Consider the following 72,089-nt stretch of genomic DNA (forward strand, 5'->3'; position numbering starts at 1 on the left):
CACACACACACACACACACACACACACACACACACACACACACACACACGGGGAGGGGGGCGGTGGGAGGAGACCAAGTCTAGATTCTACTGCTCATCTACTCTTTGATGTGTGGTCATCTGCTGGAGTTTGATCAATCTACAAGGAGATACTCCTTTAAAGAAAATCTAATCTCCTTTTCCCATCATATAGCAATTGCCATGAGCTCCTCATCTGTGGAAGGGTCTCCTTAATACCTCCACCGCTGTTGGGATCCATCCTGTTTTGAGCTTTCACTGACCTTGTGTATGCTATGGCAATCCCTGGGAGTTCAGATGCACAACTGTGCTGTTGTTTGTAAAAACAGTTTTCTTGAGGTCATCCTCCACTTCTGGCTCTTCCCATCCTTTCATCCTATCTTCTGCAATGATCCCTGAGCCTTGGGAGGAAGGAGTTGGGTATAAATCTTTACATTTAATGGGACACTATTGTGTGCCTTCAGACACAATATAGAAACTGCAGGACCTCAAAGCAGTAAATTTATTCAATAGACATTGTGTCCTCAGATGACAAAGGGATCTTATACACTGAATTAAAAGTCTAAACATTTCAGACTCATTCAGAAAACAGCTATTCTATTTGACTTATCCAAGGGGAGGAGCCATGCAACATGTGCATTTTTTTTTTCAGAAATAACCAGATTTCTAAGAAAAATGTCCATAGCATCATCCACTTGACTTGAACTGAACAGATACAAAACTCTTGGGTTTTCCAGTTTCATGTATACAACTCTTTCAAATTGCCAAAAATGAATCTCTTGATTGCATGTCCAATTTGTAAGAGAAAACCAATGTATGTGTAGAGTGTTCTTTATATGAGATAAAGAAAAATCTGTCTTTATGATTTATAAAAGACTTTTAGAACATTATAAAGAAGCATTGGGAATCCTTGTAAGATAGTAATTTAATACTTGGGATCTCTACAGTTGTCTGAAACACACGCTATCACACACTGGAGAATAAATTCTTATCTATAGCAAATAGCATTTCATGTGCAACACAGATTAATCTGCATAAATTTTGGGAGCACTGAAGAAAAGTTTGTGGGATGAGCAAATAATGAGAAACAAATATTCATAATTCAAACAACTCCATTATTTTCTGTATCTGCACAAGCTTGCTGTATACTCTGTAATGTTGAGTGGAGGAAAGGGCCTTGCAGTGCGTAGCACAATCCAAGCTACTGCATTTTCTGAATTAAATATCTGATTTTTTCAAGACTGCTGAATATCAATGCATAGATAAGCTGTTTCTCCAAATGCAATTTGTCTCTTAAAGTTTTGTTAGCATAGTTAGCTAACTCTCAGGATGGAGTTACAAGTTCAATAGCATTTGATTAAGATTTAATTCAGAAAATAAATAAATAAACCCCGAATAGAACTTGTTTCACAGTAAAACAATCATCCATTTCAGGCTTGGTGACTGGTATGTTGATGTATTGCATTTTTTAAGTCTTGCACTGTCCTCTGTAGTATCTAGCAAAGATGCAAAGATCTTTTATCTAGGGCATGTTATTGATTTCAATTGTCTTTTCTATAATGTATGCTTTGTTTGCCTCTAGCTGTAAAGAACAATAAAGAGATGGAGAAGATAAATCGAGTTATATTTCTTGTGTCAGAGCAAAACAAAACAATAAAACAAAGCCTCTGCTACTAAGAACTAAACAAACCATCTAAAACAAATGTTCGCTTTCAGGTAGATGAGCATAATGGGAAGGAGAAGGGGAATTGTCCCCATTGGGTGTTGCTACTCTCTCCACTCCCCAAATCAAGTTTGCTTCACTTAGACCCTACCATTCCTAAGCAGAAAACTTGTTTTTGTTGTCTGGCTGTCCTAGAACTAGCTTGGTAGACCAGGCTGGACTCTATCAGAGATCCACATAACTCTACATCCTGAGGGCTGGGATTAAAGCTATAACAACACCACCACATTCCAGCTTTAAAGAATTCTGTGACTCACTGTGATCAGTTATAAACACTGCTACTCTCAGAACAACCAGAAATAAAAATTTGTATCCACAGGTCTGTTAGCCTTTTTAGTCAGTAAAGACTCTTCATTTGAAAAATAAATGCCTGGAAGAAAGGGAATGACGAAGTTCATTTGGTCTAGCTTCTCAATGTGAAGGACCTACATACATATCTGATACTTGCGTAATTATCCGAACTCTCCTAAATATATCAACACCTTCCATTGTTGAAATATTCTGATGAATAAAAGTGTGGTGACCTGTTTTTAATCTAAAAGGTATAGTCTTTGATCATTTGTATGCTTTTTAAAATTCTATCTTTGCCACCTATAGATGAAATAATCTTAGGATATTATTTATCTTTTTAATAAGCTAATTTATCTATCTGTCTTACTGATCCCATCTAAAAGTTCTCCTAAAAGTGATAATTTCAGAATTTTCTGTACTGAATATGTATGCACATGGCTGCATGTTTTGGGTTCAGAGCTGAATTTCAAAATTTGTTCTCCAGCTTCTTGTCTTGAGTTAAGGTTTCATTATTGTTGTTGTTGATCCCATTCAAGCTCCTACTATGATATCATTAAGCCTCACCAGAAACAAAACAAATGCTGTGCTTTTACCTCTGAAAATCATGAGTCTACTAACTCTCTTCTTCATAAAGTAAGCTTGCCTCAGACATGTTACAGTCACACAAAACAGATAAACAAAACATTTTATATTATTTAGTGAGGCTTCATGTATACAACTGAGTAGTTAAACAACTACCTAAGGTGTGTAGTTTATGTACTTATTGTAGCTCTGTCATTTATGAGCATAAGTATGAGATAATATGTTAGGTCATGAGTGTGAGCAAGTCATGTTTGTGCCTTTGGGAAAAATACAGGCTTATGAGGGATAGATATTAGAGAGCTAAGAAACTGTATTTTCTGAAAATACCTGATCAGCCAGGTTTCAGAACAATGCATAAGAAAGAGGACTAGTCATTTTATGGACTTGTAGAATCAGTGCATGATTGTCTACCATCCAGCTGCTGGGACACACATCTCCTTATGTGATGGGGCTTTCATTTTCCTTAAGAGGCTCTTCACCTCTTAAGCAATGGAAGATATTAATGCACAGCTACCCCTGCTTTCAGACTAAGCAGATAACACAGGCTCCTTACTCTGTGTGTGTCACATTATTATTTCAGAGTCCATGGCTAGATAAGCCCAAATGTGTCAAAGTCATTTAAAACAAATCTTTAAAGATAAAGAAAGATGTATATGAATGAATAGGAAGTTACATATATGTAGCTTGCTTCATTTTGTGTTTCATTAAATGGGACAAATTGGAGTGCCTTCTAGTTAGACATCAATGTATCTGTGGTGGAAATAAACATACTTTCTTATTCCTGGAGACAGTAGCAATGGACAAATACAACAAGTACACGTGAATAATTTACTGCTTCCATAAAGAAAATGCAAGGGAGCAGGACATCGGGAGTCACCCGAACAAAAATAACCTAGTATTTTATGAACACAATTCCTAAGGATGAGCAGAAGGAACGAGGCTCCCTAAGGAACTGCATGAAGCCCAGAAAGGCTCCACAGGTTTCTATTTTAGTCTCTAGTCTTCTACCCACTATATCACATGTCCTGTTTTCATGGTAATTGTTGTTGGGTTGTGTGCATGTCTAAGACTAAGCGTATCTATCTCTCCATAGCCAGTCTGACATAGAACTCACTATGTAACCTAGATTTATCTTGACTTCATAATGATTCTCCTGCCTCAGCCTCCTAAGAACTCAGAATAAAGGCAGAAGGCATCATGCCTGTGTGCTACAATAGCCTCTTACTGAATATAATGTTTGAAAACAGGTGAGATACTTACATTTCAGCACTATTAACCATGTTCCACAAGTACATATTGTGAAGCAGTGATTATCAAGTTTCAAATAGAGTTTAAGTTAACTAGAGTTAACATATGTGAGGGAATCATTCTTTCCACTTCTTAACCCACCCTCATGGGCTAGTCATGTTTAACAACAGTTTCCTAAAAGAAAATGCCTATTTATGTAACTTCAATGGATTGGGAAGGAACAAGTGGTACCAAATGTTCATCACATCCTACTTTCCCACCCTTAGTGCCAAGGCAACATTGTCTTATGGTTCAGCCCCACCCTGTCCCCCAATGCTGGACATGATACATAATGGAAAGAATTCTAGTAACTAACCTTGGATCATGGACTGGCAGCTGCTATATCCCTCAGCTTTTAGCAGGTAGTAAGAGGCTGAACTTAGTCTCAAGTTGTTATTTCAATAAGCAAGATGTATTTTAAAGTGGTTCAAGCTCATGGGGTTGTGTAACATTCTTGCTTTTCATTTAAAAAAATAGTGTAGGGAGACAGTTGTTAAAACATTTGTTTTGTAAGCTTGTAAATCTTAGTTCATACATGGAATCTATGTTGCTTTCTGGTAATAGGGGTCTGTGTTGGTGGTGGCATCACCAGGGAAGCAAAGACAGGCAGATCCATGGAACTTGCTGGTTAGTCCGTGTACCCTACCTGTGAGCTCCAAACCAGCTACAGACTGTGACTCCAATATATATATATATATATATATATATATATATATATATATATATATAGTGCCTGAGGAATGACACCTTAGGTTGTCTTCTGGCTGCCATACTCATGTACACACACACACACACACACACACACAGGGAAAAGCAACACATATAGTTCTAGCTTCTCTCGTGTCTTTTGTTAGTTGTTATCGATAACTGGTTGTCTCATAAACCACATTAATAGACATAAGTTCTAATTCTTATTAGTCCAACTGAGCTATTATGGTAATTGACTCTGATAGGAAGCTGCATCTCTTGCTTTGTGGTTAATAGCACCTGCATTCCATTGTGAGGGGTCATGTGCTTTCCTCTCATGTTCTCCTAAAGTAGAAAACTTTAATGACTGCTTTCTACAACTCCATCCAACAAGTATTTACCCCGTTTGGCTTTCTAGCATCCTTTACATTTCTCCCCTTCCCTAAGGCCTAAAGCAATTAAGAAATCCATTAACTGTAATTACAAAGCTCCATTGCAAGTTAATATATGCAGCAATTAATATTCACCATCTGCAACCTTCCAAGTGAATATTTGTTTATTCTAATACTTCAGCTGCTACATCTAAATAATTTGACAAGAGTTGCAAAAACAGTGAATATTTGAGCAGTGTGTGAATTCTTAAAATATAAGATCCTTTTTATAGAATGTATGTGAATGTTTTCCCTGGTGTGTGTGTGTGTGTGTGTGTGTGTGTGTGTGTATGAGAGAGGAGAGAGAGAGATTAGAAAAACAAAGGGTTTGAATTATTAAATTCTTGTCTAATTTTAGAAAAGTCATGAGGCTATTTTATATGATAATTATGATATATATATATATATATATATATATATATATTTATTCATCAGTGAAATCCAAGTTAGTAAGTAGGGTATTTAAGTTGAAATGGCTGAGAAAAAGTCATTGTCCTCTTCATTGACTGAGGAATTTAACATTAAACTTAGTTCTAGTTTGAGTTTGTAGCTGAAACTATAACCAGCAAACTAAAGCAAAGTGTGAGTTTGGAAGTCTACACTGGCTCTCAGCTGTAAACTGGCAAACAAGTTAATAATGTAAGAAAGTTAGAGCTGTTGTGTCTGTCATGGACTTGAGGCTCTAAATGTTCACAAGAGTGTTCCTTACATGTAGCTGCTTTCTGACAGGTGGGACTTTCCCTGAATATGGCACCAGAATAGCACATATTACAATGAGAAATCACTAACTCTATATCCATGCTTCATCTCCCCTCTACCACCATTAAACTTAGACATCTGATGAAATGAGCTAGGTAATATGTCTGGAATATAGCTTACAAAGGGGATAGGCAGAACACAGCTGAAAGTTCCTTTAGTTCTATAGGAGAAAGTAGTGTTCCATCTCTACCTACCAGGTACCCAAGCCATAGGCCCTGGTTTGGTAGTGTGGTAAGACTTTAACACTGATGTTCAGTTAATAACACTCCCATTGTTCAATAGACCATCCAGCCTTAGGTAATAAGTGATGTCTCCCCTGAATCCTATAGGATTCTTCTCTCAAACTTAAAGGACATTTGCTAGTAGGAAATAATATTTTATATTCTTGGTCTCTTATTAATATACAAAGCACATCCCTTACCATTTTCCTATCCCCACAAAATAAGGTTAGAAACATGGTTTTATAATGACTATCTCTTGAAGTTACTTTGAACTTTATCCATTTGAGCAAAGCAAAGGTCACTGTTAATAAGCCCAAAGATCAACTCCCTTCATGGACTGCTGAAGTATCCCATTAACAGACACTTTACTGATGGGCCAGAAAGGATGAGAACAAATAAGTCCTCCCATACAAAACCTTATAAAATAAATGCTCCACACATGTGTCTACTGTTAATTAGCCCCATTCATATGCCCAAAGCAAGACATACTAAAATCAAGATGCTCTATAGAGAGAGTAGCTAGAGAGGTCTGTGGCTTATGCCACTGTGGTAATAACAGGGTCAAAAAGTCAAATGAACTTTTTTCCTCCACCCACAGTTGGGAGAGCAACTGAGATAAGTTAGCCACAGAAGCATATTCTTCATACTTTTACACTCCACACTGTCTGGGTCATTCACCGATATTTTTTTTCTTTTACCTCTACTGTGTTTATCCTTTCTATCTAAATTATATACTTTCATGGCCCCAACCTATTGTGTAGGTTTCCATTTGAAGTAGGAAACTATGACTGCCCAGTTAGACCTGAAAGAGTGATTTGTATTGAGATTTTTCTCAAAATGCATAACATTGTGATTAAAACTTAAGAACACGCAAGGCCATACACAGAACAAAACAAAACAAAACAAAAAAATCAAACTACATCACATGATGACTGGGAAAAAATCTGTATAAAAAGAGACATTTTTTAAACTTACAAAAATGTATGATGCTACTAGATATAGAGTTTCTGAAATATTATAATTTTACAAAGAAATAGAGTAAGTTCCTCAGGAAATCTATTTATATGATCTGACCTGAATAAAGTTCAAGGAACAGTAGATACAGAGATCGATCTTCACAAAGAAACTTAATGAATCTTGGAGGTTGCTGGTTGGATATTTTTTTAAATGGCATTGTACCTTATGCTTTTTGACTGGCAAGGACAGAAAAGGGTAGTTGGAAAAGGGTAGTTGTGACTTCTTTGGGTATTTTAGTGCCATGACTTTGTTATTCATCTCAAAGAAGTAGCAAACTACAAATAGATGCCTCCACAAGATCATAATGGGTGACACATCTAAAGGGGAAATTGGTTTTGCTTGGAGAAATGTTCTCACCATTTCTTTATTACTTTAAAAAATCATTTCGCACCTATTTCAGAGAGGAAAGGAGACGTGTTCTTTAATTACTGTAATCAAAAGTGCAGCTCATAGGAAGTGACTCAAAGGAAAAAGGTGTCGACTTCTATAAGCTGATAACATAGAAACCAGTGACCACACAGGAAAGCCTTCAGCACAGACACAATGTTAGTTTTATGCCAGGGCTCTAATGCCAATGTTAAATTATCAAATCCCCTTCTGTTTACTTGCCTCCATGAAAGTGCCTTCAAGGAAGGCTTGTATCACACACTGCATACATGGGACTGATTTATGTTCTTTAGAGCATGTAGCTTGATGATCTTGAGATGAACACAAGTTTTTAACTTTGATCCTGAAATAATTTGGTGGGCAATTAATTCACTCAACAAATGTTTACTCTGTTGACTATATGAAGGCCTTGATCTACAGGAAAAGAAGGGAACATATAATGTTCTTTTATTGCATGGGCTATTAAGGGGATGAATCTGGATAGATATAAGCAAATCAACAAGTAAGCATCTAATACAACATAAATATGCAAATAAGATCATTATAAATCAATTAGAAAGCACCAAATAAGAGGCACAAGGGACTGGCAATGACGGTGAGAAGTTTTATTTTATTTTGCTTAATTTTAATTTTATTGTCTTGTGTGTTTAGGTTTTTTGTCTGCATGTATTTCTATGTGACATATATGTACAGTGTCTGTGGAGACTAGAATAGGGTATCACATTTCCAGGAACTGGAGCTACAGATAGCTGTGAACTGTCATGTGGATGCTGTGAATCAAACCCAAGTTCTCTGCAAGAGCACATAATGCTTTTAACAACTGAGCCACTGCTCTAGCCCCTGGTCTTTAATGTATTTTTTTAAAGTCTAATCTTAGTAGATAGTAAAGGACATCCTTGAACTCAGTGTCATGCTGCCTCTACCTCTTAATCACTGGCATTGCAATCATGAGTCACTATAACTAGTGTGTGTGTGTGTGTGTGTGTGTGTGTAATACAGAGGCCAACCTTAAGTACTGCTCCTCAGGAAACATAAACATTGACTTCTTAGATAAGCACTCTAGCCTGGATCTTGACAAGTAGTCTAGGATGGACAGCCTCAGGGATCCTACTATTCATTCTCCTCAGTACCACACTTTACCTGGGAATTGAACTACTCAGGTCCTCATGGTTATATTGCAAGCATTTTCTCAACTACTACTTCCCAGCATGCAATTTTATTTTAAATTAATGGTCTGAGACATTGCTCTAAGGATGAGTAAGTGAAAGTCAACTTTGCTAGATGTAGTTGTCCATCCTAACAATATCTTCTGTCTGCCTGGAGACAGAATCACTCCACATCCATTTCCCTTCAGAAAGGAACAGGATTCTTATGGGTATCAAACAAACATAGCACAACAAATTACCATAAGACTAGGCACAAACCCTCATATCAAGGCTGGAAAAGGCAAGTGAAAGGCGAAAGAGTCAATCTTTTTCACATCGATAGTTTCAAATTTTTCCTGTTAATAAGGAGGGGAGTTAAAGTGAAGTGTCCATAAGACCCATTTCCCCATTTTTACCTTTGGAAGTAGTATTACTTTCATAAATGCAAGTCATATAATGGGTAGTTAGTGCTGATCATTTGTTCTCAGACTTGCAGTATTTCTTCTGCCCATGGTTTCTGAGTGCTAGGTTTACAGCTCTGCACCCCCACACCTGGCTTTGTACTAATTAATCATCCTAAAGACTCTTAGCAGTTCTGGGGACTGCACATTAAAAGATATATCCCCAAAGCATCTACCATTTAAATCCAATAAAAGTTTAAACCTCAGCTTTCCACATGTAATTCTTTGGCTAGTTATGTTCAGTGAGTCTCAATTTTCTGATCTATAAATGGGCATAATAACTCCCACCATGATCTTGAAAGGAATATATTATTATGTGAAGTAGTGTTCTTGAGAGTATTATACATAGGAAAGCCTGCAGGAGTAGGGTAAGTAGGGTATTATTTACAATAACCATCATTTATGCCATCTACATATTCTGTGTATGTATAGTGACTTTTTACAGTATGTCATTATCCAAGTTGGTGATTAAAAGAGCAATTTTCAAATCTCACTACAGTTTTGATCAGTCTACCATGTTTTTTCTCCTTTTCTTGCTGACATCAATTATGAACTCCTTAACATTAGCCTAATTATGTAATTAGAGAACAGCATCACACTTAAAAGGAAGATATTGAATTGAATTAAATGCCAAATTAATATTAAATTTTATTTGCTTCAATAAGTTAGTCACCATTTCTTCTACATGTTAATGTAACTAAACTCTGAATTGTGAAAATAGATATTAGATTAATATTAATGGCTGGTTCAATAATTTGAGTTCAGGAAATTAAGTTCAACAAGGTTTTTGGCTCTCTCTCTCTCTCTCTGTGTGTGTGTGTGTGTGTGTGTGAATGTGTGCATTGTATATGCATATGTCAGTAATTACTACCTAACATTTGACAATGAAAAGAATAATCTGCAGTTTTACAACTGTCTATTAATATGCATAGTGATAATTGATACAGGCAAGGGTAGATATATGGAGACAGTGTATGGTTCTTGGAAACACAACAAAAATGCCAACTGTCACTTGCTGTTTTGTTTCTGGCCTGCATTGTATAGCAAGTGACATAAGGTTGAGGACAAAGTAGCGAGAACTAAAGATTTCTATCTAAAGAGGAATTGTCATATAATGTGGAGAACCTTGAATGACAGCAGGAAAGGACTCCATTCAGTAGATTCTCTGTGGAATACCATGGTTTTCTTTTTTGTAATTCCTCCTAGGGTTTTATTTTTGAAGATATCAGTGTACTAGGAAGACATATAGCTTTTAATTTTTTTTCAGAATACCTCATTTTTATTGAACAACAATTTCTATGACATATTCAACAAAATTTTCTCACGAGTACAGCTGAGATATGGATTGGCTATTAGGGGCATAATCATGAACAAAGCTCCTCCTTCCTTTTCATTTGCAGTTATAATAATTGAAAGTAATTAAGAGAATTAAAATGAACTTAAATTAATAGTAGACAGCCACTTTGAGGTTCTACACAAGCCAAAAATGTTAAAGATTATTATTTTTATATTTATTCTTCTTATACAATACACCATAACCTTAGTTCCCCTCCCTCCACTCCTCCCAGTCCCTCCTCTCCTACTTCCCCTTTCCTCCAGATCCATTGCTCCTCAATTTCCCTTCAGAAAAGAGCCGAACCCCTAGGGATATCACTACAAGCACAAACCCTACTATCACATTTGGATGAGGCAACCCTGTAGGAGGAAAAGGGTCCCAAGAGCAGGCAAAGGAGTCACAGATACTCCTACTCTCAGTGTTAGGAGTATATCCCTTTCTTCCATCAGATAGAATAGATGGTTCACCCACTTGTCAAAGAGAGGAACTAATTTGAGTCAGCTCTACACATTTATTCAGAAAACAGAGTTTAGTCAGAAAATCTAGTGAGAAATTTAAACAACCACTACAATAATAATGGTAAAATGAAATGAGGACCCTCCTACAATGTTCCAAGAAACAATTCATGTTGTAGATAATGTGATTATCCATGGAGAATCTTCACATAAATAAAGAGAACACAGAAAGAACAAGAGGCTTCCTCTTAATAGTGACTACCCCACACACACACAAATTGAGAGTTAATAATTACCTCTTTGTTTACCGATGACAGTGGTTGTTTTCAATATTTGTTAAGAGAAAACAACACAGAAAGCAGACCCATACAAGATCCTAGACTATTAATAAATTAGTTATATAATCATATATACTCTGTTACAAGGTGTGCATGTTGTGCTTTTTGTCCTCAACAATTTTGTAAGGTTGAATTATAAAAGTAAATAAAAACAAGGTTGGCTCACAGGCACATTTTGCTAGCCATACTCTAACAAAGGTGTTTTTCTCCCTCCCAAACAATATTAGCAGTCACACATTCTATTTTTGATTTGTACCTAGCACTTCATCTCACTTATCACCATTTACGATAGCCTTGTTTACTCACATCATCAAGCAAGTCTGTTTGCTTTTCTCATTTGTGGATACCTTTCCCATCTGTTCTCAATTCTATAATGGCCTTCTACTTCATTCGAGAGTAGTGGGGTGGGGTAGTAGTGGGGATGATGGCTTAGCAAAACGATTAAAAAAAAACTGACAAATTTAACTATGCCAATAGAAATTCAAGATAATTAATAGAAAACCTTTATGTTAGTAAAAGTAATTACATCACACTATAAAATGCAACATAAATTATCTAAAATGTATTTACTGTTTTACTCATAATGGACATATTAAGCCCTTTTCTGTTTGCAGAGTTGCTCTGTAACTGTTCCATTGTCATCTAGTGTACAAAGGAGATCAGCGTGGAGAAAGGCCCACTAAGAACATTTTATATAAAAAGAAGCAAACTAAATTGAAACATCTAATCAAAAAAGATTCTGTAAGTATCCATGCAAAGACCCTGGATATCATTACTAATTAGGGAATGTAAACTTAGGTATCATCTCATCAGGAGAGTGACAAAGTCCAAACAAAAGAGGGTGGATAAATGAGAGTCATGATTCTTTGTTGATGAGAATGCCACATGGTGTAGCCATGTTAGGAAATGATTGGTGGTTTCTCAGTGATGTTAAAGTAGATGCAGCATAGGACTTAGAATTCTCAATTATAGTCCTTTGTCCAAGAGAAGTAAAACAGGTGCTCACACAAAAGCATGAGTAAATGTGTTCAGAGTTGCATCACTTATAAAAGCCAAAAAGTGAAAAATTTTATCAATTAAATAATAAAACATTGTGTGTCCACGAAATCCAGTTAAACAGTAATACCATGAAATCCTAGGTAGTAAGTTGCATCCATTGCAACTTAAATGCTCTGCTAAGTCAAATAAACCAGTTGCCAAAGATCATGTGTGGTATGATCTGGCATTTTTGTAATACCCCAAGCATGCAAAACTGTGGAGACAGAAAACAGCCACTATGAGAGGTTTTATTACCATGATCAAAATGCTGTAGCTATGTAATTGTGACAGACATACAGCTGTACATTAAGAACTCACCAAATTACATACAAAGTCCATTTGAGTACTGCCGAGGGTGCTGCATGTAGATTCTCTAGTATGGTTTCATTATGGAAAACCTTTGTCTAGGAAAGACACATGGAAGGTGCTCATTGGTTCTGAGTCTATATGGATGCCACCTGCTCTCACTATGAAAATCTTATGACCAGTAAAAGCTGGAAATATGCCATTCCTGAAGCCCATGTTTTCTTTTCTTTCCCAAAGGACAACATAAAATCTATGTTAACCTTGTGTTTTATACGTGTCAGGTGTTCAAAAATGGGTACAGAGGGATGAAGGGAACTAGAAAAGCAAAGAATTTGACTTCAGCATTCTGGAATAGGGTGTGGGCAGAGAGAAACAAGACAGCAATAAACAACACCAAGGCCAGGTGAGCAAAGTTGCCATGTGTAGCAGGGTGCATCTTTAATTCCAGGACTAGGGAGGTAGACATAAGAGGGTTTCTAGAACTTACTGGCTAGACACTCTAATCACTCTGTGGGCTCCAGGCTTGTGAGAGATCCTATCTAAAAAATAAGCAGAACAGTAAAGAATGAAGATACTCCATATTTTCTGAACCTCACATTTCTTCCTCACCTGCACACACACGAAAATGTACATACAACATATATGTATATATATATATAGAGAGAGAGCAAGCACATGGTATTAGACAGTGGAATACATATTTCATAAATATATAGAGAGTTGATTGTGTTGGATCAGTTATGTCAAAATTATTCATCAAATAAATAACAGTACAGTTCTACAATTGAACTACTCCAGTTCTTCTTAGTGTAATTATTGGAAAGGTGGCTCTTTGTGGATAAGAGCACAGGTTTCCCATTTGATTCCCAATACCCACAATCCAGTTACTCTAGTTCCAACTGACCTGGGGCATTCTTCTTAACTTTGCTTATATCAGAGATATATATGGTACCATCAGCTGAAACAAACCCATATACATAAAGTTAAAGGTTATGAAAAAATATTTTCACAATCTCACACACTTCTCATTTAACAGAGTAAGAACATTAAATGCCCCCTCTTACAGTTTTGAAGAAAACAGTGTCTTAACTATAGTTACCGAGAAGTTTTGTGTCCTTGCCAATGTCCTCACAATTTCTGTTTTCCCAGACTCTTGTCAACTGGGTGTAGTTTCAACACAGCTGCAGAGAACTCTGAGATCAAATTGCTTACAGAAGGAGCTTGGAGATGGTTCAGTAGTAAAGCGCTAGCCATACAAGCATTGGAACCAGAGTTCAGAACCCATAAGAATGCTGGTGGTCAAGGTGCCCCCCCTATAATGCAAGCTTCCATAAAGAGACAGGATTACTGGAACATGCTGGATAGCATGTATCAACACATCTGTAAGCTCTGGGTTTGATTTGGAAACCTGCCTCAATGAATAAGGTGAAAGAACCATAAAGCATGATTCCCAGCATCAACTTCAGAACTCTGCATGTACTCATGAAGGTGCACACATCCATATACATGCATGCACATACATGTCACACACATGGAAATGGAAAAAAAGAAGAAAAGAATTGTCTAGAGAAAGCAGTGATCACAGGGAATAGGCAAGCAGTGGGCTTGTATTGGGACTGGAGGGTAGATGGAGGGAAGTTGCTCAAAGAAACTGCATAAACAAACTCTCACAAGGCTGCATTCTCTGCCATTCACTGGAGCAACAAATGCAGCCGATTCTCTGGCACTCAGGGTTTGCCAGAGAGCAGCACTGTTTACATAGACTATCCACATCTTCCACGATAGAACTGTCATATCCTCTGCACAGACCATGCAGTTTGATTGATAAGCTTTACAATAGAAAAACCATTGACCGGAAGAAAAATGGTCTATGTCATAAGTGTTATAAAATGTCATAGAATGTTTCAGAAGCAGTGTCTCAAAGGGCATGGCATAGATGAGAGAAGGTAAAAGCATTTGTGAATATGACTCTGACTCTTCTATTTCTATCTATAAAGCTTTCATGTGTCATCAAGACCTCAATGCATGTTGAAGGCACTGTGCTATCTGCTTGCATTTGCTTTTCATTGGTAGTGATGTAAGATCCTGGGTGTAAATATCCTTTTGATTAGAGCTGTTTTTCAAATGGCTCCTGGATTTCATTGTCCAATCTACAAAGAATGAAGTGGAATCCCCATCAGAAAAGCAGGATCTCTGAGGAATAGTGATGGAGTACCAGTTGTAACAACAGGTTACAGGAAGGCATGGGGGAAGCCTCCAGAGCATTCTCTGCAGAGGAAGGCATTGCTCATTGTGATTAGGAAGGTCAGACTCAGATGTGAAGGATTTCCTTAGCTGCTGAGGGAAATGATACTATGAACAATGGGAAGCCAATGCACTGTAATAACGATTTTATAGACCACTCCAAGGTTTGAAATTCCTAGAAAGGATGGCTCTTTTCTTTGAATAACATATGCTGCCCAGAGACAATTGTGTACAAAAAGGGCTTAGTTATTTGTGGGTCACATTGGTGATTCTAGACAGAGGTGACCTATGATTAAAAAAGAAGCCACAAATGCTTTTAAGCTCTTGTGACTCTTGAAATTTCTGTGTACATTATTTGGCTGTTATCTGACTCAATAAAGTACTGAGGTAAATGTAATGCTTTTGCTCTCATTTTGTTTGTTTACTCATTTATTTATTTATCACCTGTGTGGACCCTGAAAATGTGTAGTTTGGATTTGTCTCTGCCCCTCTTTCCATGTTCCTATGCACAGCCAAAGAAAACTGCCTAGGAAAAGCATCCTGTCTACCATGGTGTTGCAGAAACAATTTTGCTGCCTCCTGTAGCCTGTCTAGTCTCGCAGAGGCTATGGTGGTCCCTCTGTCTCAAATCTTCTTCATAGACCAGCCTTGGTACACAGGAGGATGTGGGTTCAAATAGCTTTCCCATCCTCATTAAGGTCTTGTTTCTACTCTTCTTTATATGCTCATACCTCCCATACATCTTTCTCCTCGAGGAAAGACATGTGTCTTTTGAAGACCATGTAAATATTTTTTGATGACTTTTTAAATTTTTAAATTTTAAACAAGCTTATTTTACATGTCAATCCCAGTTCCTGCATCCTCCCATCCTTCCTGTTCCCCTCACCAACCTCAGGGAGAAGAATTCCATGGGGAGTCTTCAAAGTCTGTCATCTCATTTGGAGCAGAGCCTAGGCCCTCCCCTATGTGTCTAGGCTGAGGGAGTATCCTTCTATGTGGAATGGGCTTGAAAAATCCATTCATATACTAGGGATAAATAATGATCCATTACCAGCAGCTCCACAGAATGCCCAGTTATCCTAACACATGTTGTGAGTTATTTCTCCCTAAATAAACATCTGTTTGGCCTAATTGTTTATCTTGATCCTTATTAAACCATAATCTTAAGATAATGACGCCCCTTTTCCCTACTCTTGGAATTTGGGGATAATATTCATCTTTAAGTTGGTTTTAGTTACTTAGGGTTGGGAATGGAAGGTGATGCTTAGACTCGGGTTTATTTTTTAGACAGGAATAAGGTATGGTTGGGAAAGGTATGGTTTAGATTGGATATAGGTAGATTAGCCTATCTTCTTGTAAATTATTGAGTAAGAGTGAGATAATAGTATTATACAGCTTATATTGTTATATATTCTTATTTGTGGTAAGCTATGTAAAACTAAGTTTATATTCCCTTCTTAGAAGAATTCCATATTATAGTTTGTTATATTGTGTGAAATCTTTCCACTTATGATGTTTTATGCACATTATTCTTACCATATTCTATGTATGTATACCTTTTCTTGTATTCAAGACATTTTGTATATTCACACATTTGGGGATATTTATTATGCTGCCTTTTATAGTTCTACCTCTTGTCTAGACATTTTTACTCTACCTCTAATTTAGGGATTTACATATATATATATATATATATATATATATATATATATAGAGAGAGAGAGAGAGAGATAGTTTATAACTATATATATATATATATATATATATATATATATATATATATATAGTTAAGGTATTAATCCCTGCTTTACTCAAGGAAGTTTTAATCAGTTTTTTTAGCTAAGTTCCTGAGTATTACAGATTATCTTCACCCATGTTTCCTTTAATTATGAGTTAGTCAGACATAGATGCTTAATCTTCAATCACTTCATAGACCTGCCGAACATGGCATTTAAATGTTTTAATATTAGTACTCCATTGACATGAGACACTATTGCTCCTGACAGCACCGTACACTTTCCCGAAAACATGTTGGATGCTGTTGTTGACCCTTCTGGAGTTAATCCTCGCTTCATCTATTGGCCTCTTGGGCAAAGAACTGCCCCCACCTTAACCACTGATTTGGACATGTGATCTTATTTGCTTCCAGGAGACAAATAAAAAAGACTGCTGGACCTTGTCAAGTCAGGGTAAGACAGCCTTTCTACCTCCCTGCTGTTGTGGTCTGTCAAGTACTCTTGGCCTTAGCCAATACTGCATGTACCAACGTTGCTGTGAGTTCTTGGGTGACTATCCCGGTAGCCTGATGTTTCTGTCCTCTCTGCACCTTTTGGAAGTTGCCCATCCTCACTTCCTGTCTACACTAATATCGTTATTTTCCTTCTCAGGTTTTGATGAGGTTGAAGATTAAACTATCACAACTATTATTCTCTCTTCCTAGTTAGATATATTAGGTACTAGACTTAAGTTTTCCAGCTTGGGATAACTCTATTGTAAACTCTGTTATGCCTTCACCCTAGGAATAGGTATGTAGGTTGTTTTGTTCTCGATTTTCCTTTGAGCACACTTGTTATTCACTGTTTTGTATATAGTTTTATATCAAGCCTAAATCTTTTCTTTAGACTAAAAGGGGAATTGTAGTGGGATATTCACTTTGTCTCCTTCTGTGGCACTGACCATGACCACTGGGGGGGTGGAGACAGGGGCAGAAGTGACCTGTGGAACTAGGTCTGAGGAGGAGCCAGGGAAGGGGGGAGGCTTTCTTGCTGGCAGCACGGGGACAGGAGGACTTCCGGAAACATCCTTGGGACTAAAAACCTGCATGTGTTCATCTGTCTATGTTGTGAGTTATTTCTCCCTGAATAAACATCTATCCGGCCTAATTGTTTATCCTGATCCTTATTAAACTGCAATAAACACCCACATTCAGGGAGTCCAGGTTGGTCCTATACTGGTTTCCCAGCTGTCAGACTGGAGTCCATGACTTCACCCTTGTTCGGGTCAGACATTTCTGTGGGTTTCTCCAGCCTGGTCTTGACCCCTTTGCTCATCACATCTCCCTCTTTGCAAAGGATTCCAGGAGTTCAGCTCAGTGTTTAGTTGTGGCTGAAGAGATGGCTCTGTGGTTAAATGCACTGGCTTTAGGGCCTCTCTGATATTAAACATTATAAAACTACTATCTGACCAGGTCTGGGAGTGAGTTTGGAAATCTCGAGTTCTTATCTCTTTTTATACTATTGTGGTCTGTTTCCAGAAAGATGGATGCCATTGTTCCTATTCTTGTCAGTTATGTAGCACTTTTTTGCTTGTGATAGCTCTCAGTAAAAATAGCATGATGGTGGAGAGCAATAACCACTGTTGTCTTGTTGACTGTGTCCTTTGCCTTGTTCTTAGATTTTACCTGACTCTAGAGAAATGTTCAGAGACCTACAAGACTGACCCCAACTAACAATTTGAGCAACAGTGGAAAGGCTACCTTAAATGCCCTTCCCTGATAATATCCACCATCATAGAGCCCTCATCTAGTAACTGATGGAAATAGAAGCAGACACCCACAGCTAAACACTGAGCTGAATTGGAATCCAGATGCAGAGAGGGAGGACAAGACCAGGCTACAGAAACACCTAGAGACAGCTGACCTGAACAAGGGGGGAGCTAATGGGCCCCCAGATTGATAGCTAGGAATCCAGCATGGGACTGACTCAGACCTCCTGAACATGGGCCTCAGTTAGAAGGCCTGAGCAGTCTAAGGGACCTCTGACAGTGAAACCAGGATGTATCCCTGGTGCACAAAAGGACTTTGGGAGCACATTCCCCATGGAGGGATACTCCCTTAACCTAACTCAGGAGGGAGGGCCTAGTCCCTACTCCAAATGACTTGACAGATTTAGATGGCCCCTCCTGGAAGGCATCACCCTACATGTGGAATGGGGGGATGGGAGGGGAGGGTGGTCGGGGGCATGGAAGGGTGGGAGAGTGGGAGGGAGTGAGAAGGAACTGGGATCTATATGTAAAATAAGAAAAATACATTAAAAAAAGAGAAAAACCTTCTTCTTCTTGAACCTCTTAACTATGCACTGTTATATTCTAACTTGTCATAACCATGAAAAATATATCAAGGGTATCCTTATCATAAAAGATAGATGTTCTCATTATATATAAAATAAACACAGTAGTCATGGAAGACAGGGGAAGGGATATAGTATGTAAAAGAAAAGGACGAATCAAGAATTCAACAACTTGGATTGATCACTGTGAATAAATTTTATATGGTTTAGCATATAGACATATATTTCAAAGTCTAAATATCCATTTCTGCCCATATTATTGTGCATTGTGGATTTCGTGCTTTCAGTGTCATAGGTCTTAAACAATATTCAATTCCATTGAATTAAATTACAATGCCATCTTCAGTGCTTGCTGTATAGATGGATAATTCATTGTCATATTACAGAGTGTGTTTCTCCTCTGCACACTTGTCTTGTCACTATCTGCTACTCTTGTAGTTGCACCCATAGCCTCCTTCCCTCTTCCAGAAGGATTCTACAGATCCCAAGCTTAATATTCTTAACATGGATCTGTTACCACGGAAGTGAAGACATTTCCAAATCCAAGAAACAGGCACCCGAAAGTTACAGGAAAGAAATTTTGAGTTCATGACTCTTTCAAAGATCTGCATTTGAACATTTTATGCTATGATTGTAGACATGTCAATATACATTGTATCTAGGAATCATACTGACCTAAGGAGTGAAAGTTGGAAGTTATCAAGCTTGTTGTGTTTTGAAGTAAACCTTGGAATTGGAGAATTAGAAAACCCCTAAGTAAGTTGCCCTGAGAATAGCAAGGAATTGGCTTCTGCACTTACTCAATTCCAGCATGACCAGCAAGAAGTCAACGAAAATAAAAGTAAACCAGGAGTATGGTATATACAGAAAAACCTCCTGTGGTCCCACTGGCTTATGGGAGGGATTGATTTTAGCTGTGCTCTTTTAAATGCTATGGATTCTGAAAGTGCAAGAAACTGTTGGCTAAACTGAATGGAACTTGAGTCAAAAGAAAGAACTTGACTACTTGAGGACTCTCCATGAGATGTTCTAGCAAGCATTGCATAGAGTCAGGCCAGATAAAGAATGTGTAGGTTACAGTATCCACATGACTAATTGTTTTGCCTTTAGACCTTTCTTCCCTTCATTCCATCTAGTAAATAATTGTATAAGAAATGACTGCTGGGTTATGTATGAGAATTTATTGAATGATTTACTTTCTATGTGACAAGGAAAAACATTGAATTCAGAAAATAAAGTGGTCACTTTACATAATGAGTAGCAGCTTACAGGAACTGTCCCTGTTTCCTTGATAAATGCATAAACTTAGCTCCTGGAAGTTACCCTAGATGCTTGCCTCAATGATGGGAAGATGACAAACACACCTCTCTTGCCTTTGTATGCTTTTTGTTTGTTTTCCCTACTTCCCGCTGGCCCCCTTAGCCTGCCATTCTTCTGAATTACACTCCAGATTAATTTGCTTTTGTCCTGAATATCCTTGGTTTTCATGTGTGTTCTTAATCAGTATCACATGTTTATAATCTAACTCTGGTTACTCTTCAGTTCTTATTTCCAGTCTAAATTTTTTATTTAATTGTTTCAGTATGAATGCTACAAATATCCACCCATCTACCTATCTACTCACCCATCTACACCTCTTCCTATTCATGTACCCTGTCACTCATCCATCTATTCATTTACTGACACACATATCTACCCATTCATCCACTTTCAGATCAATACATCTATTCCTTCACCCATCCATCCATCTACCTTCCTATCTATCCGTGAATCCATCCACCTGCACATTCATCTGCCCACCTACTGATCCACCCACGTAATTAGTTATTCATTTAGTGTTTTTGAGTATACTCCATACATGTTAACTACTACTCTTTTATTGAATTTATCCAGTTAACATTTGTGTTTTGCAGATTCCACTTTAACATGTTTTCACATGGCAAGATATTAATATGTGTGGCAATTGAGCATTACAAAATATGGCTAGCCAAAATAAAGATGCGTGGGAACATTAAAAAGACAGATTTACTAAAAAAGAATATAGCAATCCTAATAATCTTTAACCAATTTCATATTGAAATATCTTTTTTACATATTAGGCTAAATAAATTTTATTGTTAAAGTGAATTTCACATGTTTAGTGTCACTTTTGAAGTCTAACAACTAGGGGACTCAGAATTATCTATGTGAGTCTTATTATAGTTCTTTTTGCTGGGAATGAGAATGAAAAACAGGGCCATGTATGTGCCATGTAAGCACCCTACCAATAAGCTGTATCTCCAGCCTGAGTCTATAATTTTAATGAACAGTGATTCTAAACATGCCTCTTATTCCTTTTATGCTCAAACATTGCCATTTACCTTTTCTGCTGTTGCCATGGTATCCTACTGACCTCTGTCCCTGATTCTCCTCTGAAGTTTCAATCTCTTCTTGACTGGTCACTTTTAAAATGCTAGGGAAAGCTTTTAATTATCTCTCTACTACCCCTCAGGACAAATCCTGTCTCCTCTTTGCACCAGACATTCACCGGGCTCAAGGCTATCTTTGTACTCTCTGTTTCATTCCTAATAGGGTTTGGCTATGCAAAGCAACTCCACCTTTCTAAGCTCTAGGGCATGGATTCTCTCTACCTGAACTGGCCTCTTATCCTGCCTGTATTCTTTTATTCCCAGTGTCTTCCTTAGGTCGCCTGGGTGACATATTCCCGCCTCTCCTTTCAGCTTTCACTTGCTGCTCTTGTTGCAACTCTTTGTTATTTGTGTTTTCTCTCGCTGAGCTTTGCCTTCTCCAGAAATTGTGATCTCCATTTGTTACCGTCTAAACTCACCATATGCATCAAAAGTATTCATGGCACATTAAAAGTGTCATCTAAATGAGTGTTAGGTTGGAGATTCTTTTAAACACATACAAGTAAACTAAATATTCTTTTTCCCTTTTTTTTTGCCTGTGTTGTCTTTTGAAGGCCACATTGAGATGCACCAATCACCTAAAAATATGCATGTACTGTTTCCGAGTATGATCTCTACATTCTTTATAAGAAGTAGTATTTGAAATCACTCCAAAATTAACATTTTCTGTCTGTAAATTCTATGAATGCTTCTATTTTAATATTGGTTTATTTATTTTTCAGATGGAATTTCCCTATGTATCTGGTTTCAAACTCATGACCACCTCCCCATCTCAGCTAGCTTCCTTAGTAAGGGAGTGAAAGTAGGTACCCCTTTTTTCTATTGTTAACATATAAAAATAAAGGTCTGCCTACAAGTGCTTGTTAAAGCTGGCAATTCCTTGAAGAGAAGTGTAGAATTTAGCATATCTCATTATTTTTAAGTTGTATTCCTTTGGTCTATCTCCAAAGTCTATATTGACAATTCTATCTCTTAAGGGTCTGGGCTTCTCATATTTTGCAAGCCTCTGAGTACTGTCAGCCATAATTGTTCTCTTATCTCACTGAACCCTGGTTTGGGAACTGCCTTCCCCATTGGGTGAGCCTTGAAATCATTATCAGGTGCTAATGATTTTTGAAGCAGCAAAACAACAGAGAGAAGGTAGTCCAGAGTCCAGTGCTATCAGCTCCTTCCTGGTGAACTGGGAGACACTGATTGTTTTCAAAGCTGGCAGGGCTGGAGTGATCTCTACTCATCTCCATGATTTCTTAAAACCCTAAAAGCAGACATAGTAGTACAGTGACCTAATTTTCCAGTCACTAGTTACCCAATAGGTCAGACAGCCAATTTCAGTCTGTGATACACTGTGAAAAGTATGGCCATTGGCTCAGGAAGCCAGCAAGGGATGGGGGTGGAAGTGCCCTTTAAGGTTAAGATGGATGACATCATCACTCACAGTGGCCTCTGGGATGTTTGGAGACTCTTGCTTCACAAATTATCACAGATGGATGTTTGTGCAGAACTGTTTGTATAAAGGCAAAAAGATATGATGCACATTGCAGGAATTACTAGTGCTAGGAAAGAATTTAGTAACAACAACAACAAAAAAAGATAGTTTGGTTTAAATGAGTCCAAAATAATATCGTAGAACCACTCCATTTTAAACTGAGTTATTATGAAATAATGTCACCTTTCTTTCATTATTGTTATTTTAAGTACCATTATTAGTTAGTAATTGAGCCAGTAGACCAGAACTGAATAAGTATTTATTCTTTTTTCCTTCAAGACTACAAACTTCAGGCTGGAGAGATGGCTCAGAGGTTAATAGCACTGGCTGCTCTTCCAAAGGTCCTGAGTTCAATTCCCAGCAACCATGTGGAGACTCCCAACCATCTATAGTTGGATGTGATGTCCTCCTTTGGCATGTAGACATACATGTTTTTCTCTGTCCTGTTGGTCCCCCTGGAACAGTTTTTCTTCTACTCATGGGTCCCTGCAGCCACTTATCAAATAATCACTCAGATATTAAATATAATTGATTGGCCAATGGCTCAGACTTATTACTAGCTAAATCTCTCTTATAATTTAACCCATTTTTAATAATCTGAGTATCGCCACATAGCCATGGCTTACCCTTAATGTTCTGGCATCATACCCTTTTCGGCAGCTGTAGTATCTCCCTGACTTTGCCTTCTTTCTTTCTCTATCTCTGTTTGGATTTCTCACCTAGCTATATTCTGCTTAGCCATTTTCCAAGCTTTATTTATTAACCAATAAACGCAACATATATTTGTAGAATACAGAAGAACATCCCATATCAATTAACCTTGCTATTCAACTTTCATTATAAACACAAGGGGTCAACAAACTTTCCTGTATGGTGGCAAATAATAAATACTTTGAGCATGTAGTTCACACAATGCTTGCAGTAGCTCCTTTGCCTTGCCCTTGCAATGTTAAAAGTCACCAGGAATATGTGCAGACAAGAGAATAGAGATAAATTCTGATAAATGTCTATTCACCAAAGCCAGAAAAATTAAAAAACATGGAGAATGCTGTACTTTTGTTTACAATCCAATGTGCAGTCCTCAGGGCTACAGTATCATGTGAATATTCTGAACTCATCCCTTTTCTTATTGATGGTTTGTATAATTACTCAAATAATTTTTTTTCTAATGAGACATTACATAAAACAATTCTTTGATTGAGATTTTACATTTCTAAGTTGCCCTTAGAGTAGATTCCTAGAAGCTGAATTTCTAATTCAAAAGCTATAAATATTTTAAAGAACTGACTCTTTGACACAATGGTATCTATATTGTACCATTCCAGAAAGCAGTTTGGCAATACCTAGAAGATCTTGAAGATCTTGCTAATTCCAAATTTGATCATTTATAAAGCAAAACAGACAAACATAATGCTTCTTAAATACTGTGGGCAGGGCTTAAATATCTCAAAGGTACATCAAAACATCCCAAAGCATGCATGTGTATAGTGTGTGTGTGTGTGTGTGTGTGTGTGAGAGAGAGAGAGAGAGAGAGAGAGAGAGAGAGAGAAAGAGAGAGAGAGAGACTTATCCATCATCTATGTAAAACCCTTTGGTTTTAATCTTTAATAACCATTTGTCAATTTTTAACTTTTATTTCCTTCCCCAATTGCATTTAAATAAATACTTAATAAAACATGCAATGTTAAATTATAAAAGCTTAAGAGAACAGGTTTTATCAACAGGCTGTCTAGGTTCTTATATTGATAAGGTTTATAGCATTTCTGCTAATGTGATATTTTGCAAGCTACTAAAATTACTGAGTTGAGTGGTTCTTTTATGTTACTATAATAATGTACCGGAAACAGGCTACAATATAAAGAAAAGAAGCTCATTTTTGGTTCAGAGTTTTGGAAAGCAGAGAATTTAAGTAGTGTTGTGCCGGTTTCAGCAAGAGTCCCTCTTTTCTGCTTCCTGTTTTGGCAGGCAATCATTGTATCCCCTTTAGTATGGTTGCTCTGGCATTGTGGGCCATTAATAACTATAAGACCCCTATAACTTAATGCAATATATCTAATCTATTCATTGAGGCTGTCTTAGAGTTTCCATTGCACAGCAACTCTTATAAAGGAAAACATTTAATTGGGGTGGCTCACTTACAGTTCAGAGGTTCAGTCCATTATCATCATACTGGGACATGGCAGCTTGTAGGCAGACATGGCGCTGGAGAATTAAGCGAGAGTCCTACATCTTGCAGGCAACAGAGTAGTCTGTAATACTGGGTGGTAGCTTGAGTGTGTATAAGATGTCAAAGCTCACTTCCACAGTGACACACTTCCTCCAACAAGGCCACCACTACTCCAACAAGGCCACTCCATTTGGAAGCCATTTACTTTCAAATCACCACAAAGGCCTTGAATCTAAATACCATAGTAGGATTAAGTAACTACTTTTTCATTGTCACTACCAGAGACTTTAGGTCAAAATTTCCAAACACAAGTATATGAGAGACAATTCATAACAACTCTGCTTTACTTTTATTTCTATTGTTGTTAAAAAAACAACTTTGCACAAACAACTTTCTGAAGAAAGGGTATATGGGACTTGAAGTCCATATTATATATAGTCCATCACTTAGGGGTGGTAAATGCAGGCAGGAACATGAAGTAGGCAGCCATATCACACCTATAGTCAAGAGCGTATGGCAATGAAGTTATTCCTGCTTATTTGTGTGTGGTAGCTTCTCTACACTCTACACTTACATAGTCTACACTTACATAGCCCTGCCTAGATGCTGCCCATATTGAGCAGGTCTCCCACATCAACTGGTGAAATGAAGACAATCCCCTAAAGATATGGTTACAGGCTAACCCTACATAGACCATCACTCACTGAAACTCTCCCCAGGTGATTTCAGATAGTAGCAAACTAACAACTAAACCTAACCACCTTTGGTTAGTGTGTTATGCCACAATTTAGTCATTTGCAAAAGGGAGTCAGTAAATGTGTCCATGTCATATTTGTGCTTTAAGAACCCAATGTAGAAGGCAGGTTAAGTATTTTACACACAAATTCCTGGTTCAATAAGTAATGACCATGAGAACGATGGTGAAGAGACAAGAGACCACGCCCATTGGGGGTGGAGCCATAGGCGGAAGTGACCTGTGGAAGGTGGTCTGAGGAAGAACCAGGAACCCTCTCTGGCTGGTGAGACTCAGAACTCAGACAGGAGAGCATCTGGTGGAGCTTGCTGGTGTTCATCTGTCTAGGTTGTAAGTTATTTCTCCCTGAATAAACATCTATTCGGCCTATTTGTTTATCCTGATCCTTATTTAACAGCAATATCTGGTGTCAGAAGCGGGGTTAGGATTTTCACGGGACCTGGGTTTCACCCAGGCGGCAGACACCACTCCCCTCCCCCACCATCCCCAATGGGCAAGGTCCCTTGCCTAACCAGGTGGACTCACCACAGCTTTGGGACATTTGCCTCTTTCTCAGACCTCCTTCCACAGGTCACTTCCACCCATGGCTCCACCCCCCAATGGGCGTGGTCTGTGCCACAGAAGGAGGCAATATAACAATCTCACTACAAGTCATTGCTTAAATTGCCATTACCTATCTTGTGATCAAATAAGTATTTTTTTTTTCTGCTTATGTTTAACTTTATTGGAGCTTAATTTAAAAAATCTCTGGGTATTATTTTTGGTATATGACATGAAGACATATCTAAATTGAGTTATTTTTCTGAGCAAAGTATGTGATTATTCCATCAGATTTTAGTGAATTCTTTGTAGCTTCCTTATTAGTACATGGTTCAGTTTTATCAACTATTTTAGTTCTATGCTTATGAAGATGTGTTTCTTGGAATCCTGGGGTCTTAAATGTACCTGTTGCTGAATTATGGCTCTTTCATGATTAGCTGAATTATTGTGACTTTGTGATATGTTAATATAGCTTACCTGCATTGCTCTAATTTACATAGGATTTCTCCCTCTCCGGGTTCCTATCACTGTGATATGTCACCATGCCCCAAAGCAACTTGGGGAAGAAAGTGTTTCATCTTTTATCTTGTACTCTACCATCCAGGGATGTTATGGCAGGGACTCATGATAAGAACCCAGAAGCAAGAACTGATACAGAGGCCATTCAGGAGTGCTGCTTACTGGTTGCTCTCATGGCTTGCTCAGCTTGACTTCTTATAGCACTTAGGGCCCCTGCCTAGATGATAGACAACCAGGAAAAGGATTTGTTTCAGTAACACAAAGAATTACGGTTTGAGATGAGAATGAGCCCCAGTTCAGTACCTCCCTTCACTTCTTACAGAACACCTTTGTATCAGGATGGGATTCAAAATTTATATTTTTTTTCCAGGGAAAATAACATGCTCCCTCTCTCTGTCTTTCTTCCTCTCTCGCTCTGTCTCCTTCTGTTCCCCTCTGTCTCTCTCCCCCCTCTCTGTTTCTCTCCCTGTGTCTCTGTCTCCTTTTGTCCCTCTCTGTCTCTCTTCCTCTACCATGAATATTTGCGTGCCTCTGTATGTGCATGTGGAGGCCAGAGCAGGATGCTCTGTGACCTACCACCTTATTGGTTGGAGACAGAGTCTCTCATTGGACCTGAAGATGCCATTTCAATTAGGTCAGCTGGCCAACTAACCACTGGGATCTGTCTCAGTACCCATCCCCAATGCTGGTGCTCTAGACCTGCAAAGGCGTAGCTTGGCTTGTGACATGGGTGCAGAGGATTCAAACTCAGGTCCTTCTGCTTGTAGAGTAAGCACTGTTACCCACTGAGCCATCTCTCTGGGTTGAATTGAGGTTTTCAAATTTGATACATGAGGCCTTCTTTTAAGATTAACAGACCTGTGAATCAGTGGCTACTGTTAAGTTTTGGAGAATTGTTTCAAATGTTTCCTATGCTTATTTCTTTTTCCCACCCAACCTCAGAAACCTTCTATTCCCATCTATCATATGTTACAATTTTTTCTAGTTGTTATATAGTTCATGGATGTTTGGTTTTTTCCCAACATTTCTGTTTTTATTTTCAGTTTTGGAATTTCCAATGATATACCACCAACTTCAGAGATTATCCTCTTGGCCATGTTTAACACACCAACCAATTTTTCAAAGACACCCTTTATCTCCATTACACTGGTTTTGAGCTACACCATTTATTTTTAGTCCTTTCCTAGAATTTCCATCTCTGAAAAAATTGCAATCTGTTCTTACTTGCTGTTCACTTTATCGTCTGGAGCCTATACAATTTGAAGCATGGCTGTTTTAAATTTGTGATCTCCTAATCCCCAACTTCCCTGCAATATTGAAGTCAGTCAGGTCTGATGCCCGCTGATATATAGTGAAATTCTCTGTGTTCTGTAACTTTGGCTTGGTATCTGGGAATCAAAAAGGGAAATGTTTTTAATTAGACTTTAGAAATGTGGTAGTCAGGTGAGGTGTTGGAGAGGTGAAGCATTCTATAATCACAAGATTTCAATATTTGAGTGTAACTGTGCTTCTGGGCTATATTCTCATGTTCTTCCCAGTCTCTCCTTCCCTTAGGTGTGACAGGATGGCAGGCAGGGGGCTTTAATGCAGAGTTTCACTCTCTTCATATTTTTAGGATATGATGAAACTTATAGGCCAGAGTACACACTAAATGCACTTTTAACTCAATGGCATTGTTAGCTTAGAATGGGGTTGCCCGGGATGTAACCTTCTGTTGTTTCTAGTTTCTACCACAAGACAAACCCAAATAAGATCAGAGTTCTCTATTTTATTTATCTAGGTCAATGTATATTGGGGTCATTCACTTACAAACCCATCAGAAGTTGAAATTTTCATTGAAGTAAAATGTACGCTGAATACACCTAAGCCTCTTATCTTAGATGTGCTCAGAACCCGTATATTATTGCCTTATCACTGGGGAAAATGATTTAAAATAAATACTGTGTTTGATAATATTGCTTATCTAATATAGTTTATGGACTACTGTATATAAGTAAAAAGCAAAATGAATGTATATATATATATATATATATATATGTATATATATATATATATATATGGATCATGAAGTGGGAAATTTGAAGAGTCACTATCCAAGAAAATCTCTCCAGAAATATCATTGTTTTTTGTTGTTTATTTCTCTGTTTTGTTTTTTTACGCCAGTCACAATGGAACCAGGTGGATCCTAGAAGCCAAGCGCACCCCATGCCCTACCTACCTCATGATTTCCTTGAAAGTTTTTGTGTTCATCCAGTTCATTAGCCAGTTTACATTTCCCTTCCCCAGAGCTGCTTCCTTCTAAGATGCCTACCCTGGTATACTTTGGTTCTCTGTCTTCACCAGCAGATCTTTTCAAGTGTGGGTAGGGAACAGCGGTTTCTCCCTGAAACCTTACTTCTCTGATGGACTGAAGTGTCACTGATTTGTTTTTCACTTTGCTCAGCTTTGTTGGTGATTTATTACATGCTGAAATCAACCTGAGTTTTTTTCTAAAGTACAATTTTCTTTATCTTCTGAAGTCAAAGACCTATCTCTCTAGAAAAAAAGGATTATTAATTATATATGACTGTTCTAACATTCCTAGACTTTGGATCTTAGTTCTTGATTCTAAATTTTGTAACTACTGTCTAAGACAGTGGAGTTAACCATGTTACAAGGGACCCAAATTTCTTTACAAAGCTACGACAAGCAGATCAGTTCAGATTCCTAAAGGGCGATGCCTTCCAGGAGAGATCAACAAAATCTGTCAAGTCATTTGGAGTAGGGACCAGGCCCTCCCTCCTGCCTCTAGGTTAAGGGAGTATCCCTCCATGGGGAATGTGCTCTCAGAGTAGGGTGGTCAGGGGCATGGGAGGGAGGAAAGGAGGGAGGGAGGGAAGGAATGAGGGAGAGGGAACTGGGATTTATAGTAAAATAAGAAAAATTTAAAAAAATTAAGATTCCTAAAAGGACAATGAAAGTCATCAGAATTTAAAAGAAAAAGGAAATAGTCAAGCATACTTCCATGGGGAGGGGGTGTTCATTTGTTTTTACTTAAGTGTCCTTCCCCTTCTGTGCTGGTATTTTGTTTGGCTTGGGATTCCACAAATCTTGGGCATGCTACCTCACAACTACTCAGAGTTCTTTTGTGCAGTAGTGTTGCATCTGGAATATACTGGTTTTGTTTTTGTTGCTATTAAATCATTCACCATCTCTGGCTCTTAGACTCATTCTGAGTGATCTTCTACAGTGATCCCTGAGCCTTGGGAGGAGAGAGTATGCTCTAAATATCCCATCTGTACCCAAGTTCTCACTTCAGTCTCTTTTCACTGTTCCCTGATCAGTTATGGGTCCCTGTGTTAACCACAATGTGCTGTGGAAAGACAAGGGACTTCTCTGTTGCGGTTTGAAGATGTACTGCTCTATGGGTATAAAGAGAAACCACTAGGGGTTGGTTTAACACCATGTCCCTTTAGCTGTCAGGAGACGTAGCTTTTCTTTAAGAGGGGGACTCTGGCACTCATGTAAAAGTGAAGGAGAGAATAGACTCCTACAAATTGTCTTTTGATCGCCACACAATAAGGCACTTGGATGTACACACATACAAATTATAATTAAAAAATAAAGTGAACTAAATTTATAAAACAAAACAGAAATGCTTGAAATCACTAAAAGCTTTCTATACTTTAAAAAAAGTGTTTTGGAGTTGTAAGCACTAAGGGCTATGTTTCATTTTTTGTCTCTCTCCTCCGTGTGTGTGTGTGTGTGTGTGTGTGTGTGTGTGTGTGTGTGTGTTTATTTTACTGAGTCCATCATTAGGAAGCTTCCGTACTAGTTGGTTGCCTGCACTCTGGCAGAGATTTCTTCAGTTATTAGGAGAATTACTGACATGCTCCACATTTGCAATCCTTGGCTTTCTTAGTGATATGCAAAGACTGAACTCCTTTTACACAATGCCTGTAGCCTTTTGACAGGACCTCAGATCTTTTTTAAAATTCGTTGTATTTGCTGTTTCAGTCTTAAAAACTCAGCCCCGTGGTGCTCCTCCATCTACCGTTGTTAACGATACATGAAAAGACTCAGCTATTACTGTGACCTAAGAAATATAAATATCAATTTCCTTCTGAATCCATTTTCTTTTTCAATCAACTCTTAGGAAGTCAGCTCCTTGTAGTACCAATAATAACCCAGATATTGGAGTTCAAGCTGAAGACCAGAGAAGCAAAGCAGCCAGCCACAGTAGATCGTTCTAACCTCTACCAATGTTCAGACTGAAGAAGTGATCCACTGAATCAAAATATGCTCCCAACTTCACTGCTGATCAGACTTACTGAGAATGCAGACTAAATTCCTATCTCCTCCCACCTTATATTCCCCTCTTCTCCCAGCCATGCCTCCCCTGTCTTCACCTCTCTAGTGCTGGGATTAAAGGTGTGAGCTCTGTTTCTCTTTTAGACTGATTCACTCATGTAACCTAAGATGGCTTTGAACCCACAGAAATCCATTGGTCTCTGTCTCCTGAGTGCTGGAGTAAAGCTGTACACCACCACTGCCTGGCCCCTATGGCTGTGGCTAGCTTTGCACTCTGATCCTCAGGCAAGCTTTATGAGATTATAAACAAAATATCACCACAGCCCTTTTCCCTGGAGCAGGTCTTTTGTCCATGGGAATTATATTCATAGGGTATCTCTGAAACTGAATCTGTGGACTTTCCTCTCTTACCAGGGGTTCACTTAACTCTACAGTACCTTTTTTCACTCTGACAAAAGCAGGCCAGAGATGTTGAGAATTTGGACTACTTAACTTAATTTTTAAAATTTGAATGCAAATTATAGTTTCTGGGGGAGTCTTCACTTGAATTGCATCTGCATGGATGCTAAATAAAATTTAGTTTTGGGTGATGACAATAATAAAAGAAGGTGTATAATTACCAAATAAATATTGAATTGTATCTGCCTGGATTCTAAGGAAAAATTAGTTTTAGGTGGTGACAATAGTAAAAGAAAGTATCTAGTTACCAAATAAATATTGTTCTACATTCCATTCTGCTGTCTGCTGTTTCCTGAGTCTCAGGACATGGCTTCAGAATATACTGATTCCATATAGGACCAAGGCACACCAACAATGAAAGTCATCCATCAGAATTTAAAAGATAGAAGAAACAGTCAAGGTTAATTCCATATAGGAAAAGAAATTCATTTGTTATTACTTATTGTATTTAACTTATTTTGCAGTGTTAGTGATCAAATACATGCCTTATGCCTGCAGATGTTTTACTACTGAGCTATACTCGAGAAGGTGACCTATAAAAGACTAGAAAACATAGATTGTTTAAGTGGAACCAGGACAAAGTGTACAAGATATGTGCAAACAAGGCCATTAGGGGAGAAAAAGAAGGCTCCAAAATGCAGTTAAAGTCAAGCAGGTTTCACCTTAGCGAATGGGGTCTTGCAGAAAGCATTAATTGGGTCTAACTGTACCTCACTGTGGCTGCTTATTTTCTAATGAAGGACAGCTGTGAAATAATAAGCACCATGTCTTTTGTTCTGAACATGACATTAAGTTCATATGAAGGGTGACCGAGAGATATATATTAGTTCACTTTCACCTTTATTTTTAGAATTCATAGTGAATGTCTCCTCCATTTCTGTTTACTTATGCAGAGAGAAGTGGGGGGGGGAGTAGTAGAGATCATGGGAATGGATTGGAGAGAGACTTGAGAAGTTCACCCTACTGTGGAGTAAGCGAAATGTACATATGGGTATTCAGATTTTGTAATTATAAATGTCCTGAGAGGTCCTTGAAATACATTTAATGTAAATTGATAGTTGGCCTAGAAGGAGGATCTTACTGAAGCTGTGTAGTCTAATGGTGAGATACCTGCAACATCTAGTTGTTCTCGGCTTTCCATTCTCATAATAAGTCAATAATAACCAGACCACCGGTAAGGGGCATATAATAACCCTGTTTTGCCTGAATGCTTTCATATTACAAATATGGTGTACCCTCTGTTCCCTTAAGAATGATGCTATGATCTAGTTAAGAGGAGCCAGACCTTGGCAATGCCAAACCGAACAGGAGGAAGAACTAGGGACCCTTTCAGCTTTAATTGCCTCACTGCCTCTGGCAGTGTAGATCCACTCAGTGCTATAGGGCTGCAATAGAATAGACTCATCAGTTGTAGGTTCTGATGGTATAGATCTACGCAGTGCTGTAGGGCAGCAATTAGAAAGGACCCAGGTTTGTCCTCTAGAAGTGACCCAAATCACAGTTTTGCAAAGGAACTTGCCTTTGCAGCTCTTAAGTTCATATAGTTGCCCTTGTTCCTTTTTGGTTGAAGCTGTGGATATTTTCATCTCACTGCCCCCCCCAGGACCTTTGTTCCCCTTGAGGTTTTATATCGCTCCTAAAGCTATGTGGAAACCTACTCCCTGGGACATCATTTGCCAAAGTCCTACAAGGAAGTAGAGGAGAAAATTGAAAAGCATTCGGTGTGAAACCAGATTACATCTACTTAATAGTAGCTAGGACAACTTCTACCTTGGCTTCCTGACCTTCCATGCTGATGATACTGAGCGATAGATTACAGAGGCAGAAGTCAAAAACCATTTAAAACTTGTCTTTATATCTGCTAAGAGATTGACATTTCATCAAAATCATTGGTATTGTTAAAGCAAACTCGAGATAAGGGTTTCAAAAACACTGTAACTAATAATGATTAAAATAATATCACACTTTACTAAACTCAAATAATTACTTCGACTTATACTGAAATTGTTAAATGTGTAAAGGGCACAGTGCATTCCATGTGCTACTGCTTGTCCCTGTTTGTTCCCTTCTCCCCGTGCCCTCACCTCATTTCTTAGTCCTTTTCTTCCACCCTTCTTTTTTCTATCCCTCCCTCCCTCCCTTCCTCCTTTTCTCCCTGCCTCCTTCCCTTCCCCTCTCCTTCCTTTTAAGATATCGAAGTTGCACAGACTTTAAGTATCAGAAAAGAGTGCTATTTTTTTTTCCCACACTTAAGAAAGTCTCCCTATGACTATGAATTCCTATGGTACCTTGGCTACATGCCCTCACACATGTTTTTTTAAGTGGTATCAATTCATTAAAAGCATAATTAAATTTGGTTTACTTGTATGTAGTCATATCAATCTGAAAATTCATATATCCTAACCCAATCACACAAAGATCTTAACCATGAAATACTAGCATAAAGTGCACATTGTAGAACACTAAATACTAAGCATTCCAATAATTTTGAGCATCCACAGTAGCTGTTGTCCGAATGAAAGCAAAGCTTTTGGGGAGTCACTCTTAAAGAAGTGATAAACTTTGCAGTGTTGCTAAGAGGCTGGAGCATCTGCTGCACAGGTTTGGATTGAGGACAGTGGTACTTTCCCTAGTCATGTTATTCTTCCACTTTCCTGAGATCTTCCCCACTTCTTAGATTTCAATTTGCTCACTATAGTGCCAATGAAAATGCTATTAGGATAATCCAGTAGAACCACTTGGTAACTTTCACTTTCCACAATTGTACTGTGGTTTAGGCTTTCAGAGCATCCAGGAATTTCCAGATGTTTAGCTGTTTCAAGTGCTCAGTGCAACACCAGGAAATATATGAGGTGCCCTCCAGACTTCCAGTCAGTGTGTCTGGCCCAAGAAAGCTTGGCATTTTCTCAAAAGACTTTGCAGATAACTTCCACAGCAGCCTCAGCCATATCCCAATACCTAGAAGGAAGAGAAGGTACTTCACTGAATGTAAGAAAAAGTGACTGACATAGCTCAGGTTGGGCCACCTTTATTAGAGATGGCACCTAAAGGGAAACGTAATGCATGTTGATTCTTATTTGCTTTCAAGTAAGTCTAGTGTTTCAGACATTCATTCAATAGTTAGATTCCAATGCAGCTCCATCTCCATAGAGCTGAAGAATTATCAATTTAAATTCAGGAGGAAATGTCTCCTATCAAGATAATTCTATTTAGTCCCAAGCATTACATGCAGAAGATGGTTACTGGAAGGGAAGACAGTGATGGAGAGACCATGAACTCCTACTGCTCTGCAACCTTTAGGTTAACCTAAATGTCCTGTTTTTATTTGTAATGTGGGAATGATAATTTTTTTTGACTCACAAATTTATAAGGATTATATAAGGTACAACACTGCAAGCACATAGCTTTCTGCCCAACCCTTATCAAATATTAGATAGAATACAGCAGGGATTAATTCTTCCAGAAGGCTGTTTCCTTGTAGGGTTTCTCTCTAACCTGCCTTTCTTTTACCTTAATGTTTGTAACATTTTATATTTGGGAACAATAAAGAATACAGAGATTAAACGTAGCTTTTATTCTCTCATGAAATAAGCTTGTCACTAAAAAATTCTTTTGACAAAGAAAATGTAAATTCATTGTAAGAAGGTTTACTATGAATGGTAATATAAAGACCAAAGGATTCAAGATAGGTTATGTTATTTTGTTCCATGATTTAGTAGGTTTAATGTGGGAATGAATGATAGCTGTAAGAGGTAGCATATTCACTACAATCACCACCGTAGAATGTTCTGTTTCCGAGAGTAGTACTGTCTCAGCAACCAGAACATACAGCTCTACAGTTTATAATTGTATCTTATTCAGGCTGAGACCCATGCTTTTGTTTCATTTCTTGTTGCTGTGTTAACATACCCTGACAATAGTACTTGAGGGGGAAAGTACTTACTGTGACTTAAAGTCCGAGAGGACATGCAGTTGCAAAGGCATTGTGACACAAGCTTCGGACCATCATATTGCACGGGCAGTCAGAATACACAGGGAATGCCAGGCTAAAGTAGTCCAAAGCCCTCCCTCACAGCAGTGACACACTTCCTCTGGTGAGGCTCCACCTCCTAAAGGTTCCACAGTCTTCCCAAAAAGCACCACCAGCTGGGAACCAAGTGTTCAAACACATGCCTGTGGCAACACCCTTACTTACCTCATAGATTCCTGTCACCTGCCAAGCTTAGAATGAGAAGATGTGAGCAATGTCAACACACTGTACCACTCTGCTCCTTTCCAGTTTCTGACATCGGAGCTGAGCCAAGTCAGCACAGTATAGACAGACTATGCTGCTGAATGAACTATGCCCCCTATATCAAAGTCCTTGTCTCTGGAATCACAATGGCACTTTTATCTGTAGCTCTTCTTTGAACAAATCCTTACTTTAGAAAGCATCATGGGCTAGCTGTTATGCTACATAAACGTAACTTGGTTATTTTGTGTATTATAGTCCAAGTGTGGGGGGCAGAATCTTTCAAATAGCATTTGACAACAACATAATAAGGTCAGGGCATTGATAATTTGAGTTCACACTATAAAAGAATATGATGTATTTTTTGAGAAAGCTTATTTTTATTACTCTGATTAAGACTTCAGAAGGAAAAATTATTGTTGATGTTGTTCTTTGGTTTCCGGAATTAGGCTTCAAACTTTGATGACCTCTGATTTCCAAGCAGCAAAAGTTGAGGCTAATGATTCCTTGATGTCTATGTGTTACAAGGCTGTAATGTGTTAGCATGAGAAAGCCAAATACAAATGATCTCTGATGAGTCCTGGTTTGACTTATGATATTTGACTTTAAATAATATAGATTCCATAGAAAATATAATTACAGTTTTGGGAAAATACTGCTTCATATACTGGTTAAGTGGCAGTAATTACAAGTCATATAGGCAGCCATAAGGTTAAACAAAGGATGCTCAAACACTGCAAGCATCCTATTCAATAAGCAACATGAGCTACTTAACATCACCTTATAAAATAAATGAAAAAATTTTATTTAAGTAAAATAAATCAAATAGTCTTAGTGTTAGGTGATAATAACCATATGTAAGCTGATGAAAGTTCAAAACATCTTAGGAAGGTCAGCTTATACTTTAATGTTTCAGGTAATATGACTAGTTTATAGTTTATCATAATTCTTACTTATGATATTTTCAACTTATTTGTCAAGATAACCACTTCATAAGTTGAAGAATCTCTGCACATTATTTTGTGAAGGAATGGAAATGTGTCATTAGTAAAGTCTAGATTCAAGGAAATCATGACTCTCTGCATGAAACACAGTTCCTTCCTTCCTTCATTCCTTCCTTCTTTCCATCTTCCCTTCTCTTCCTTCCTTCCTTCCTTCCTTCCTTCCTTCCTTCCTTTCTTTCTTTCCTTTCTTAGATTTTTACTTATTTTTATTTTATGTGCATGGGTGCTTTGCTTGCATGAGTATTTGCATAGTGAGTGAATGCCTGGCACCAGCAGAGGCCGGTTGAGGGCATCAGAACCCCTGCAAATTGAGTTACAGTTTTAAGTCACTACATAGATGTTGAGAATTGAACCCATGTCTACTGAGTCATCTCTCCAGCTACTGTTTATGTGGCTTTTGTTTTTGTCTCTTGTATTTTGATGGTATTCTTTTACTTTAATTTTTATTCTTTACATACATTACATCCTGACCACAGTTTCTCCTACTCTTCCCCTCTTCTCAGTCCCCACCCCATCCACATGTACACAAACATTTATTCTCCCCTAGATCCACTCCTCTGACATCTCTCTTCAGAAAAGAAAAGAAAAGAAAAGAAAGAAAGAACAGCAGGCCCCCAAAGGATAGTAACTGAACATGGCATAACAAATTCCAATAAGACTAAGCATAGACCCTCATATCAAGGTTGGACAAGGCAACCTGTTAGGAGGACACACATAGGCAAAAGAGTCAGAGGTACTGTCCACTCTTACTGTTAAGAGTCCCACAGGAACACCAAACTAAACAACCATAAGATATATGCAGACAGCCTAGAGCAGGCCTATTGGGCTCCCTAACTATTCCTCCAGTCCCTGTGAGCCCCTATGAGCCCTACTTAATTGATTCTGTGGGCTGTGTTCTCATGCTCATGGTGTGCTTGGCCCCTCTGGCTCCTACAATTCTTCCTTCCTCTCTTCTGTGGGGTTCCCATTGTTTTATATACTGTTTGGCTGTTGGTCTCTGCATCTGCTCCTATCACTTGCTGCTCGATGCCTCCCTGATGACAATTAGGCTAGGCACTGATCTATGTATAATAGAATATCATTAGGAATCATTTAACTGGCATTTTCCCCAGTCATATTTGGTTTTATCCTGGGTCTCTGGGATGACCAGCCTTAAGTGCATGTCAGCCTGTATAAGAATGCAAATAAACCCATATCTATCACCCTGCACAAAATTCAAGTTCAAGTGGATCACCGACCTCAGCATAAAACCTGAATTCTATAGAAGAGGGAGTGGAGAATAGCCTTGGACACATTGGCACAGGAGAAGACTTCCTGAAAAGAGCACCAATAGTGTAAGCACTAAAAACAACAATCAGTAAATGGGACCTCATTACACTGAAAAGTTTCTGTAAGGCAAAGGATGCCATCGTTTTAATTCTAGAAGGTTAACCTTGTTCTTATACTGACTCCTCAGATGCTGGTGCAAATTTCCTCAGCAAACATCTAAACTTGGTTGGTTGACAGTTATTTTATATCTAAGAAAATTGAGCAAATATGTTTTCTTAAATTCTGTAAGGTATTTAAAATATCTTTACAATTTTTATACATTTCTAATAGCAAATCAATACTGTAAGATTATGGACAATGAAACCCTTGTTCTTTGCTTTTTAAATTTAATTTAATTTATTTTAGCCCTGGATACTTCCCTTGTTCTATGTCTATCATCCTTTCTGGATCCACCCATAGCCTCTGTCATGGATGGGATGGCTTCCTGGTGTTTTATGCATATAGGCTTTGGGACAGAATAGAATATCAAGGCATTGAGCATTTTTATACAATCTTTACTTTCTCTTACTTCGTCTGATTCCATAAAAATGGTGGGGTTAACCCCCTTGTTTCATGTTGGCTCTGTTTCTAATTTGACATAGAAGACTTCTTAAGTGGCTATAAAACCAAGGCATTTTATCAACACAAAACATTTTTAGGGGCATAGGAAGTTTTGAAAATGACCTTTGGTCTTGGTTGCCATAGCCAATTCCTCAGGAATCAATTTAGTCACAGAAGAGATGTTTATAAGATGACCTGCCTTGTACATGCCTGTGTGCATGCCATGTAAGTTGTTTTTCTGGGTTACAGCTGAAAGAGAGGTCAAACATGGTGTGGGTGTTCCTGTTATTTCGTATTTACTCTGAATCCTTGCACAATCTTTTCCAAAGAATTAGCAACATTCCTAGACAGAGAAGATTCTGGGTGGGTATGTATGCTTCTTTTTTTAAAATGAGACTATTGAAAAGCTTTTATTTGGAGAGTAAAGTAAAAACTCTTATTGTTTATATACATAGCCTATTTATACACATGATCTAAATCAAGCCCCAAATAGCAGCCTACTACAACTTTAATTGACAAGGAGAAAACATTTAAAGCATAGAGAGTTGCTGGGTAAATTTTCAGTATGAAAGCAAGGATAATCTGATAGACTGTATAATTCTATAAATTGAGATCTGAGGCAAATGGGATAATTAAAATCCTAAGTAGATGATGGTAGGAAAATTGGGAAGATCACAGAGTAGATAACAGCACTCCATCATGTGAGAATAAACTTGGTTCTTGGACGACTTTGACTAATAAACATACATTATATACTTATGTACTTAGAGAGGATTAAAAGTATTATTGGGGATGGGTAAAAAAAATCTCAATAAAATTACTTAGGTCTACAAAGTGCTAAAGGACTATCTGGAACCTTCTGTCAAACTTGGAAAAATACTTTGATTTTTTTCAATATTAAGGATCATGTAAAATACGCAGCTAGTTATTTCATAGCACACATTTAACAGTTTCCAGCACATGGAAAATACACGAGAACCTCACTTATACTTAAATGGACTTGCCAACGAGTTTGAGTAGATGCTGTGTGCAATTTTACATGTGAGAAACACTAGGAAAATGACAAAAAGTTACCAATGAGCTGTGTGTTTACACACAGAGAGACATTAACTGTTTCTATGTAGCCAACTTCATTGTGTGTGCTAAGAGCTTCTCCACACCTGCTGCAGCAATATTTAATTGGATTGTCCATGCTCTTCCTTCCACTGGTTCCAATAGTTTACAAGCTGTGAAGGTTTCCTCCAGTGTCCATTTCTACAAGTTATTCCCAGTTCATATTGTATTTATTCATTCATTAACACTGGTAATGAGTAAAATTCTGTTGCCTTTTTTGTTGGGTACCATTTTTAATGTCATTCCTGTTAATGCTTTTCAGTGCTCTGGTCTTAACTGTGTATTTTAATCTCTCATGGATCCTGGAAATTCCATCCAGTGCCTACTTTTATTGTTTTCTGCCTTAGTTCTGTTACTTCAGATTCTCTCTCTTGAATCTAGGATTTATGTTTTGGCCAGACTAGCTTGCCAGTGAGTGCCAGGATCTGCATGTCTCTGCCCTTCTACTGGTGGGGTTATTATAGCTGAAGTTTTGCCTACACGGGTTCTGGAGATTCAAACTCACATCTTCATGTTAGTTTAGCAAGCACTCTTACCCGCATCTTCCAAAACTGTTGTGTGTAGTTTTTGTTGTGAATCAAAAGTAGTTTGGTGACTGCTTAGTTCTAAGAGCACTGATGGCATGTTAAAGCAGAGCTAGGGGGTAATTCCTTGTCCTCAGAGCACCTAGTGTACATGTCTGTTGTGTGTACATGGCACTAAATTCTCACCTGCCCTGGAGACTCTGTTTCCAACATACTAAGATGTCTTTATTACCTTCACTTGCTAACAAGAGAATCTGCTTGTGTTACCTTGTCTCCTTTTATGAATTGTCCTCTGGTTGTTCTTTTACCTAGTATGAACCTAACAAGTTGGCAGTGTCTCTTACTTTGTGATGGGTTTTCCAAAGGCCAAAATGTACCATTTTTTTTTTCTTGCCTTTTCAAAGAGAGCCACACAGGAAGGAAAACAAGAAATTCAACTTTTAAGCTGGGCTATTCATGCCTTTGCTAAGTTCTGGCAGAATTTCACGGTTTTTCATTACGATTCATCTCACTGATTTCCTGACAGAATGAACTGGTCTTTTCAATGTGGCCATAGGGAAGTGAAGCTGGGTCACTCGAGTCATTGAGTTTTGCTATCTGATGAGTGAAAAATGAACTACATTTCAGTATGTGTTTGGGAAGCCCTGGGTACTCTTTCATTAAGTTCCATTTTGTGAAATTTGAATCAAGGGGTAGGAGAAGGTTGTTAGAACAATGTAAGTCTTTTGTTCTGGAGGCCTGAGAATAAAAATGGATTGCCTCAAGAATTAGGTCCACAGGGCTTAAAGCACCATTTCTCACTTCCCACAAGTCCCAATTACTTTACCTGTTCAAACAATGCTGCACTGAGCTTCTCAGCTAGAGTTCACACATGCTCTAATGCACGAACATACATACTTCCCCCTACTCATCTGCACACCCCCATGGAGAGGTCAATTTAAACAGGAGAAACATGAAGTTGTTTAAACCTATTTCAAGCTATCTGCTAGAATGAAATTATGTCCATATCTGACTTCTAAAATTACTAAATGGATAAGCAATTTAATTACCCCCCTTTGTTTATAATTGATTTTAAATTCATTATTAAAAGGATCTGAGTTTTGTACTTATTAAAATCTATAGAATATTTATTTGTTTGGGTTTAAGCCAAACAATCTTTGAAGATAATAACTAAAATTATACCATAGATTGAACATTTGGAATGTGCTTTGTTTAATTTTAAAGAAAAGGAAAAAATGATAGTGTGTTGGGATTGGTATGAAATATCAAGTAGTACATTTGATATGATGCTGAAACTTTGTTAACAAAAATAAATAACCCATCAATTTAGAATTTTGTTTAGAGTCCCAAATATATGGATAATGGCTTACATGTAATTAATACAAAAATATTGTAATCAACTGTCTAACCTGGTCTCTTAGCACCCTGAGAACACAATTTTTGCCACACCCCTTGTGTAGATGAAGGAAACTTCATCTTAGATAAGTCACTGCACTTGAAGTGATATCAATGTGCACTCAACATTTGTTCATATTTTGTACAAAACATCATCTCAATAAAAATAGTAATTTCATGATTTTGCAAATAATATTTGTTGAAATGATTTACATTGCTTTGCAAAATCAACCAGACTGATCCTTGAACCAGAAGACTCAAGTTGATTCTTTTCCTTTTACTTCTGCATGTTATCATTGGAGTCTTGGAGGGCTGGCTGCTCACACAGTGAAATGTCCAGAGCCATTTGCCAATGAAATGAAAAAGTAAGGATGGAATAAAGGGGGGGGGGCTGAAAGGAAGCAGAGTGAGGCAGTGAAGCTGAGAAATGATGTTTGAGCAGTGGCTTAGGTAGGAGTCAAGGTTATGGCTCTCCTTACCATCGGGGACATTTTGATCTGTGATCTGATGGACTGTGTGACCTTTGTCTTTACAAAAGGAAAAAAAAAAAATCCATTTGCATTAGCCCAGGCATCTCATTGCAGCTGTGTTCTCCTTGGAGACTCAGAAGTTCTCATGTTCTCCCTCCTCCAAAGGCAAACAGGGCCTGAGTCAGGTTCTCATCAGTGCAGGAGAAGTTAAAGGACACGTGACTCTGCTAGACAAAACAAGAACACTTACAGACTCACTGGAAATGTCTAGGTTTTGAAAAGTACCTGATGTGGAAAAAAATTGAAAAAGACAGGAATGGAAAATTCCTTTGCTGGCTTCCTGCTCTCCTTCCTGCTGAAGCAGGATTAGTTACCAGCTGTCAAAAGAAATATCACTTTTGATTCTTATGTTGGGGAAAGGAAAGCATTAGAAAAAAAAATTCTTGGAAGAGAGCGAGGCAACAAGGCCTTGCCTTTTTACAGCTCGTTCTCGAAGTTTGAAACGGCAACAGAAGGTTCTAAATTGGGAAGCAAAGCATTGGGCCTCTGTATGAAAAAAGTGAAGAGAAATAGAGGAGGTGATGCAGCTAATTTCCTCACCTGAGGAAAAGAGCAACGTGCCAATGGAGTCAGGGACACAGGACTTGAAATACTGAAGTAGTGACTCAAAGTCACCTCCCACAGAGATGAAGAGAGGGCACACACACACACACACACACACACACACACACACACAAAATAGTCCTTAAAATAAGGCATGGGTTAAGCATGTGACTGCTGAATCCACAGGTGTAAGTAGGACATCTATACCACTCCCTTCAAGAGCAAATGTTCAGAAGAGGTCACAGAAAGATTAAAAGAGGCATAGATGGACAGGGACAGAGGAATGCTGTGAAATTCTCTTCCAGGTGTGGCATGGCAGGTGTAGCTACCTGCAAAAGACATACACTCTCAGACGTGCACGTTGGAAAAGAACGTGTTGGGAAGAATGGAGTCAACCGAATTGGGAGAGGGATAAAATGGGTAATATTGGTGACTATGATCAGAATACATTATCTAGGTAAAATACAAAAGCAAACATTTGAGAGCAGTGTGTTGCACAGATAACTTCATGAGCGTTAGTGAGTTCTGATCATGTAGAGTGTTGTTCTTTTGCTGCGCAGCTAATGCCCAAGAAACACAAACACGAGTCTCAGTGCCCACGTGTTTATTGAGAGAAGGGAGAGAAAGAGGGGGTGCTGGTGGCAAACTGAAAGCAGGAGAGAGAGAGGGGGGGTGTGTGGGGCACTTGCTTTAAAAGGGGAGGCTTGCGCATGCCTAACTGAGTCTTCTGGCAGCCAGGTAAAAGTTGAGCCCTGAGGTGAAGCCATGAGCATCCCACCCATCGTCGGGGCGGGTCAGCTGGCTGCTAGTTCCTAACATTGAGGACCTGGAGTTTGCTTACTAGTCCCCAAGTTAAGTAGCTTGCAAACACCTCTAAATTCAGCTCCAGCCATCTGATAGCCATTTCTGGCTCTCACCAGAAGGAAGCTTCACTTCCTCGTGCACAGGGAGAGAAACATGGTTAAAAATAATAAAAGTAAACCCCTAAAAGACTGAGGTCATCTCAGTCTTATTATTCAAAATAAATACATAGAATTTCAACATCCTGAACATATTTTAAATGCTATTCTTTTCACGTTAATGCCCCAGAAAAGGTAACTTGTGGTAGTGTAAATTATGGTTTAGGTGTAAGATGCTCCCAAAAGCCCTAATGCTTGAACATTTGATCTCTCCATGATGGCACTGTCTGGAGGCTATGGAACCTTGAAGAGTTTAGACCTCTATGAAGGAAATAGACCAGTTGAGGGGCTTTGAGGATTGCATCTCAGCCCTGATAACTGCCTTGTCTTTGTGATGTCAGTATCCTCATAGTTTAGGAACCATGAAAAGGAGAGTAGCATGATGGGAAGTCTCAGTGGAGCAAAGCTGCTCCCCTCATGGTTGTCAGGAAGCAAAGAGAAAGGGAGAATTTGGATGTCTCAGCATCTGCTTCAGGGGCATGAATCCAGTGACCTAACCCAACTTGTATCCAAGGAATCTCTGTATTCCACTGTGGCTAACAATGCAAGCAACATGTGAGCTTCGACAGACACAATCTCAGCTATAACCATAAAGCTTTGTGATACAGAAATACAGTGTATTTGCATTCAAGGAGAGGAGGAAATCATCAGAGGAGTGTAGCTTTAAGGCAGCAGTGAATCATGTAGTGTAGCTACAATGCAGTTTGGTAAACGTTTTCTTTTGTAAAGGATAAATGTTAAATATGTTAGACTTTGAGACCCACAGTCTCCATGAGTCCTTTTAAGCCCCTGAATCATGTTGCTATGACATAAGCATTATTGATCCATTGAAAATGAATGATCCTGTTTAAATAATTTTTATTTATGGACACTAAATTGGAATTTTATGTCATTTCCACATGCCACAGAGTATTACTCTTTCTTTTTTCTTTATGGCCATCTAAAAATGTAAGAACTCTTCTTAGTTCACAGTTACTAACAACATCAGTGCAGGTCATTGCTAATCTTAGGGTTGGAGGAATAATACCAGAGCTCTATATTGTAAGACCTATCTGTGTGTGTGTGCACATGTTGTTTACAGGAGTGTGGAACACCAATGTCTTCTTTGATCTCTATTGTTTTGAGCCAGGGTCTTTCTGAACCTGAAGCTCACCAGTTTGGCTAGGCTGCTTGGCCAATGAATTCCACAATCCGCCTGTCTCCACCCCTGCACCCCGGGGTTATAGAGGATCACCCCATGCCTGGCCTTTGAAGGGCAGGCACAGGTGCTCTTATTATTATCGATACCACCAAAGCTCCTTAAAGAAGAGACAACTGAAAAAGAAAATTATTTCTCAATGAAAGTTTGTACATTCAAGTTGCAAGTATTATATTTTTATCACCTTGCAACATAACAAATCTTAAAGAAAACCTGTTGCTTCCATTTACCTGCTTCTCTTTGTGCTTCAGGGAGAGTTGTGGGTCAGAGGCTGAAATTCAGTTAAACTCATGTTCAGTGACTGGATGGAAGGGGCAGAGTATAGCAACAACACAAAAATTATTTGGCTTTACAGTGTGTTTTTCTACTTCCTGGTGAGCTTGGGCATGTCTGATACTCCCGGAAACTACTTCAAATGAAGCAATGAAGTTACATCCCCTGGGATGATTCTTGGAGTAGGCAGCTATCCAATTTCATCTGTACTCCTGGCCTGCTTTTCCCTGTGCTATGATGCCATATGTTCGCCCTCTTGGTTCAATCCAGGCAGTCACATGAAGTCTTCTTCCCCAAAATTATCCTCCCAGAACCAAGCGAGTCACTGTCTCTTTACACTCAGGTAAAAGTCCTTTGAGGGCTGCAAAGATGATATGGTCACCATATAAGCAAGAGGACCTGAGCTTGAATTCCTGGACCCTCTGTAAAGCAAAAACAGAAACAGCAAGAACAAACAAACAAAAACAAAACAACAACAAACAGGTGTGGCAATCCCATCACTGCAGAAGTGGAAACAGGTGGCTTGCTAGAGGTGAGTTCTAGGTCAGTGAGAAAAACTTGTTCCAAGTTGAGAATAAAGTAAAAGACGAGTTCTACCTGAGGAATAACATTCAAGGTTGCTCTCTGACATTCACATGCATGTGCCTACACACACACTGGTATTTATGCCACAGGAATATGTATACGCACAGGCATAAACAAGTGCACAAACTCAAAGTTTGCAGCTTTCAATCACTGTAAGCGGCAATGCCTACTAGACACTGAAGCCAGACTGATTTCATACACTTCACAATGAAAGCTATTGCTTCAGTCCATGCCCAAGTATGAAGGAACATAGACACTTCGCCTAATTTTCAAATTTCTTTGCAGAGAAGGTAGGCTTTGGGCTCCACTGTTTCCCTGACGTTGATGGGTGACTAGGACGTTAGGTCTCTCAGAAGGTTCAGATTTTTCTGCAGGTATTGTGTTACAGTTTGCCAAGCACATGTTTACATTAGAATGTCAAGACCTTACATTCAGTAACAGTCTGGCACAATGTTTATCTACCTGAGGGAGGTGTTGCCACAGCTGTTTCTCACTACAGCAATCTCTCCTCCCTTCTACAATTGAGGAAACAGAGCTAAAACGTGAAACATCAGAAATCCCTCACAACTGCTGACAACACTCACACACACTCAACTACAATCTTATCTACCAAAGCATTGATGCCCTTGGAAATAGAATTCAAAACTAAACAGGCTGCAGACAGCAGTAGGGATCTGATCTTAGAAAAGGGCCCTTTAACTTGGATTGTGAACCAAGCTATAGTGGTCCTTTTCTTCCGTAGTAGCTTCTCCTTGGTCTTCAGAGTGAAATAAAACAAATCAGGGAGCTTTCCTGAAAACAGCTCTCCTGGGGGCAGGGAGAGCTTCGAGGGCTTAGGAGTGATTTCTTTAGTTCCCCATGGCTGCCTTTTACATTCCTCCTGCATTTTAACCCAGCGGTTTCCTTTTCGGGCTGCCTTCTGCCTTTGGGGAGCCACACTGACTGCATGGGAAGCTCAACATTTCACTTACCCTCTAGGATACTCTTGCAGGTATGGTAACTGACTGGACTCCAGCCTGTTAAGGCGTGACTCCTGGGCTTGTGGAAAGGAGTAGTCCCCAGCCCCAGTCCACCATCTTCCCCCTTATCAGGGCTCATCTCCTGCACTGCCCAGGATGAATTATCTTTGATTGTATGTTGAGTAGAGGGACGAACGCTTGGGTATCTCTAGTTGCCCTTTGTCAGTGCTCGTTGGCATGGAGTTCCGGCCCTCGCCTGCTAAGACACAAAGTTCTGCCTGGAAGGGTGCCACTGTAAGGCACTGCTGGAACTCTTAGACAGACAGGAGTAGTCCTGCTTGTGAACATCACAGTTGTTTCCTGGTGTGACTGAGCATAGTCTGCCTCATGAGCTCTTCCTCCTTTTCTGTTTCCCCGACTAAAGGAAAACTTGTCAGGGTATACTTGAGTGACCTTCAGGGAAACAGGACCAGCGAAGTCATTGCTGTCTCAGCTGACCAGTTATCGCCTGCTTTTATAAGATGCCAGGGGCTGCTGATGCAGATTCCAGGGTGGAACCAGAGGAGCGAACCAGTGTCAATGGTTAACCTGGGTTCTTGATATCTGAGGCTTTTCTTTCTTTTATTATTAACTAAAGAACATTCTTAACCATTGCAAGGTGAGAGCCACCAGCTCAGACCAGTCTATGGAAGAGTGTGAATGAAGGTAAGCATTACTTCCTATTCTGTTGTTACACAGTATTTTGCTATACTGAAGGTTTATACTTGCCTGGCCCTTTGTGTGGGAATCTTCAAGATTCCATGAGCATCAGTGCAAATGTCTATGTTGAATGAAATGCAGTTAAAATGCTTTAATAACAGTGCGTCATAGTTTGGTGAATGTGGAAGTAGACCTCACCTGTCATTAAAGTCACTTTGTCATATTCATCCCATCTGGTGAGTTCTAAGATTTCTTTCAAAATCAGATTACTGGAACCCAATAATCAAGAGTATGTATTTTATGCCCCCACAAAAGCTTCAATAAACTTACTTTTTCTTATAAGTATGTATAAAGCTACAAGAGGAAATAAAACGTCAATTTCTCTAGACTTGTTTTAACATGAATTTGATACCAAGCACTTTCTCCTTCATTTCACTAAAGCGGCAGTTCTCAAGCCATGATCTCTTTGGGGGGTCAGATATCCTACACATCAGATATTTACATTCCGACTCACAATGTTTGCGGGGGGGGGGGGGGCACCACAACATGAGGAACTGTATTAAAGGGTTGTAGCACAAGGAAAATTGAGAACACTGCTTAAAAAACTTTGTATTGAGTTTATTTACCTTTGTTTATAAAAATTTTAGAAATTTTGTTCTTTTTTTTTTAATTTTATTCAGAAAATTGTAGATTCAACATCTATCCTCTGGATTCCAGGAGTTCAGACACATAAAATTGAATTGCTGTGCATAGGTTTACATGGTCAGAGGGACTTTTCTATAAAATAGATGACATTCGCTGTGTGCATTCTATCCCTGTGGAGTTGAATGTCTAGGAAAGTGGGGTTAGAGGAGCAGGGTGTAGTATGACATTTTAATATTACCCTTTACCACTCAGTGAAAGCCAGGGCCTTGAAAATGAAGGAATCAATTTAAGTGCTCTTGCTGGTTCTATGGGAAATGTAAACCAAGCACTCTCTGTGTACAATTTTAAGCAATAAATAAATAAACATGACTATTTAAATCACAGCTGATTTGTAGAATGCATGTAATGGTGTTCTGAAATTAAGCCAAAAGGGAAGGCTAGAAATGAACAAGGCTTAATTCTCAGTTCCAATTAGGAGAGAAAAATGGGGGTAGGTGGGTTGGGAAGCTGGAGAAGAAGGAGAGTAGAGGAGAGGAGAGGGAGAGTGTGAAGAAAAGCAGGAGAGAGGGATGGAGAGAGACTTGAGAAGTTTCTGATGGGTATCATCTTATATAAGTTTAGTTTTAGAACAGGTGAATTGTGATAAACCCAAGACTTTGGTTTCATATAAAGTTCTGGGGGTGGTATGCAGCCTTGATTTCAGTAGTCAAGAGGCAGAGGCAGTCAGAGCTCTGTGAGTTCAAAGCTAGCCTGGTCTATATAGCCAGTTCCAGGCAAACCAGGACTATATAGAGAAATCCTGTTTCAAAAAGCAAGCAAATAAATAAGCAAACAAAACAAAACCAGAACAAAATTTGACATTTGAAGCTGTAAAATCAGGATGAAAGGAACACTTAACATGCTATTCGATACATTATTTTAAATTAATTAATGTATTTTATTTTAAATGTATGAGTGGTTTGCCTGAATAAATAAAAATATATAAATATAATTATACAAAGATAAATAAAATGTATGTGTATATCTGATGGGTTCTGAGGGTGTTGTAGCCCCTGCAATTGGAGTTACTGATGGTTGCTAGCCACCTTTGCTATGTAATAATCCTTTTGACTGTGAAGATTTGTCAGTTGGATTGTTTTAATAAAGGATAAAATAGCCAATATCAGGCCAGGTAGAGATTAGGCAGGACTTGAGGACAAGAAGAGAACCCCAAGAAGAAGGAGGGTAGAGTTGCCATGGAGACACTGGGGAGGCAGGAGGTGAACATGCTGTGAATGTTCTGTGTGAATGTCCTGAGCCACATGGTAGCCCACAGATAAGATTTATGGATTAATTTAAGTTGTAAGAGCTAGTTAGTAACAAGCCTAAGCTAATGGCTGAGCACTTATAATTAATAATAAGTCTCTGTGTGGTAATGTTGGAAACAAACCGGCAGGACAGAAAATCCTGCCTACATCCCTTGATATTGTTGGGAACTAAACCTGGGTTCTCTTCAAGAGCAGCAATTGTTCTTAACTGTTCAGCTGCCTCTCTAGTACCATTGATGCATTTTTTAGTTAGTACTTTGACATAGGAGGTTTTCAAGGACAAATAGACAAAATGATTCTTGCAAATATGTATATGTGTTAATGGTGAAGATTTCTATATGAATTAAAATAAAATTAGGAATTGGCAAAATGTTAGCTTTGAAAAAAGTAATAGGTGCATAAAGGTACTCTAAGGTTAAATATTTGTCAGTAATATTTTGACAAGTTTTTAAAACCTTCCAGTTAAATACTATTGCTTTTTTGTTAAACATGAAGTTTACACTTGAATATCCCATGTTGATTCCTAGTGCCAGGAAAGGTGTAAATTAAAATTCGTTGAAAAATTTAGTTGTTTCTTGCACCATATGAACCACAGATATGTCCAGGGAAAGGTGGGGATGAAACATTTGGTGTGTTTACTGGATGCTGGAGGGTTTTAATCACAGACCCTTCTTGGAAATTACCTCTTCTGTTATAACTGTCTTATGCATAAAGCTTGGCTTTCTACTCTCAGGATGTATAGTTTTGGAACAGTTGCATCTGGGTGTAAGATGCAAGCTCAGTCTTGATTGAATTTTCACATGCATGAGCTTCCTGACTCATTCCAATACCTCCCTTTTCTGATTCACTGCCCCCCCCCCAAAGAACTGCATTCTTTAAGAAGAACAAGGAAGTTTTCCTCAGCATCTCTGACATTGGTTGCTATGTTCTGATGTGGCTGGGAATTCAAGTGGACTGCCAGTACCACCTCTTCCCTCTTTCTCTGAATTTATCAATGACTTTTCCTCCATGGGTACAGGTTTCAACAAATTAATCCAGTGCCTACTATTTATTTTAGCACTTCCCATGGCTAAAGCTTTAGGTTTCAAGACTCCTCCCTAATTTCTTTCATTGTGTTGTTATCATACATTCATTTTAAGTTCCTAAATCAATTCTCTAATAGTAGAAAATTATATATTTTCCCCACTAGTACTATGTTGTAACTGAAAGGGGGCTTATTTTTATTTATTCTTTGAGCATTTCATACATTGAGAGGCTATATTTTGAGCTTATCTGCTCCTACTACCACATCCTTTAAGGAAAGTAATATATACATTTTGCTTGTAGAAAAGAAGAAACTTTAGAATTCTAGGATTTTAAAAAATCTACCATACTCTCAAGTTCTTGTTCCATATAAACTTTAAAATGGACCCAATGGGCTATGTAGTCATTTCCCTGATTTGGTAGGTACTGAACTGAACAGTACCTCTCCCCCTTCAATTTATTTGCATATTGATCTCTGAGCAGACACAACAGACTCAAAATCTGAGGATTGAATATGACACTGTTTAAAAAATAGAAGCCATTGCTTTGAGGAATGTAAAGGAGAAGTATTTGTCATATGATATATATTCAACAAATGTTTATTACTTACTTATTCTGTGATAGACATTGATTAAATATAACAATATATTAGCAAATATAGACAGAAGAACCCTGCCTTGATGAATCTCCACTTTTAGTATAACTTGTGAGAGCCTGTAGGTGTTAAATCAATATCATATTGAATGGTGATAAGAAGTATGGAAGAAAACAGAATAGGAGAGGGGATCATATGGAAAGGACAGAGAAGTGAGGATAATGTATTTATCCTCTACTAATGTGTAACAGATGATTTCTAAATGTAGTGGTTAAGAGGAACAAACACTTTCAATCTCATAATATTGGTGAGCCAGAAGGCTAGCTTTTGTATATCTTCTGGGTCATGCATGTTCAGAGTCTCATTTGGATTGTAATAAAGATGCCTATAGGAACATTATGAATCTCTATTTTCACTTGAGATGAACTTTTTTTCAAGATTCATCACATGTAATTCAACAGGTTTCTTCATGGGCAAGTGAATGGGTATCTCTATTCTCTTCTCTTTGACTAGATTATTCGTTCAGTTTCTTAAAAAATGGGCTTCTCTGTAAACTGGCTCACAACACAGCAGTGAGTTTCAATTGTGGCATGCATGTAAAAATTATGATGGAAGCCAGAGTCCATTTTCCATATAATCATGAAAGTGACAACCACTAATTTTGTCTACATTATATTAATTGAAAATGAGTCACAGAGGGCTCAAAATAAGTCTCAGTGGTTAATAGTATTTATTGCTTTTGCAGAAGACCCAGGTGCAATTCCAAGCAGCCATATAGTTTCTCACAAACATCTATACCTGTACCAAGGGATCTGACCTTCTTCGGCAACTAGGCATATGTGTGATACACATACAAACATGCCACTAACACAAGTCACTTAACACTGAATAGTAAGTTATTAAATTGAAGCTTGAAAGCCAGGACCACATTTTTAAAGTTTCTTTCTACAGATTGGAATGTGTAGATAGGCTTTCCAAAGAAGGCCTCATTTGAAAAAAAAAAAAAGTGATTTTTGAGTGAAGATTTGGAGATGGCAAGAAGTCATCAATACAAATACATTGAAGAACAGCTTTGGTCCATGGAAAAATCTCTCAGGGGACAGGATTAATATCATGTTCAAGAAACAGGAAGGAGGTGGACAGGGCAAAAGCAAAGTTGGAAGAGTGCAAATGTGGTATGTAGATGTGTGAGAGCAAGCTTTTAAGATGGTGGTGGTGGTGGGGGGAATGGTGGCATCTTTAATTGGAAGAATAATAAAAGGCTTATGGGTGGCAAACTAATTATGTGAGTAAGCAAAGTGCAAAAATAAGAACAAGAAGAATTTGTATAGGCATTACAAGAACTGTCCAATGCAAATAAAACCAATGGCACCATAGCACTAGAACCTTGCTGAAGTTAGGGGTGCAGTTACCACAAATACATGAGTATGAACACACATCTATTCAGCACATGAGCCAGGCACTCTATGGCTTGTCTCAGGTGTTGGTAACACAAGTGAGCAAAGATACTCTACTATATAGATACTGTACTACCAAGGAAACATAGACTTCAGGCCCACTAAGCAGAATTAGAAGTTTTTCTTCCAATGCCTTCTTGCTGAAGACATGCTTTGTTCTCATGAGGGAGATTCACAACCATTCAGAGCATCTATAAGCTTCTGCACCTCCAGACTGTCTCTCTTGGAAACCGTAATAAGTCCTTTTGGGATTTCTATCAAAGGTAAACTAAACTAGTAGGTGGTTTGGGTTTAAGTTAATTGCAACAGTCTGGCTTTGTGGAAAAGATGGGTTACACTTTGAAATGCATTTCATGAAATCTCCCCTGTCAAGGAGAGATCCATCTTGCAGTCAGAGTTGGCCATTCTCTGCAGACTCCTTTTATCATCATCCTTCAGATCTTGTGCTCTTCAGATTCTACATTTGTTTAACAACACCCAACAACTGGGAAGATGGCTGCATTCCATGTAACTGCTTTTATGTGAAAGGAAAAGATGAAATCAATTTTTCCTCTACTTGTTCCAGAGCTTCACTATTCCAAAAATCAAGGATTCTATGCAAACTATGCATAACACTCAATAGAAGCATCCATTATTAAATACACTTTCTCCAAGTACCTTTGTTTCATATAAGGAGTCCAAAAAATATTCCTGAAACTGTCCGTAGGTACAGAGGGAGAGTAGGGGAAAAGACAGTATCTAGAGAATGAAATAACATCAATTCAGATTTTCCAGAAGTCCTCAGTAAGATAACTTTAACCTTAACATGTTGCAGAAATATGATCTTAATTCCAAATTTTCATTAAGTCCTGTTTCAAATTAGAAGCGTGTTCCATGACATCCTTGCTCAATGAGTCCCATTTTCTAATATATGACACTAAGAATCAGTAAAAATTAGTCTCTGCCCTGAATTGGGCAGAGGAAGGTTACATTTTGTCAATAGTTAAGGGAAATCAATGTTTGAGCACTATGGTAACACGCTGAACAACTACACTTCCTACAGAACAGAAAGAGTGAGCATCTAAGTGTGTCTTGCTATGCACTCTAGACACTTTGGATTATCTTCTCTGAATTCTATGGTTGTCCACCATCAGAAGATCATGCTGACAATTCTCTTCCCATTACTGCCCTCTCATCTCAGTCATAGCTTACTAAATGGGATCCCTAGTAAATGAATATAGTAGGGAGTCTAGAAAGATGATAAGCAGGAGAGCGGTGGACGTGAGACATTGAGGAAATGATTCACAGACTCATGGGGAGTGACGATTCTGAAATCTGTTGAGCAGGCAATTCTGAAGTCCCTACTCTCCCTCTGTACCTATGGACAGTTTCAAGGTTATTTTTTGGATGCCTTATATGGAACAAAGGTACTTGGAGAAAGTATATTTAATAATGGATGCTTCTATTGAGTGTTATGCATACTTTGATTGAATCCTTGATTTTTGGAATAGTGAAGCTCTGGAACAAGTAGAGGAAAAATCGATTTCATCTTTTCCTTTCACTTAAAATACTAATAAGTGTTGATTAATATAATCAGAAAGAAAACTTATAAAGTTTCCAAATTGCCAGTTTGAGGAAGAAGTGGCTGGTGTTTCCTCAGGAAGGCTATCTCCCCCATTCTCAGAGTCTTCAAGTAATGTGATGATTACATAATTTTGGAGGGTGGTATTCTCCCACAACATCCATTAATTAGAAATATTCAAAACCCAATCTAACTTAGAAGCGTCATAGTAATATCTAGATTTTGTTTCATCAAACTAGTCACCGTTGACCAGCCAAGCTGACATATGAATTAGCCACAATGGTAACTTGCACATTTTTTCTTCAGACGTTTTGCAATCTGGTTAGGATTTGTAAGCTTCAACTTCTATTAAGAATAATGAAATTCATACTCTATTAATTGCATATGTTTCAAATTGCATGGCATGGATGTGCCTACAAATAATATTTCCAAGTAGACTTGTCTATCACTCATTTAAAACACCATTTCCAGTACTGTCGCTTTTAATAATGTAACATAATCATGAGAAAGTTGTTTCTCTTAAGTGAGATGAAGGACAGGTTAATGTAAAAAACTCATGGTCCTGCCCTAATTGCCTCTCAGTCTCCTCTGCATCTTCATATGCTGTGTTATTCATACATATGAGGCCTGCTTCTGAATAGCTGCTCTCACAGTGATAGGGGATTATAAGGAGCTATGGGAACTGGGTACAGACAATAGGCTTTTCAAGTAATCACAACATTTGCATTTGAAGTAAAGAAAATGACTAATGAAAATGATAATCACTGAAACACATATACACACACACATATATATGCACGCATATGTACATATACATACATGTATACATATATATGCATATATATATATATATATTTCAACACTGGCATGCATTTAAAAATTCTAAGACTGTAATATTTTAAATATTTCATGTTACATTCTGATAATATCAAGAATTTGGAGTTGAATAAGTCTAATGTATTCAGTTTACTTCCTCCTTATGAAGTTATGTTTCTTTAACGGAAAAGTTTAAGAAGAATCAATAGAGGGTATGGTTTGTTGTCTGTGTGTGTGTGTGTGTGTTGTATGTATGAGGAGGATGTTGTATGTTTTGTATTATTAACTCTATTTGATTCCCTTGAGACAGTGTTTTTCACAGAACCTGGATATTAGCTGTCAGTCAGCAAGCCTCAGAGAGCCTCCTGATCTGCCCCTACCTCTAAGTGCTAAGACTTAAGACCTACAAGCATCTGTGCTAAACTTTTCACATGGCTTCTATTATTGTGAATTCAGATCTTGCTAAGTACCTATCTTCCAAATTTAGGAAGAATTTTATGAGACAAAGTTCTTAAGCTCTATTAGTAATTAATAAGCTTGTTCTGTCCATGAAAAATATCCATTCACCCAAGAGTTTGGCCAACATTTTTACAAATTTTAATCTCATCTACAATGAGACTGGCCCAAGCATTGGGCAGGACAGAGTTCAAAGCTGTCAGCAAGTCACAAGACCTAAAGGTCAAAGGTGTGGCTACAGAAGGATGTTTCTATCATCTTAGTGTAAATAACAACAGACCTGAATCTGAGGTGTGGCTACTCCTGAATGTCAAGGCTAAGGAAGGAGAAGTTAGACCTGAGGTATGGCTATTCCTGACCTCAAAGTTTAGAGTTAAGGTGTGGTTACTGAACCCTTAGAATAAGGGAGAAAGAAAAGACTGTTTGTTCCATACACATGATACTATGTTTCCCTTTTTGATTAAGGTATATAAAAGTAGCAAAAAATAAACTCATGGCATTTCAGTATTGACTGATCTGCCCTCTTTATTCTGTATGCCTCTTTCTTTATTATCTATAGCTAGCCTTTCCCTCATCCACACTCCCCCACTCAGGTATGGACTTGGGGCCACTCGGCTGGCTCAAAGACCACTCCCGACAAGATCTACTCTGAATGTTTAGCCCAACTTTTTTTTGGGTCAGAATTGAGTCAACTTGAGGGTAGGTGCAAGGAGAAAGTGGTAGCTAATTGGCACAAGTGATCTAAGACTTATCATTCATTTTAGACTTTCTGGCAACAGAAGATTGTTTTATTTCCTCATGACTGAAATTTTATCAGTAATGATATTGAGGTAAAGATAAGATTGCATAATTTGTTCTAAGCTTTTACCTGATAAAGAGCTATTCAACAGATGAAACTGTAGTAAATGTCATGGACAGGAAACACAGACCCAACAAAAACCAGACAGAAACAAAATGCGTATACCTACACATATGAAAATTAACAGCACTGGGCCTGGTGACACTGTTTCTATACTTTGAGTTGCTGCAGACAGAGTATGTTTGTAGCTTTTCCTGCACAGATGTGTCAACTCATGTTTGTTCTTTACAAATGTAGATAGTGGGCACTGCTTCTTGAATTGTGCATAGAATTTGGCTGTCGTCCATTAGGTCAGCTTGCAAATCAGGAACAGGAACACAGACAAACAGAGCTAGAAGGCTAGTAGCAGCATAGTATTGTACCTCAATTATAATGTTATTCAATTACAATATCTTGAATGTGTGAGTTTGTATAAATGTCTGTTCAATGTATGAAGTAGGGCTATAATAATTACTATATAAGTGAGTGAACTTTTGTGGACTTGACTATTTACACATCAAAATAACAGGATTCAATAACCATTTTGCTACTCTGTAGGCAAAATGCTGTTTTTACATGTTGTTTTCCTGAGTTGAATAAATACCACTTCCTTTTCTTCTAAGTAGGTGAACAATGACTCACACTGCCAGATAATGGGATAACGGCAGGATTAAGATTACACTCTCAGTTCCCAGTCCTTGGTAAAATCAAAAATTAGAGAATGAAGACATTTTCAGAAAAAAAAAAAAAACAAAATAAAACAAAACATAAAACAACAAACAAACCACAATGCCTGGGAAGTTAAGCTGCTTTATAGGGATAACTTTGTGTTACAACTTGATAGAAGTGTTATCTGCCTGATTGTGAAGAGGCTATCAGGTCTGGGAAATTTAAGGCATTCCCATGGTTGAGTGTAGGTTCCTGGTGTGAGATCAGAAGCAGAGTTGGTGATATACACACAGTTATATAATCATATTGACTTTCATCACATGGATACACAGACTAGGTAAAGCTGTTGCTTCTATCTGACACTTGAACCTTCCAAGTAGTTGGAAGGACCAATGGCTGTGAAGGGGAGAAGGGCAATGGATAAAGGTCAATGATGATCTGCTGGTGTCAGTAGGACATCAATAAGTCTACATTGTTCTCTCAGGCTTTGAACACTCCAGCTTGATAATGATAATGTTTGTAAGAAGCTGGAGCCACAGCAGTTGGGGGGGGGGGACTGGCAAGATCCATTGACAGGCACCCAGAGTGTGTTTCTGTGAAGCAGTTATGATCTGCATAACTGTCACAACCTCATGTCCTATGGTCACCGTTTGATGTAGGAAGAATGCAGCTATTGGTTCTCTTTTACCTTGCATATGAGATGAAATGTAGTATATTTCCTGCAGCCTATGCTATCTGGGAACCTAATTGTAAAGTGTGCAGGAAAAGGAATTCTGGACTCTAAGCTTTTAGAACCAACTTTGCACCCACCTGAATTCAGAGCAAAAAGGCAAATGCATGATGCATAGTTTCTGACACCAAATAGTTGACTGGATGGTAGCAATGCTATTCTGCTCTTGGCTATAAGTGAGATTAATACAAACTAACAAGATCTGAAGCTATTAAATTTCTAAAGAGTTTTCAGAGAGCCATCTTGCCTATCTGCTTTTGAATTATTTCTGCTTTAAAAGATGCAATACCAGGGAAGGAATCCATCTTAGATAAGTTAATAAGCTTGGGTTTTGTAGGGTTGCCTCGTCTCTTGGGGGAGTAATAGTACTGAATGGACAACAACTGAGCAATTCCATTAACCACAACACTTTGCTTTGCATAAGCGTACCCACTTTTCAAAGCCACCGTATTCTTTCCTACCATGTTTGTAAACTTCACATCTACTTTAAGCAATGAAAGCAACAAAGAATACTGAAAACATTATCAAAATTCCTTAACCATTAATAAAACAAAAGGAAAAGGGATATGATGTACAAATGCCATATACAGACTGTATTTTCTATTTCTGCCTCACTTTATTCAATTGAGTCCAGCTAACCTTTTCATTTAACCCAAGTTTCTTTCATGCTCATGCTATGGAGTTGGAGAAATTTTGTTTATTTCCTGAATTTATAAAGATAGAGCCCAACTAAGTGAAGTAATTTACTTGAGTATTTTATTTCTGTATCTCAATGTTCTGTTACTCACTCATGAAAAGTCTATCTTTCTGAAACTTTCATTAACAATAATAGACTTCATGGACATAATATGAAACCATCACCTAGAAAAAACAAAGGAACACCCATTGTACGGAGTAGTTTTTCCCCCCGTTGCCTGGGCCCACTGCCATGCCAGCCCCAAATAACACACAGAGACTCTGTGTTTGATATACTGCTGTTGTCCAGTTACTAGTTTCTTATAGGCTAGCTCTGTCTTAAATATTAACCCATTTCTGATAATCTAAGTATTTCCCCGTGGTTTCATCTTACTGAGGAATGGGGCCAGCCTCTGGTCTCCCCAGTCTCTCCATGCTGACTCCTCCCTACTACTTACTGGAATCCTCCTTGGCTCTTAGTCCCACCTATCTTGCTTTCCTATTGGCTTTATTCATTAACCAGTATGAGAAACATATTTACAGAATGACATCTCCCATCATCCCATCAACTCATAACAGAAATTGTATCTTGAAATTAGCATTTATTACGTTATTAAATTCACAAATACATTCTCTGAGCTATTATACATGTTTTGAAATATTAATTCTTCAATCAGAGTTTATTATATATGAGGAATGGGCATAGGGAAAATGGGGTATTCTGAATGTCATGCATGTATTATACTAAAGGATATAGCTGAGTGTGAACTAGACATGGTTTATGCAGAGTGAGTCACTAAAATGTATACACTTCAGAAGTTTAGTATCACTATATTTATATCTACCCTATTTGTTAGGGATGTTAAAAAACATTTGTACATAGCTGTAAAATGTTGTCCTGAGAGATGCTTAGGCACTGAGTTTTTGATGAAATAGAGTAAGCGTCTCTACATCATTCCTCCTCTATGCATCAGAGTATTCATTGTACTGAATCGCTCTGTTTTCTACCCACATTGCTGATGCTGTGACAAATTACATTCCAACACAAATACAAAAATAAAGAAAAGAAATTGTTAGTTTGACCCATGATGTCAGATAGTGCCAATGAAATCATGGCAGTGGAATCATGCCACGGAGGCTGTTCACATCATGATTGATGAGAAAACAGAATATGAGAGGAACTGGAACCAGGCGAGGCTATCATCTTCAGAGACTCACACCTACTGACCTATTTGTACCAGCTGGGGCTCATCTCAGTTTCACAACCTCCCAAAATAGTACAACCATCTGGGAAACAATTGGTCAAAACATTAGCCAGTACAGGACATTTCATTTTCAAACCATAGTACATACCAAATATTAAATAGCTCACACACTACCAAGGAATTTAAAAACAAAACAAAAACAGAAAGCAAGCAGATCTGAAATAGGCATGGCCACCTCTGTATTTTGTTCAACAGGTACAAGCTCTGATGTACCAGTGAAGGGCTTGCTATTTACATAAAAAGTTAATAACTGTAAACACAACTTCAGTAACACATATCAATGAGAACTTTGAATCAGTGAGCAAATATAATAGCCAATCAAAAGGAAGTCATGTTTCATTGGTGTGGAAAAATCCTTGTTCCTTGTGTTCTTAATAATTTGTGCCAGTCTGATGGACTGAATACCAAATATTGAACTGTGACACCATTTGGGGATGAAGAAATGAGCATAAAAGAAAAATCCAGGAGTGTTTTGTAGGTTGCATAATTAAGAATAAAAAGTTTCTCCGTAATCCAATACATTAATAACACCGGAACATTACTTTAAAGTTGCTGCTTCTAGGCCTTCACCATAAGATTTTCATGAGAAAGTAAAGGCAAATACTACGTTGTATCTTAACATGACAGTTAGTTCACGAAGAATAACAGTAGTGTTCAGTCACCAGATAAAATTTTGTATGTCTCTGAGTGCATGATTTTTTTTGTCCCAAAGTGTAGTCATATTATACATATATTTATTTATGTTCCAAAGTATATTACCTTTTGAAGTCATACTGATATTTTCTCAATGAACTTCAGACAAAAGCCAACAGCCTGCAATGACTACAGTTTTAAAAGTGAAATAGTTTTTCATATTGACATAAATCCGTAGTACCTAAGAAAGCAAGCAATACAAACATCTTCACTGTTGCTATAGCAGTTATGCTTGCCACATCATCTCAGGGGAAAAACAAGGACATGTATATTTTCAGTGGGAAACAAGTGTTATTGGAAGAGGCCACTGCATTGTTCTACCCTGCAAACCATTAGTTCAGTCATTTTAAAGATGACACAACCTCTGAGGTTCTAATAAACTTCTTTGTCATTTCCTTTTACGTCATCTCAGCTTTTAAACTAAAGATCAGTTCCTTTACTGGCATACTTTTATTCTTTTTTGGTACTTCTTTAGTCCTTTACCGTTTTGATTCCTGATGAAAATAACAAACAGCATTTGCGGTGGTGTATTGGAGCTTTGAGAATTCTTTTACACCGATTGGCACATTTGGGGAACTTGTAAAATTAGCACGATGACATTTCCATACATGTATAATTTGTTTTTATCGTAGTCACCCCCTTTAGCTCTCTCTTGTCCCCTCTCACTCTGTCTGAGCCTCCTCTAGTCCCCTTCTATTTTCCTGTCCCTTCCTGTGTGTTGTCCATTTCAGTTAATCAGTTTCATAGGGCTGCTTATAGGAACATGGTGAGGGGTTGCTCATAGGAGCATGAACAGCAAAACAGTAACTACACTACTGAGGAATATGTCTCTCATGCTCAGAAACCATTACCTGTCTCTAGATCCTTAGTGAGGCTTGTGATCTAGTAAGTAACCCTGTCCCCACTAGCAGCCATTAACTTGACACATATCATAATCAAATTGACTCTTAGTGTTAGAATTCTTACTATAGTGGCGGAAACACTAATAATCAGATTAATTAAATGATGTGATGGTATGTCACAGACTCAGAAGCTCGAATAACAGTATACACTAATCTTTCATTTTCCATCTAAACACAAAAGTACCTTCCCCCCTCTGTTAATTTCTGCATTGAAGAACTCTCACAGGCAAACAGGCGCCTTCTTGGTGTAGTCTCAGGTTGCTGTTTAGAACCAGACTAGACTTTAATCTATGCTTCTTGCTTACGAGCTACACGGTGTAATTCATCAGTTCTCACTGCTCCTGAAGGGACTTGTAAAAAATGCAGATCTTAGGCCATTACCTGCTCTTCTGCAACTCTGGGAACAGAGGTCTGCACATCTGTGTAACAGACCCCAACAGGACTGTGGCACACAGAAGTTTGGAAATCAGGTATGGGACAAAGTACTGTACTTCTGTCGATGCTGAGCTTTCTTTGGTTCATGACAATCACACTTCAGGGCTCTCAGGATGGGGATGTGGGGTCCATGGTAACCATGCCTCATGGCTTTCAGGATGGAGATGTGGTTAGAAAGAGAAATACTGCCAGCATGTTAAACATGAGAACACCCCCAGGGCACTGAAGTTTATTGCAAAGATTGACTCTAAATAATTCTTTAAAATTGGTTCTTTACATCAGTCACCTTTCTTGGATACAGTAGTGTGTCTTAACTTGGGACTGATTGCTAATTCTTTGTGTGTCTGGGTTATCTTATGGGCACACTTGCTGTATTCAAAGTGGCTAGGGTCTGCCATTGAAAGGGAGTCGAAATAAGCTCATTGATGTGTGGATATCCATTTTTGTCGTTGCCGTTGTTTGTTTTTTCCACATAGGCACTTTGGGTGGGTGGGGAAACATGAGCAAGATGTGGCTCTTTCCTTTATCACCTTTACCTTATGTGCTGTACACGGTATTCTAGGTTTTTGTTTTTCAATACTTTTCCTCCACAGGCTGATTTTAGTCTCATGGTTTGAATTACCTACCTGTAATTTATCAAACCAACTATGACTTAATAAGAAAAACGTCCACATTTTACAAAAAAAAAAAAGCAAAAACAAAAACAAACAAACAAACAAACAAACAAAAAAGCTGTATCAACGGGCTGCCTACATTTTGTTTTGAACCTGAGTTGTGTATAATTTAGGTAGTAGTTATTGATGGCCAGAAAGAAGAGCAATTGTTTCTATACTCTGGCTCCTCATGTTGTCCCTCCTGCCACAACATTTTGTTATTTATTTCAGCAGTACTCCAAAGTGATATTTTTTCACTTGGGGAAGACAGTGTCCAAATTACTGACGCGTAAAACTACAGTGTGTCTGTGACTTTGGAGTTTACAACCCGAGGGCATACTATCAAATAAGTTTAACTTGCTTGGAATGAGGGAAAATATTTAGCCATAAACTAGACTCTAACTGCATGTAACAACTCTCTTAAATCTCTGTTTATCAAACCTATGTGAAGATAAAGAGATGAAAGTTTATTACTTCAATATTTACACAGAACACACAGCTCTGAATGTTTTGAAATCTACACTTACATCATACGCAAGGCAAAGGTAGAATATGATACCACTGACATGTTAACCTTAGAAACACCTGTTCCTGTCCCTCTTGGTCTCACACTAAATTCTGCTTTGGTACTTTAATAGAAGAAACCTTGAGAGGGAAACTGGTAGAATCCACTTCTGTCTGGTCTCGTCCGGCTGGTTCACTGTACTCAAGGAATGCTGCTCCATCCCTTGGAGCATTTAGTATTTAGCCTCCACTCAGAATTTAATCACTTACTTATCTTCCTGTCAAAGTGCCTGTGCTGCTGGAACAGGACAAGCAATCTGGGAAGAACCTGTTTGTTGCTGCTTCTGTCCAAAGGGTACTTGGATAAAGGCTGATGGTAGAGATTTCACAAGTGAATGGGGAGAATTGTTCTGAGTTTCTGTTTTTCCCTTTAAAGAAAACTCTACAGACCCGAAAGCTCTCAGATAAGGAGAAAGTATACCGCTTTTTATTCTCTCAAAGGTCTTCGGTGACTAGGAAACTAGATCATCCTTATTTGGCTAGATAAAATTGTACATACAAACTTGAGAAATTGAGGTCAATGAAGTGCTTAGATGTGTTCCCAGGTACTTCTTTTTGCTGGCCTGAATTCTACCTTACCACCCTACGTACCAACCACACAGTCTACTCAGTGTGTTCTTATAAAAAAAAATTAAAAATAATTAGTCCTTATTGTTGAGGTTTCACACATATATGCAGGGAAATATTGTAGCCACCTCCTAATTTTTCCCTCTGCAACTTCCCCCAAAAGTGTTTTTTTTTTTTTTTTTTTTTTTTTTTGTTTTTGTTTTTGTTTTTTGTTTTTTGTTTTATATAGAGACTCACTATATAGCTCTGGCTGACCTGGAATACACTTTGTATACCATGTTGACCTAACAGAGAAGTACCTGCCTCTGTCTGCAGTAATTGGGATTAAAAACTTGCCCCATACCTGGCCTCACAGTTTGTTGTTGTTTAATAATCCAGCAAGTCCAGTTATTGACACCTGTATGTGTATGGATGTGTAACACCTACTGGAACAGTGGAATTGTAAACCAAATAGACTCATCCTCCCCATGTGCCAGTTTAGTTTTAGTCAAGGTATTTTATTACAGCAACATTTTTTAAAACTAGAGCAGGGCTCTATTCCCTAATGTGAACCAGTAACTAGATTTCCTTCTTGTCATGGTAGACTAAATCCTAGTCAAATGAACACATCTTATCCTCAGACCTGAGAACATGTACAGACTCCCCTTCTAGATAACATCATATTGGGTTCAGTTAAGAGCACTTAAAACTCATGCAGAGGACCCAGGCTCTGCTCTCAGCACCTACAGTTTGATTTATAACAGTCCGTAACTCCAGTTCCTGGGAATCCTACCATCTCTTCTGACCTTTGAGGGCACTGCATGAACGTGGTACACATACAAACATATGGGTAAAACATCCACGAGGACAAAGTAGAAAAAGGAAACAAACCACAAATAAAGGCATATTCACAGAAGTAAAGCCCTCTGTGTAGAGGGTTATATTAGGCAAGAGCACTTCATTTCCTATCTCTGGCTTGATTTGTTCTTTTTTGTTTTTAGAAGGATGGTAGTTATTCAGTAGTTCTCATAATGTTACCTGAATCTAATTAGGTGTCAATAAGCTGTCTTCACCCTGGTGGTAAACAAAATGAAAGGATGTGTTCCACAAAGGAAAAGATTAAATAAAAATAGAAAATAAAAGGAACAATTGACCGTGCATATGGGGACATGAAACTTTCTCATAAATAGTTACCATATAAACAGGGGAAAAAATTGTGATTTGTGTACTGATGCAAGAACCCATGACTCAGATTTTCTTCCATAACTTCCCATGGGCCCAGACAGCCAGAATTATGAAGCTTCCTCAATATTTTCCATCTGCAGCTTAAAGAGACATAACAATAGTAACATTTGCATTTGCTTAACGTTACACATCAAAGTGAGCTTCCAGGAGCACTTTATGGAATATATGACTCAAGCAAGACTTTTGAACAAGGCTGTACTCGGGTCCTTATTTTCACAGAACCAACAGTAGGCCATAAGTGACTATGCAATATTTCTGTGAAAGATAACATCCACACAGATTAGTCCTTAAATCAGAAGGAATTACAAAATCTGAGAGGACTTGAATTACAGTCAATGAAAGTATAGATGGTTTATGGTGACAGCACGCTGATGGAAAAAATAATATATATATATATGTATATATATATATATATGCTGTGTAGGAATATATATATATATATATATGCTGTGTAGTAATATATATATATGTATATATATATATATATGTATGTATGTATATATATATGCTGTGTAGGATTGAAAAGGTCACTCCAATCCATTATACAGATTTAGTACTGTACAAATGAGCTGAACCAATAGTCATCACAAAGTTAGAAGTGGTGAAATAGATTTTTCTGTCTTCAGTGATTAAAATTCTTCAGTTGATAGATTTGATAAGGTTTAAGTTGCTCATGTCACCATCATCCACAGGTTTCAAACAATGTGAGGCTGTTATTCACCATCACTCTCCAGAGTAATGAAAAACTAGGCAAATTACGTTTCTAATAACATGACAGTTTGACATGGGGGAGGTTATAGCCCTGGAAGTAGCAGAAGTCACTGCTTTTCAAAGATTGCATGGAGAAGCCATGGCCTTTGTCCTCAGAATTCCAGAGTCATTGAGCATTGTTTTAATGGATTTCTCAAGATCTGAAAATTGGACTGGAGAAATGGTTCAGTGAATAATGTGCTCTCTGGGCAAGAGCCTTAGGCCAGATGCCTAGAACCCATGTAAAAAAACCTGAGTCTGTAAGCACGGATCTGTAACCCTGGACTGAAAATGCACAGATAAGTGTACAACACTGGGAGTTGCTGACTAGTCATTCTAGTGTCACTCCTGAGTGACATATAAGTACTTACTGGTGTGGAGAATACCATTTTGAGGACAGTATTTTTGTATACTTAGTGCTCTATTCGTTTCATACTTTATTGTGCCAATACCTTGAAAGGTTGAGTGTACAAATAGACAAAGGCCAGGACAGATATGGCAATGAACCTCTGACAAATAGCCTGAGAATTCCAGTGCGGCTTTTACAGAAACCATCCCCAAATGGTTAGAATTAGATCAATGTCTCCAAGATTCCCCAATGCTTGTTCCTGGTTTTCACATAGGACAAAGCAGAAACTGAGAGATGATGCTCCTAAACCAAGCTCATAGCTGTCTGCTCTGCTTCTGCTTAGCTCAGATCCAGCTTCCATGGCCAACAACCATTGATCAGAGCATACCTGAAGAATTCTCATCTCCCCTACTATAAAGCTTCCCACTCCTCTGTATGCCTTTGTATCTTTGCCAAATAAAATTAATATCCAATTCTGACAGCAAGCTATGAACAAATAACTTGTGCTTGTTGTGATTTGCATGATCCTTGTATATTTTTGTAGTCTATTATGTGATGGGAGATGCCATTATGTATATGTTTCTCATACTGGTTAATGAATAAAGCACTGTTGGCCAATAGGAAAGCAAGATAGGCGGGACTAGGAGACAAGGAGGAAAGAGGAAGTAGTAAGAAGGAGGGTCAAGATGGAGAGTCTGGAGAAAGCAGTATGCCAGCTTGCTCTCCGGTACGAGAAATACATAGATCAGGAGAAATGGGTTAATACTTAAGATAGAGCTAGTATATAAGAAACAAGTACCTGGACAACAAAATTATATCTAATACAGAGTCTCAGTGTGTTAATTGGGGCTGGCACAGCGGCGGGACAAGACCAGGCGGCGGGTGGAAAAACCTTACTCCTTACAATTATGTTCCCTGCATAGAAATATGTAAATGGAAGATCAATTCTGGCCAAGTAAGAAAATCTTTTAGGCCCAGTTGGACATCAAATATGGCATCAGTAACTTTGAAATGCCGGTACATAGTTGGAGCTGGTTGACCTTTGGAACAAGATTCCCTTGAACTAGCTGAGATTTGCTCTTTATATTATTTGCTCTTTATAAACTCAGTTGACTTTCTAGACATCTCAGCAAAAATGACACCTGAGTTTCCTGCATATAACATTCTTTGAGAGGCAATTTATTTGTGGATAATGAGAGAGTCACCTGCAAATAAGTTAACTTGGCTCTATTTCTATTTCTACTTTCAATAATATAATATTTCTATTTTTTTGAGAAATTCACACAACCTATCTTCACCATGTTCACCTTCTACTCCTTCTTCCAACTCCTTTCAGCTCTACTCTTTCCTCCCTAAGACTCCCCATCTACTTCATGTATTTCTATTATATTGTTTTTAAATAGAAGACTATCCTCTGGCTCTTATAATCTTTTAGTCCTCTTATTCCATATTCCTTAAATCATTGGTATAGCAATTATAGTGTGACATATAGATAGAGGGAGGGAAACTCATGGTCAGTGCATTTCTGAATTTTCTGAAATGATCTCCCATGGTTTGGGTAATGATACCCATCTTCTGAAAGAGAAGCTTATCTGGTGGGGTGTGGGTGAGGGCTACATTCATCTGTGGACACAGGAATACATAGCTTGCAATTAGAGATTATACTGGTTAAGGGAACTTGGCAGTATTATCTAGGTTTCATGACCCTGCCAGTCATGGATATTTGCTTTAGAAGTATGTGGGGTCTTTAGCAAGAGGGTTATATGGGATGTCCTTCTGTATGCTGTGAATATATGTTGCTTTTATTAGTTCATAAATAAAGATGATTTGGCCTATGACAGGGCAGAATACAGCTAGGCTGAAAATCCAAAGAGGGAGAGAGAGAGAGAGAGAGAGAGAGAGAGAGAGGGAGAGAGAGAGAGAGAGATGTCTGGGATATGCCATTTTGCCATCTAATGGCCAAAGGGATAAGATGCCATAACATTACTGATAAGTCATGGCCACATGATGATACACAGATTAACAAAAATTGGTTAACTTATAAGAGCTAGATAGTAATAAGCCTGAGACAAAGGTCAAATATTATATTTAATATTAACCTCTGAGTGATAATTTCATAAGTGGCTATGGGGACCCGTTAAACCAGTCTGGGGGACTAGCAGAACAGAGAAAAACATTCAGCTACAATAGTGTTTTCTTTCTTTTACTGGAGGCATAAAGGCAACGCCAAGTGGTTTTAAGGTTTTCTTCAACACTCCTTACAAAACCTTGAAATGATATTGGATCTAATTCTTTCAGAAGGTCTGTTCTTTTACTTTATTAACTGAGAATTGTGTTTGTGGTATCTATTGGATGACTTTAATTCAATGTCAATCAATAGTTTCTGTTACCATGTACCATTGAAATAGTGTATTAACACATTGAAGCTGCATGTTGTTCATGTAAAAATTGCTACAGTGACCTTGGTACTTAATGTATGAGGTTTCTTAAGATTTAAAACATATTTTCTGTAAATCAATGACCAAATCTTTAATATGCAGCACTTATTCAAACTAATAATTCTATTCAAACAACCCTATTCCTATGATTCTCATTACATTAGAATCCATTATTATATTTCCAAATGACATCTTTTTGGTTTTTGTTTTCTTTTTAATAGTTTTCTTATTTTACATATCAATCCTAGTTCCCTCTACCTCCCATCCTCCCATGCCCCCCAAGGAATCTCCCATTCCTTCCCCCATCCACTCCCTAGGGAGAGTGAGGCCCTCCATGAGGGATCATCAAAATCAGTCAAATCATTTGGGGTAGGACCTAGCCCCTCCCCCATGTCTCTAGGATAAGGAGTATCCCTCCATGGGGAATGTGCTCTGGAAGTCCCTTCCTGCTCTAGGGATACATCCTGGTTCCATAGACTTCCCAGGGTTGCTAACTGAGACTCATGTTCAGGGGGTCTAGGTCAGTCCTATGCTGGTTTCCCAGCTATCAGTCTGGGATCCATAAGCTGCCCCTTTGTTCAGGTCATCTGTCTCTGTGGGTTTCTACAGCCTGGTCTTGACCCCTTTGCTTATCACTTCTCCCTCTCTGAAGCTCGATTTTTGAGTTCGGCTCAGTATTCAGCTATGGGTGTCCACTTCTGCTTCTATCAGCTACTGGATGACGGCTCTAGGATGGCATATAAGGTAGTCATCAGTCTCATTATTGGGGAAGGGCATTTAAGGAAGTCTCATCACTATTGCTTAGATTGTTAGTTGGGGTCATCCTTGCAGGTCTCTGGACATTTCCCTAGTGTGAAATTTCTATTTAAAATTATAATGCCCCTCTATTATGATATCTCTTTTATTGCTTTTTTTTTTCTGTTCTTCCCCTGACTCAATTTTACTGCTCCCTCATGTTCTCCTCTTCTCTATTCTCCCGTTCTCTTTTTCTTAACATCTCTTCCCCCACCCAGCCTGCTCCCAATTTGCTTAGGAGATCTTGTCCCTTTCCCTTTCTGTGAGGGACCATGTATGTCTCTTTTTTAGGGTCCTCCTTGTTTCCTAGCTTCTCTGGTAGTGTGGATTGTAGGCTGGTGATCCTATTGTCATTACATCAGAATCCATTCTCACATTTCCAAATGACATCTTTTTGAAATGACTCATTCAGCATTCCATGTTAAGTCTTGCTAAGACCTGAAAATTTCCATTAAAATGTGTCAGATTTTACAAGGTAACAGACAAGTGTTGTTATAAGAAAATCTAAGTATTGAATGATATATAGAATAAATATGCTGTGCTCACAATTTAGGCAAGAGAGGCACACTCTCAACTATACTGTGAATTGAGTATTAGAACTAAAGCAGTTAGATATTATGCAGTTGGAGATTTGTTTGACTTGTACATTCTTTATGGCTTCTATTGTTTGAGCAGATTATAGGTAATATCTTGGTTGAAGTATTTAGATATTAGCTTTACTTTTCTTTGGAATGGAGACACTAGACCAGAAGAATGGACAAACTCAGTGAATCACAGTCAAGCATGTCCTGATGTACACAACATTTTATATTATCTTTTGAACCCTATAGCAATATGACTCATCATCATAATACCACAAAATGGCCATGTTAGAGATACGATGTGTGCATATTTAAATTCTGAGCCAAACAAAGAAAGCGTTTCTGAGCATTTTACATGCATTTTCTGCAACTGTGATCCCAGACACAATTAGCTCTTCCATCTCAAAAGAGACATGACCTCACCTGGGTGGAGTGGGGTTGTGTGCTGCTGCTGTTTTACTAAATTATAGTTTCTCCACAAAGGACAACATCAATCACAGTGCCTTTGAGCTCATGCCTCTTCCCCGATATTAGGGGCTTGTGCCTGGGGGTCTCTAGCAAGCATTTGGAACAGATAGTTTGTGGTGACTTCATTGTTCTTGTCACTAAGGCTATTTCATGAACAAGCTGGAAACTGAAAATGGAGTGAGTGACTTATTAAAATTCTCAAACCTGAAAGTGTTTATTTAGTCTGGTGGGTTTCCATAGAAGTGGAAGGAACTTTGGTGATGGAGAAGGGAGCACCTGGGATAGTTTTTCCAGACTCTTGTATTCTCCTAGGTTCTAAGAAATTTGGATAAATGCAGACCACTAAAGGAGAATCATAGGACAAACTTTCCAACTTTCCAACCTTGTCTTCTGCAAATACTTTCCATTCTCTTTAAGTGTATGCCCTTCTTGCCTCTACTCAACACCCTTCCTACAGGAAAATAATGTCATGCATATACTTCATGCCACTCAGCCTGTGGCATTCTTTTCCTTTTGGACCATAGACAAACCCTCATTTGAAATATGATATTTTAGAAGTACAACCAACTGAAGACATGGCAAGTCCTAATTCATTAAATGTTTTCCCTTCTTTTTTGGACCCCACTGCATTTCAAGACACTGACGAATGCCTTGAAATGCTGCTGTTGTGGATGTGATACTTGCATGATTAAATTCTCAGCAAGTCCCTTGGAATCATCTACATTCTCATCACATTGTCTATTGATTCTGCTCTTCTACTGCCTTTCCCTTCTGCCTCCTTTCCCTGTGAATTTCTTATTGCTGCTGATTCCACAGTTGATTCCCAAGCATCTCCAGGATTTATTCCCCTTTCTTTATTCTCTGGCGTTATGTAGTATTCTCCTTACTCATGTCTCTATCATTTGTGTAATTGGTTTAATCACTCCCCTAGACTCAGAATCTTCAATATAACTTCATGTGGGACTGGAGACATGACAAACCAGTAAATTTCTTGCTGTGAAAGCATGCAGACCTGAGTATGGAACCTTAGGACATGCATAAAAGGCTGCTCGATGGGATACGTAATCCCAGTACTGGTTGGGAAGAACGAAAAGGTGAATCACTAAAGCTCATTGGAAAACCAGTCTGGTTGACTGTTTCACTAAAGAAGGTGGAAAACCATTGAAGAAGACACTTGATGTTGACCTCTGGCCTCCATGTACACGTGAACACAATCACTGGAATGTTTACATATATCGAACACTCCACCCAATCCCCCCAGTGTGTGCATGCATACATATACACATTAATCTCTCTCTCTCTCTCTCTCTCTCTCACACACACACACACACACACATACACACACACACACACACACACACACACACACACACACTTTGCTAATATGGTCTTCAGATTCTCTTAGTCTCCCGATCAAAGGCTTTTCATTCTCTGAGAGAATAACTTAGTAATTTAGGATGATTTGCCAATGTCTACTCACCACCTCAGATCTTTTAAATATTTCTCCCATTAACTGATCTAGAGATGAAACCAAGTAAACATACTTCTTTTTTCCTGCTGATTCCTATTCCGGACTCACACCAATTGTCTTCGTCAGTCTCATTCCGTACACATAGAGGAAGGGTGTGAATTGCACCCTTGGGAAAGTGTGACTCAACAAGTAGCTACTGGAGAGTGCATACACTTGAAACAAAAAAAAATATAAATAAATAAAACAACCACATTCACAGATTTGCTTTTAAGAATAGATTAGCCTGTTCCAGAGTGAGAAATACTGGACATAAAAATAAGCTTATTCACAAGGGGCAAATGTTATAGTCAATTCATTCACAAGCTGTAGGTGGGACCATGTAGTAGTGGCAATAGTGTATAGATTTTCCCTAAAACATGATAAGGGCTTGAGCATTAACTGAATTTCATGGAAAAATGTTAAGATATTACAATCAATTGTGATTTTTTTGGGGGGGGATAGGGGTACCACTTTTTACACAACAAGATTTTTGCAAGTATATCCAGTTTTTCTTAAATGTCATTTATTTTTCCTTCCCCTTAAAATAAAAGTAACAAACCTTTATTTACAATTAGTGCCACATGACATCCTGCAGCCACAACACTGGTCTTTGTACACATCCCTCTTACTACTGACAGGATTACTGGAGTTTGCTACTGTGTCCAGTTTCTATCACAATTTAAGAGGAACCCTCAAGAACTCATCAGGACAAACTAAACTCTCAGCTCACAAGACCATTACTAACATTTGCCCTCACCTGAAATCTCCCATTCTTAACTCAAAATAAGCCATGATTGTAACATGTACAACACAGAAATTGAAAAAT

This window comes from Phodopus roborovskii, unplaced genomic scaffold, assembly GCF_943737965.1.
Source record: "Phodopus roborovskii unplaced genomic scaffold, PHOROB, whole genome shotgun sequence".
In the NCBI taxonomy this organism is placed as follows: domain Eukaryota; kingdom Metazoa; phylum Chordata; class Mammalia; order Rodentia; family Cricetidae; genus Phodopus; species Phodopus roborovskii.